The sequence below is a fragment of the Dipteris shenzhenensis genome, chromosome 6 (genome assembly GCF_047967505.1).
Source record: "Dipteris shenzhenensis isolate YYH24624 ecotype China chromosome 6, Dip_SZ_1.0, whole genome shotgun sequence".
NCBI lineage: Eukaryota > Viridiplantae > Streptophyta > Polypodiopsida > Gleicheniales > Dipteridaceae > Dipteris > Dipteris shenzhenensis.
Window position 1 is genome coordinate 28,230,119 of NC_141601.1, and position 72,089 is coordinate 28,302,207.

The 72,089-nt window shown below is 42.4% G+C and overlaps 3 protein-coding genes across 3 annotated transcripts; all 3 read left to right on the forward strand.

Moving 5' to 3' along the window:
- The first annotated feature begins 1,026 nt into the window (after positions 1-1,026).
- Positions 1,027-2,012, forward strand: LOC147901008 (uncharacterized). Its single transcript, XM_087376418.1, has 2 exons — positions 1,027-1,412; positions 1,661-2,012. Exons 1-2 carry the CDS (start codon positions 1,027-1,029, stop codon positions 2,010-2,012), a joined length of 738 nt encoding a protein of 245 aa, XP_087232544.1.
- A 291-nt stretch (positions 2,013-2,303) lies between these two features.
- Positions 2,304-3,044, forward strand: LOC147901009 (uncharacterized). Its single transcript, XM_087376419.1, has one exon. It carries the CDS (start codon positions 2,304-2,306, stop codon positions 3,042-3,044), a length of 741 nt encoding a protein of 246 aa, XP_087232545.1.
- A 9,112-nt stretch (positions 3,045-12,156) lies between these two features.
- LOC147901010 (ferrochelatase-2, chloroplastic-like) lies at positions 12,157-51,293 on the forward strand. The gene is made up of 10 exons (XM_087375914.1): positions 12,157-12,530; positions 12,634-12,712; positions 12,894-13,149; positions 13,489-13,632; positions 29,144-29,245; positions 34,774-34,877; positions 35,012-35,138; positions 49,900-50,052; positions 50,158-50,258; positions 50,385-51,293. Exons 1-10 carry the CDS (start codon positions 12,503-12,505, stop codon positions 50,668-50,670), a joined length of 1,380 nt encoding a protein of 459 aa, XP_087232040.1. The 5' UTR covers positions 12,157-12,502; the 3' UTR covers positions 50,671-51,293.
- The last annotated feature ends 20,796 nt before the right edge of the window (positions 51,294-72,089 follow it).

The following is a 72,089-nucleotide window of genomic DNA, read 5'->3' on the forward strand; positions in this document are numbered from 1 at the left end:
TCAAAATCTTCGTCTTGAGGTCGCCCATCTACTCCTAAGAGGGCTCAGGCAATGGCGAAGTATGCAGGGAGTATTGAGCAACAGAAGAAATTCGCTGTTTGGAGAATGGCAGCCACCACAGACGTTTTTTCTTCAATTGCTTGCAGGTGGAAGTTCGCCCATACTAGAGGAGTTTCCAGCTCAGAGGGTTTGGGCAATGGTCGTTTGTAGGTGGAGAACCAAGCTCTCAAAGATTTTGGGAAGAAAGAGGAAAATGGAGAAGAAGAAGATGAAGAAGAAGATGATGATGTGGCAGAAATGGGCTCAAGGGGGATCAAAGGGCTCTGATACCATGTTGGAATACTGAAAAGAAAGAGTAGAGTGGACACAAACTCAGAATACTTGCTTATAGAATGAAGAAGAAAGAGGTCCTTAAGTAGGCACCTCATACAAGGTCACTGACATCACTGATGACCTCAAAGCTCCTCAATCTGCTCCTAGATTCACTCAATCATCCTATGTGGCTTTTCCACCACCTAACTGTGCTTGTGGGCACCTAACTGTGCCTCTAGCACTCACACATAGAAACATAAGGTGTGCCTGAGGCATACACCTTGAGATATCCCAACACATTACCCACGTGTGTTCTCTCAATCAACTGTGGTAGGCAATGATGGTTATCCTATTTACATGCATCGAGATGATGGTAGAAAGATTCAGTTGAAAGGGGCTACAATAGATATTCGTTGGATTGTGCCTTTAATCCTTTCCGCTCCATGAAATGCAAGGCACATATTAATGTTGAAATTTGCTCAACAATTACTACAGTCAAGTATTTGTATAAATACATATACAAGGGCCATGATAGAGCAACCATTAGGATGTAGATAAATCGTGTGGAAGGACAAGGACAAACCCAATCAATGAGATTAGTAGCTACTTAGATGCATGGTATGTGTCAGCATCAAAAGCATGCTAGCGGATTTATGAGTATGCTATGCACGATGACAAACCAGATGTCCAAAGGTTCAGGTTCATCTTCCAATGATGAATAACGTTATATTTCGGGATGATAATGATGTGCAAAACATAGTGGTGGATAGAGACCAAAACATAAAGACTACTCTCACAGGATGGTTCACTTATAATCAATTACACAATGACTCAAATAATTTACTCTATGGTGACTTTCCAAGCGAGTTAGTCTGGAACAAAGGTGGTAAAAAGTGGACTAGAAGAAAGCAGGGCAATACCATTGGCCGAATGTATAATATTTCCCCGTCTACTGGAGAGCTCTACTTCATGCGTATGTTGCTTAACGTTTGCAAGGGTTGCAAGTCTTTTGATGAGCTACGCACTTTTGATGGGCAAGTTTTTTGGACTTTCAAGGCAGCATGCGTGGCCAGAGGTTTGTTGGAAAGTGATGATGAGTGGTTTGTGTGTATGCAAGAGGCTGTGTTTTATCAAAATAGTGTACAATTGAGACACCTCTTTGTCACACTTTGGTTTTTTGTGAGCCAATGTCTCCTGGCCTTTTGTGGGAAAGATTCTCCTCCAATCTTTCAAATGATTTCTTCCACGCATTGGAAGCAAGTTTGGGGAATATAATTGACCGATGTGCAGTGGCAATAAATAAGGCACTCGTTTACATGGATCACATTCTTCATTAGCATGGATGAAGGTTGGCAGAGTTTGATGGATTGCCTATACCCGACAGATTATATTTGTCAGCTACAAATGGTTTATTGGAAGAAGAAAGAATGTTCAATGTTGAGAAAGAGGAACAGATTGGCCAACAGATGGAAAGTTCCCTGAATCATTATCAGCGGGTTGCATTTGATCAGATTTTGGCAAGGATATATGTAGATGTTGGTGAGGTTTTCTTTCTTGATGGTCCAGGAGGATCAGGAAAGGCCTTTATGTATAATTGTTTGCTGTCTCAATTACGTGGTGAGGGACATATCGCTTTGGCATGTGCATCTTCAGGGATTGTAGCATTGCTCTTGACCAATGGACGCACAGCACACTCATGATTCAAGATACCTTTGGATTTGCATGCCACTAGCACTTGCAATGTAAAGGTCAACAGTCAACTTATAGATGTTTTGAAGTTGGCTAAGTTGATAATATGAGATCAGGCACCAATGACGCATCGGTTTGCATTTGAAGCATTGGATCAAACATTGCAAGATATCATGTCAAATGATAAGCTCTTTTGGTGGAAAGGTGGTATTGTTAAGAGGAGACTTTAGACAGCTATTGCTAGTGGTTCCAAAGGCGAGACGAAAGGAGATTGTTAATAAATGCTTTTAAATACAAACTCCATGGAAGGCCTTATTCAATGGGTGTATCAAGGACTTGCAAGGGTTGTGGATTATGCACCATATTTTCGAGACCGCGCTATTCTAGCACCTCAAAACCTTGAGGTTGATGCAATCAATAATGCTGCATTGAGGGCAATGTCGGGGGATGAAAAAGAGTATCGAAATGCAGATTCAATGATCAACTCTGGTGAAGATCCTTTCTATTATGCAATAGAGTATCTGAACAGCCTTGATCTTGGAGGTAGATACCCACCTTATCGATTGGTTCTGAAGATGAATGCTCCAATCATTTTGTTACAGAATCTGAATCCTCGACAAGGACTCTGCAATGGGACCCACTTGATATGCAAAGAATTCCACACGAAGGTGTTAGAAGCTGAAATTATGAGTGGTGCCAATGCTAGAGATAGAGTGTTCATTCCAAGGATTACTTTCCTTCCCAGTAGCTTAAAACTTCCATTTGAAATGAGAAGGAAGCAATTTCCCATTCGACTAGCATTTGCCATGACAATAAACAAATCGCAAGGCCAAACGATGTCTATTCTTGGCCTATATCTAGCAATGCCAGTGTTTAGTCATGGGCAGTTGTATGTGGCTTTCTCACGTGTCCGATCATCAAATTCTATTAAGGTATTCCTTCAAGGTGATGCGTGTGAGGCCAATGCTGATGGTGGAGAAATGGTTTCTACCACCAACGTTGTCTACAAGGAAGTTTTGCAATTGGCAACAACAACAAGCTAAAGTATGCTCTTTGTCTTTCAATCCCTCTTCAGACTTTCTTTGGTGACCAAATTCCATTCATATTGTCTTTAGAAATATTCCAATGGTTTTCTCCTCTGTATATACTCTGACACTGTGTATCTTTATTGCAATATGGTAGGATGGACGAATCATTCACATTCACCAACCACTGACTCAGCGGCTAATATCAGAGGTACATGTTTGTTTAATAGCTAAATGCTAACCTAGCCTATTTAATAATATATATTTGTTGACATTTAGAAATATACAGGTCCTAGATATTGGTCAGCTTCGGTGATACCACAAGTGCTAATTGACTTGCTAGAGTTTGCATCTTATCTTGGGTGAATAAACTATCCATTTTGTGGCTTTATTTTTTTCGCAATAAGTGAGACTGATTTCGGCTATAGATAAGTGTTTAAGATTGATATTACTTTTTCTTATAGATTCATTCCTAATTCGAGTTTTTTGTTGGAGCTCCAAGTCGAAGATCATTTCTTTGGGGGGTGCATGCACCTCAAATACTATCGTATCCTTACTCGACAAGTTGCGGGGGCCTATGGACCTCAGAGGATCTCTGTGTGCTTTTTGGGTTATGAAGAGTGTGTAGGATGGAATGCTTTCTTTCATGGGGAAAATGGAGAATATAATATCATTTCTTACACCTTATCCATTCTCCTACATGTAAGTATTCTAACTAATGAGTTGCAAAAGTCTTTTGGTAATTGTAATCCTTTAACTTGATTTATTTGCCTTGCATAGGTGTGATCCAGCACTTCTCTCTAGAGTACAACCGTGAACGACTCCCATGTGGGACTGCAGTAAATAGATGCCGGCTTTTAATTAGGGCAGTTCATTTTGTTTCCCCTTTACGGGTGGACCTCATATATGGCTTTGTTTCTATGTTTATCTATCCATATCTGCGACCTACTTTTTGGGGGACAGATACACTTTGGATTTTGTGGTGTGATTCCCTAAGGAGTTGCTAGGATCATTAGACCACATAGCACCTCTATGTTCTTTTCAGGATACAAGGACTATGTGGGCTTTGGGGTTGTCTCTGGAAAACTTATGCACATATTATATTCTCACATATTCATACATTGTTCTTGAATGTATCATTTGAAGTACACTAAGTATACTTATTCATAGAACACATTTTTTGTTAAATTATGTCACGTGCATTTAGATATTAGTATGTTTGTTGTGTTTATAAAAGTTTTGTTGTTATGTTGTTGGTATAAGAGGTCATCATATAATGGGTGATTTCCACACACACACACACTATTGGTTTAAAATATTTTTTTTCCAAATAAAGGCATTGTTAGGGCTTCATTGGGATTTGGTTTGAAATTTTGCAAGCTTACAAACATTGAGATTTGTAAACTTTCAGATTGAGAGAGAGAGAGAGAGATGCAATCTTACTGAAAACATTTTCCCCCACTAAAGGCAATGCTAAAGATCTAATTTGATAATTTTGTAAAACGCATTAGATTTGTAAATTAAAACCTTAAATTTTACTCCTTGAACTTCAAGGAACCTAAGGATCCCATCCTTGACACCCAGCGAGCGGGTCGCTAGCCCATCATAGACGGGTCAGGTTACTCGTCTTCCTTACTTTAGAGATTGAGGTGTCGATCAAGGGGCTTGCCACATGGCATTCATATAGTTCCTTATTTTAGAGATTGAGGTGTCAATCAAGGGGCTTGCCACATGGCATTCATATAGCTCTCCTTGCTTTCTCTTTCATGTTGCAGTTACAACGTTTTCGATTTTGCGTGCCTATTGATTGTTGCCAGCCTTCTTCGCTTTGCCCAAGACTATGTTCGCGCCTTCCCTCTTTCGACCCCTCCGCCATCTCAGCTGTGGTGTTTCGTTCTATGCCTGCTTAGGCATTCTTCCAATCTATTTATGTTTCTCTCATTGCGCAACTGTTTTCATTGGCAGTACCATGGCTGCCAAGATCCCCCCTCCCAGCACCTCTGTCAGCACCTCGACAGACCATCCTTGCACCCCTCAACGAATCTATCGAATTAGTGGCACTTTTGTCGAGTTCCCTTACAAGGCCTCGCTTACATGGGCAAGGTGGTCGATACCCTTGAGAAGGTGCACAAATAGCACAATAGGCACTGCCACGCCATCCTTGAATCACGCCATCCTTGAATCCCCCATAGGCACTGGCAAGTCTTAGCCATTGCTCTGCTCTACCTTGGCCTAGCAGGAGCATGTCAAAGCCTCTGTGTTGCTCAGTTTGCTGGCCTACCCCTAACCTGCACCACCAATTCATGATGTTTTGCCTCAACATTCGAATCCCGCTCTTCCTCCTGCTCAAGGTAATCAGGATGGTGGATCAAGGCTGCTGCCTCTTAATGTGTTATCTGCAGAGAGCCTTTCTTCCGTGACTGCCAGGGCTGATGTTGTGTTTTTGTCCGCAATAAGTCCCTTGCCAACATGCATTTGGATGCTATCCATGAGGAAGAGGATTATTTTCGGAAGCTTTTGCTCGACAAGATCAATGTCCCTTCTTCAGAGCATTCTTCGAGCAATTCTTCTCACGATTCTTCATGATCTATATGTCAAGACAATTTCAGGCTTTTCATGTGGACTCTTCACCGTAGTGCAGTGACTGGGGGAGCCGATGCGCTAGGTTTGAACCACCCCTTGCACCTTTTCCAGAGACTTAGCCATTCTCAGAGCCTCAGGGAAGAACTATTGTGATGGAAGATTGAACCTGCGGATGCTAAAATGCTGGAGGAAACATTCCTGGAATACAGGGAAAAACAGTTCCAACTTGGTTTCCATTTTCACCCAATGGTTCGTTTTAAGAACCTGGAAGTTCTTGCGGAGAGAATCAGGGTTGAAAGGCCAGTTTGAAAAGAATGGGTAAACCTGTTCAAGTCGACGCAGAAAATTGTCATGATACCGAGGTCCCTGAAGCTGGCCGTAAGAAACTAAGGGGAAGTCCAACAAAAAAGATTGTTTTGGTTTAATTTGGGAAGTCCTGGGCAACTTAGGCCAGCCCCGCATGGAAGAGTGATTATAAGATAAACTCGATCCTCTAGCGAGACACCAAGAAAAAGGGGGCGTAGCGCCATGTCATGCTTGCAACATTTGCCTGATTTTGTTCCCGTGATGATGTCCCGCTAGAGCATGAAGGAGACGAGAACAAAAATGTACGAGGAGTAAACCAAACACCTCCCGAATGTTTGCAATACAAAATCTTGAACTGTACCATGGAGTGCTATAAAGTGAGACAAGCCAGTACCAGGAAGCCACAGAAAGCTGCCTGAATGCAGACAGCGACCGATTCCTCTCGCTTCATGGTGTCGAAAGAGGCGAGACACTCAACGCACTGCATGACAATAAAATCTCTACTTGAAGAGGCACAATACCAGAGCTCCACGAATGAGGTTAGAGAACAGAAGCAAGGCATGGGTGGATGGATGTGTGATGAAAGATTGAAGGACCAATTTGCTGAGGAGACCGGAGAAACGATGTGCAATAGGCGTGCTTGCCAAACAAAAGTTTTGATTTTATCAAAGGTTTGGATTTCAAGCTTGAAACATTATAAAATCGGGAACAAACCCGTCGTAGACTGGTCTAAGTACTCGTTCGATTAACATAAACGAGGGCAATTCTAAAATGCGCAAGGGCGGTGAATGAATCTAGAATGTTCACTCAGCGAGTATATACAGCCAGTAGAGTGAGAGGCTGGGAGACACGAGGGCGAGCTGGTACAAGCAGTTGGTGTGCAGATTGGAGAGCTCAAGATTCATGTTTGGCCTCAGAATGGAAACCGGGGTAGACAAGGGAGGGGGAATGCGATCAAGGGGTAGGGAAGGTGCATCGGGAGGCATTCAGGCGATCGGCGATAGCCGGGAGCCTGCTATGCCAACCGATGGACCTTCCTTTCCGTCAAGGTTGGCTGTGAGCAAGTGGACATTTTGCAGGTCAGAAAAGCATTGGGTGGACATTTTGCCGATAAAAACTACATCGAATGGATATTCTGCCGGTAAAAACTGCGAGCAGCGACCTTGACGGTGAGGTGGAAGGCGATGGTGGATCCAACGCTATCACTAGTGAGGAAGCATTTGGAGAAGTCAGCAAAGGGGGGAGTAGCCAAGTATCAGAGGAGGAGGAGGAGAAGGAGGAAGCTTGGGAGTGAAGCAGAGCAGAGGGAGGTTGAGTGAGTGTAGGCATGGAGAGGCAAGGTGGAGAGCAGAGCAAAGGGAGGCGAAGGGGAGAGGTGAGAGAGGCGTAGGCGGAGGGCTTAGGTTAATTGAGTAGTTGAGTTGCAAGCTTAGATTAATTGAGTGTATTAAGGTTAAAAGGGGGAGGCGTGAGTAATTAATTAATTGAAAAGTTGGGAACTTGCCAATTATAGGCCTCCATAAGATGAAGCTTAAACGAGTTGAGGGGGTGGTAGACCAAGCTCTGCCAATGCGAACATCCCATTTGTGTAGTTGATCAAATGAAGCATACTGCTTCCAATGCAGCTGAGTAGCATGGTGTATGTCAACTTGGGCCGTACATATCATGTATTTTGAACTACCTTTACCTTTCTCAATGATTCATCCTTGCATATCCATAAAGCAGTTGATTAGAGAACTGGAAGGCCAGTCTCGATGTAATCTAGCAAAGGTAGCAGCTATAAAATTTGACTCCCTATGCGACAAACTAAAGTAGATTTCATGTATGCTCTAGAAGCGACTGTTTTGAAAACTCCAAATATCTGACGACGGTGAAATCCCCCGATTGTTAAGTCTCTTGGAAATGATATCCACGTATATATGCACTCATGCTGGAGCTTCCGGCATTAAAGTCCCAAGGAGCCCTATTGACACCACCCATTTTTGACCTTCCGTCATTAAAGTCCCAAGGAGCCCTATTGACACCACCCATTTTTGACCATGATGGTGGGAACATTTGCTCTAGAAAATCATCCATTCTCGGTTGATTTGAAGCCAGTTGTGGCTCGAATAATGCCTGTTGATCGAGTTGTAAGAATTTTTGTGGATCAAACCCTCTAGCCTATGAGTTGGTTAGTAGGAGAGCCGCAGAAAGGATGCCGGGCAGGGGACCTAAACCCAGCACTGAGACACGCTACATTGCAATAGCGATTGTTACCCAGGCAACAACTATGTCCTCTCGCCCGCTATATACACTAGAAAAATTACGATGTTGTAGATTTGGCTATGCTCTCCGCTCCTCATGAGCGTCAACAATAGCGACAATCCGCATATGTGGGAAGTGCTATTGTAGAAGTGAAGTTATAGAAATAAGATCGTTGCATTTGCAGAGGCCCGAGTTAGATAGAACATGCTGGATACACCATACATCAATATTGTTAAGAGAGTCATAACACACCCCATGAATGTAGAATCAATTTCCCATAAGCCGTGTTGCCAGACATGCAAGGTCGCATAAAGTATTAGAATAGTCTTTCGAGTCACCTTGATAACTTACCTGTTTCGCGGTGGGGAAAAGCGAGGCTATTGAACAGCTTATTCACAAGTATCCACATTTTTCAATCAAACCAAGTTAGCCAATTCAACGTCTAGTTTTCTCGGGCACTTTCCCTTAACAAGTTATGCAGACTGTTGCAAACAAGCCTCGGGGAACTACAAAATACAGAGACGGTGAAGAATACTTACCCAATATGTTTGTAAAGATCGAGGACGAAAGAAATGGCCGACATAACATTTTTTTGCTTTTGAAACCGAAAAAGCTCAAGAGATTGCAATGGGGAGACTTTATACCGATTCACTTCCTAGCTACTTATGTGCATATGTGTTCTTGTCGAAAGGTGACTCTAGAGAGCAAGGAAGCTTGAGAAATCATGAATTCAGCCCATCTCGTTGTAGACGGGTCAAGTTACTCGTATATATTAAGGAGAAGTTTACCAAACCTGCCACATGGCATTAATTTGAAGACTCGGGAAGAGAGGAGCGAGGTCTTGTAGGAAGGGGGAGCAGATTGAGCCATGTGGCATGCACAGATTGTTCCGCGGTCCATTTGACACATTATGCTAGGGGTAGATTGCCACATGGCCCAAGTGGCACGCGGGGGGCAAATTGCCACATGGCACATCAGACTACGTGCGAGGGGGCAGACTGCCACGTGATGCACAAACTACTAGGTGGTACTCTGACCCTGCATGCAAGAAAGAGAGAGAGAGAGAGAGAGAGAGAGAGAGAGAGAGAGAGAAGTGCCATGTCGCGAGCAATGGCACCACCCTTCCTTGCATGCTAAGGTAGCAAGCTTTGACAATGGTGATGTCGAGGTTAGGGGGGTGTATCTTTCTCCATTGAATGCTTGTGCAGAGCAAGGATTCAGAACTAGTTCTACTTAAGGAAAGAATTCTTAGAGACCTAAGCATTAACGCCCCTATTCTATAAGCTCTTGTACAAAGTCACCGTGTCCTAATTGTGAACAAGAGATAATCGTGGGCCCTTGTGATACCCCCCCTTCATTTTCATTATGTTTATGAGATATTGTAGTATAACCAAAACCTCCGTTATCCTTAAGAGAAGACACAAAGTAATGGACAATAGTAGGCAAAATGCCCAGATTGCCGGCATTGATAACATGCAATCTGGAAAAGTATCAAATCAAAATTGGACGATTAGCTCCCACCCATTCGGAGTAGTAAGCTCCTATTGAGAAGGGGGACTCTCCCTTTATCCCAAAGCATGCAAGCTTTGGGAGAGGCTTTCTTTTGGTTGGACAGGAGCATATTAGAGAACTCCACCCAAAGTTCCTATGATAACCTCAACCTCCTCAAGTAATAGGTCATAATTCCTTGGGAAATGAATCCATATAGGACATTCATGTTGAAGCACCTCCTCGACAGAAAATGATGCACTCCATGGGATCGAATAAACCAAATTGCCTTTATATTCAACCGAGCATGACAGAAGCCAGCTGTCTCTCTTAGCATTAGACGCCACTAAAGGTTGGAAATAACCATGCCCCATAAGTCAACAATCGTGCAAGGAGCAATGACCTTGAAAAGTACCAGAGAACCAATGGGAAAACTCATCCTCTAAAGGAACCTTGCCCATAAAAATAAAAAACCATAAAAAACTCATCCTCTAAGGGAACCTTGCCCATGAAAAAAGAATCATAATCGAGAAGACTTATATTCTTGAAATAGACGTTTGGGGTGAATATAAAACTCTCTCTTGAATACTTTAATAGACTCAACATCAATGCCTTTCGCCTTGTGTCGACCATTGATGTGTTGAAGATCTCAGTGTAGGCATTCCAACGTGATAACATCCATGTCATCGCTCCAACCACCGTTACATGTCTTACTTGTGTAAGTATCCTGTACTTGTGACACTTCCATGAGATCCAAGGCTGAGGGAGTTGCTGACGAATGTGAAACCTTGACCAAGGGGCCGTCGTACTGTAGGTTAGATGAGGAAAGTCTTTGCTCAAGGGCCATTCATGAGAGAACTCATCTTCTCACCTACTCAAAACCATCTTCTCAAAGATGTGAATGCTTGTTGGCTTGCCCCATGGGGGGAGGACTAATTGATGGTTCTTCCTTAAGAAATGAAAAATATTTTCGTGGAATTATTGGTGTGCGTGGGAGTTTGAGAAATTTGTGATTTGTCCACGTGTTCATTGAGTTGAATGTGTGCCGTCGAACACTGTGTTATGATTGAATAGTGTGTGCATGCCTCTTGCATGGAGTGTGTTACAATTAAATAGTGCATGAATAGTGCATGTATGCCTCTCGCATGGAGTCCCGGGGGTCATTTATGAGATCATGTGCAAGCCTTTGCAGGTTCTCACATTTACTTTCTCGACCTCGCTTCTCCTCCTCTAGATGATGATCATATTCTCCTCCCTCCTCGATCTCATCCTCCCTCCTCACCATCAAATGTCACCATTTTGCTCAAGCTTTAGCGCTCTTGTAAGGTTGCGTTTAGGAATGACTTCCTTCTTGTCCTAAGGATTCAGTTGACCAAGAAGTTTCCATGAAGAGGAGCTGTGACTCACAAAGCTTGCCCTCCGCATCAATTTGCTTTAAACTGCTCTCCTTCAGTTCTAAAGGGTCTCCACTTGCTGGTCGAATTTCGTTCTTCATCGAAGTGTATTAGTGAGTGTCGAGTGTTTTATTTTATTTGAGTGCTCGTGTGTTTGTGGCTTCAAGTGCTCAATGTATTATATGCATGTCCATCCATTGGTTTCATTGGTTTTGTGGTGCTTCCTTCTTGTTAATTAGTCAAAAGTAACTTCATAGTTTTGGGTGCACAATGCATTTATACACCTTTTTGCAAGATTGTATCTGGCTTGCAGGTGTTTAAATCTAAGAACCCTTTGCCTAGGGGGGGTAGGCTATAGTGACCACGTGCCTGTTTTCTGAAAGGGAAAATTCAGGCTCTTATTTTTTACAAAAAGGTATTTTTATGATTAAGCTAAGAGGATTTTCCATTGATACAGTAGGACATCTTTGCAAGAAAACCATGAGAGATTTCTAGTATTGGAAAATCCTTAAGAAAGATGAGAGTTTTCCAATCCTTAAAGACTTCCCAAGAAAACCATGAACAAGACAGGCAAGCCTATTGATTCCTTTCCTTGAATACATTGCTATTGGTGTCATGACTGTGGGCCTATTTCCCCGCAATAGTAGGGTGCGATGGCAAAAGGGGGCACCTGTGGAAAGGTACGTATAGTAACATTTCAGGCCACACCGAAAGGGAGGGGCTGAAGTGAAAGCCGGTTGCACACTGCAAGGTAGCAGAGAAAACTCCAACGATTGGGTGGGCAAAGATGGAGGACACCTGTTGTTCAAGAGTCCAACGATTTTTGTTGACGATCTTCATTGGACTCTTGTGCGCATTTGGATGCACTCAACGCAACCCCACGAACAAGGAATGGACAAAATGCCCCGCACGTGCACTGAATTTGTGCACTTAGAGGGCATTCCCACGTGAGCGAGAATGCCCAAAAGTGGCAGAAAAGTCCTTTGCCAGACTTGTTCTCACGAAACGCCAGTCCAAAAGCTACGCCACTAAGTAGCATTCCACCGGCCTGTTGGAGACGGGATTTTCTTGAGCATTTGGGGGCTACCTTTGTTGCTGCCAATGGTAAGGTCCAGGCTTGTCAGTTGTGTGAGCCTTCAGCTGGACTTTGGGTTCGTTCCCACGTCTGTCCACCAGAGAGACTCTGTCCACTGGACTGGCGATAGGCAGGCTGTGGGGAATGCCCTCTTAGGCTGTGGGAATGCCCTCTTAACCAGGCAACGTGGATATGTTAGAAGTTGGCCACGTGCCCCACCAATTAAGGCAATTAAGACTGCGTAAAAGCCCCGCATACGACATAAACTGAATCTACTTGGCAAACCAGTCACGGAATAAGTTGCAAGTTTCTCTGAAAACTTAGATCCGATCAAGCAATCTGCAAGCAAGCTCTGTCCAGCAAACAATCTGCTTCCTCTTACCTTCATGATGCTGGCTTGCGCTCCTTCTCTAGGTGAGTGCCGTGTTGCGCATACATTTTACGCAAAGTATATATTAAGTACGATGCCTACGTTCCATAATCTATTTGTTGGCTTGTTGATTGATTTTGTGAGCAGATGGGAATCTTTGCTCCAGATCGCAAGTAGAATCAGGGGCCGTAGTTTCTTCCGGTCAGAGATGTTTCTTAGTGCAACGGTATGCTTTTAATTTTGCAGTCGAGGTTGCGCCTATCTAATAGTCATTCTACGCTACATTGTGTTATGCCGTCTTACTTTTTAAAAAAAGCGGTTCGCTCGAATATTTGTGTTTGCTAACTACGTGGTTAAATGCTGTAGATAAAGCAGCTTCGATTAATTCACGAATGTTTGAATTGCAGTAAAAACAGTGTTGTAATTAGCATCAGCACACCATTTCTTCCTCGAGGTTTACCAAATCTTAGTACAAGACGTGGTACAATACTTCAATCAAAGGACAGCTTTCAGTTGGTTACTCGTGCACTTTCAGCAGGGAAGGAGACATTAAAACCGCCTACATACGAGGAGGAGAAGGTGGGAGTTTTGTTGCTCAATCTTGGGGGGCCAGAGACACTTGATGATGTGCAGCCATTCCTGTACAACCTTTTTGCAGATCCAGTAAGAAATTTTCTTTGATGGCTTTACTCGTCGTAGGCATGCTAGGATATTGGTCTGGCTTGACTTTGAAACTGCAACGTCCTGAGTTAGTTCAAGAACAACGTTGGTGGGAAGTGTGTTTATTGTAATTGACGAAGTGGCTGATGGTTGCTTGAACAACGCAAAAGTATACTAAAGTTGACGTCTTTGCTTTGTATATGGGGAGATACAGTTAGTTCCGGTTATTCTCAATAAAGCTCAATTCCAAGAGCTTGAAACTACAAAATGGCGTTTCGTGTCCTCGAGGAATTATTCACATGGGGATAATCTCTGACCTTCGTTTTTGTCACTTCTATGTAGGATATTATCCGGCTACCAAAGCTTTTGAGATTTCTTCAGCGACCTTTGGCCCAATGCGTTTCAACGGTAAGAGCTCCAAGAAGCAAAGCCGGCTATGCTGCCATCGGTGGAGGATCCCCTCTACGCAAGATAACAGAGCAGCAGGTGAGTTCATGCGTTGTCATGAAAGTGGCATTTCAAAGGATCAGTCGATGGACTTCTTGTAAACCTGTATTCTGAGAATGACTCATTTTTGTTCATTTTTTATGTAGAATAACATTTGATTGACATTTAAATTGACGTTCTTAAGTTAAGACACCACTACATATTTAATGAAGGAACCAATGCGGACATCAGATTGCTTTTTTATACCAGTATTCAAGCCTGGTGCACGATCTTGTGTCCCAACTTTTTGGGAGTTACGTTGATTTTGACTGTGAGTCTTATATTACTTGCGTCCTTAAAGTACCCATCACCCACATGGAATAAATTTTGTTTGGTTGTTGAAGGACTCCATATCAGTGGGCTTTGGCTGAGAAATGATGTAAATCATGAGATAGAAATTGTAGCACAAAGTCAAGAGGGGGTAGGAGTTGGACTCAGAGGATGAAAATGGGATCAGGGCCAGAAATGCCTTCAAAAGAGTTGATCTTTGGTTGTGTTTTACATGGAGTTTCATTTAGAGGGATTTCAATTGCAAAACATCTCCACATGGGTCTTAGTAGGCCGTGCAAGTCTCCTGGGGGGGCGCATGTAATATTGGATAAGAAGAAAGAGTGTATTGTCCAAAGTATGCTACTTTAGATGCCCAAGCAAGCTTACCATAGAGAATTACTTGCCAAGGATGGACTTCTCTGACACGTGCCTTCCTGTAGGCTTCAGCAGCTACAGGTGTGAGTCCCCCTCACCTTCTGAGCCCTCTATGGCTCTTCTACCTGTGTAGAGATTTGACCCTGTTCAGTGTGCTCCTGGAAGGCCTTAAAAAACCTCTGCAGACTGAACTGTTCTTGATGCAGAAATGAACTGCTTGTACTGCCCACAAATGGGCCTATTTATTGGGGATGAAACCCCTCAGTCTGGCCGACCTGGCCCTACAGACCAGCCAATCTGCTGACAGACCAGCTTACCTGGTCTGTCCCACTGCCGACCTGGTTTGGGGCCTGTCTTCTGCTCCTTGGGCCAGGCCTGTAAATGGTCCACCCCCCCACTCTTTGATGCTGCTTGTGCTGGCCTTTGCCCAGCCCTTTCACACTATATATATGGCCCCATGGATGGATTGTTTCCAGCCCCATGGCCAGCCTAAAACAGGGCATACTGTCAGCTCAAATATTGACAAGGGTGGCCCATGTTGCTGCCCTAAAATGAACACCAGAAGGACATGTAACTTTGACACGCGAAAATCTGTCTGCTCCTAGAATGTTACGTGGAATCACGGGTGCAGGCACATTCAATAACCTCCCAGCCAACCTCGCTGGTAGCAAGCTCTCAACAACAAAATCAGATTATGTAAAAGCTTTTTTCTTGCTTATTCCCAACAAGCCCCAAAACTCCCTAGATGGATCTAGTATGCCACATGTCTTCAAATTAGGATCCTTCCTTAATGCATCATTAACCCCTCTTTTGGAATATCTTTGAAACCATTTGCCCCTAGGCACATTTCATGCATTTAGGTCCCTTAGCCTTAGATCCACCTAGTCTAGTGCCATCTCACCCTCACCAAGGACCTTGACCTTTATTCCTTTTTGATCATTTACATGAAGCCCAAACAAATATAATACAAACATTGATCCTTTAAAGAAAAATGTCGATTGACCCTTCCGAGGTCATGTTACCTCAACTTGAGCGTAACATTCCTTCCCTCTTCAAGCATCAGCATCCTCGATGATAAAGTCTGGGAACACTCTCCGTAATTGGTATACGGATTCCCAGGTAGCTTTTGATAGAGGTAGACCATGCCATGCAACCAACACCGTGGGTATCTTCCGATTGCGTACTTGCATTGTTCCTCGGTCCAGGATTCCTGTTGGTTTGTGTCTTGCATTATCCTCTATCTCCTGAAACAAAACAACACCCTCGATTAGTGAGTCACCTGTATGCAAAAATTTCTTTAAACGAGAAACATGAAACATTGGGTGCACCTTACAACCTTGTGGCAATTCTAATTTATAGGCTACCTTGCCTATTCTTTTTAGAATTAACCATGGCTCACAATATCGAGGTGATAACTTAGCACGCTCTCCTGCAGTCAAAGACTTAGAGTGCGAAGGAACTTTAAGAAAAACTTTTTCTCCTTCCTTAAATTCTCTAGCGGATCGGTTTTCATCCGCATACGCCTTAGCTCTATCCATAGCTTGGCGGATGTTAGCTCTCGCAAGTGCTAGCATCTCCCGCATCTGAACCACAAAGTTCGTGGCACTAGGCTTTTTGTGAGGTATTCCAACTATAGTTGGATTCGTTGGCCTATAACCATAGTTCAGCTCAAACGGACTGAACCCTGTAGAGGAATGTTTTCTATCATTGTAGGCAAACTGTAACAATGGCAATCACTTGTCCCATGTATGTTGCCTCAATGACACATATGCTTTAAGCATATCCTCTAAAATTTGGTTGATTCTTTCCGTCTGACCATCTGTTTTTGGATGATCCCCACTACTCATTCCCAACACTGTCCTTAGTGTCTCAAACACCGCTGTCCAAAAATGACCGGTAAATTTGACATGTCTGTCTGACACTATGGATTTGGGTAATCCATGCAAACGAAATATATGTCTAATAAACAAATCCGCCACTTGCGGGGCACTAATAGACTCTCTAGTTGGAATGAAGTAAGCCATCTTGGTAAGACGATCAACCACTACAAGGACAGAATCATATCCACCTTGTGTCGTAGGCAGACCTACAATAAAGTCCATGGAAATGCTCTCCCACCTACCTAGTGGTATCTCCAAGGGCTGTAAAAGTCCGGGTGGCTTCACCCGCTCTGCCTTACTTACCTGACACGAAAAACAATGTGTCACATATTCATGAATATGCTTTTTCATCTTTGGCCAAAAGAAACCTCGCTTCACGAGATCATATGTCTTCTCGACTCCTGGATGTCCCGCACATGGGCTATCATGGCATTGTTGAATGACTCTCTGCCTAAGATCATTCTGATTAGGTACTACTACCTTGCTATTTCTTTTCAGCATACCATCCCTTATGGCATATCTTGCATAAGTTTGTCCTTTTTAGGATGCCAGGTCATCCTTTTCCCCGGGTTTGAACACATGAGCCTTAGGCCAAAGGCTCTGGACGAACTCGTCCATCTTTTTAGTTTCTCTAATCTCGGTCATTAGAGCACTCTCTAATACCGTGAAACTCATATTATGCATAATGCATAACAACGCATCAGCAACTTTATTATCCTTCCCTCTTCGGTACCGAATCGTCAAGTTAAACTCCTGCATGAGTTCTGCCCACCTAGCTTGGCGGCCTCTCAAGTCAGGTTGTTTACAAAAATGTTTCAGAGTATCATGATCAACATTAACATAAAACTTTGATCCATACAAATAATGTCTCCATGTTTTCAGAGCATGGATAACAACATACAACTCTAATTCATGAGTTGGCCAATTTCGTTGAGAGAGAGAAAGCTTCTTGCTTTCAAAGGCTACCGGCCTTCCCTCTTGGAGGAGAACTGCTCCTACTTGCATCAGTTTCAAGGAATAACGGTTTCTGGGGATCAACTATTTTTAACACCGGTCCTGAGACCATAGCTTGTTTTATGGTGTTAAAACTTTCCTGTTGTTAAAACTTTCATGTTGATTTTGTCCCCATATAAAAGGTACTTTATATGAGGTCAAATCATTCAATGGCGATACTATTTCGGAATATCCTTTGATATGCCTTCGATAAAATTGGACAAATCCCAAGAATGATCGCAAAGCGGTCAAACTCTGAGGGATTGGCCAAGTCAGTATCGTAGCCACTTTCTTTGGATCCATTTCTTCCCCTCAGGAGTAATTATGAATCCTAAATATTCAAGTCTTACCATACACAGTATAGTTTTCTTTTGATTTACATAAAGACTGGCTTTCCTCAAAGTACTGAACACTATTTTTAAGTATTCATGATGCTCAGTAATACTTTTTTTGAATACGAGAATATCGTCAATAAAATGTACTACAAACTTTCCGATATACGGACGTAGTAAATCGTTCATAAGCATGACGAATGTAGCCGGAGCATTGGTAAGTCCAAAGGGCATTACCAAAAACTCATAATGTCTAAACCTGCTTCTAAAAGCAGTTTTATGCACATCCTTGGCTCTAATACGGATCTGATGGTAGCCACACTTAAGATCTATCTTACTGAAAATTACGGCCCCATGTAATGCATCTAGCAAATCTTCGATCCGAGCCATCGGATACCTGTGCTTAATAGTGATATTATTCAATGCTCTGTAATCTATACAGAGATGAAAAGTATCATCTTTCTTCTTCTTTAATATCACTGGCGAAGCAAAAGGTGAGAAACTTGTTTGAATCTGCCCCAACTTGAGGTATTCTTCCAGTTGTCTTCGTACCTCCGCCTCTTCAGTAAAACTCAACCTATAGGGAGGTCTACTTACAGGTTCTGCCCCGGGATTAGTTCAATCTTATGCTGAACATTCTGCTCTGGAGGTAACCCATAAGGTAGCTCATTCCTAAAACAATCAGAGAACTCCTCTGCTATTTGATCAGCCAGCGTGGCCATCTCTCCATTTTGAGTAACATCAGTGCTAGCCGAAGAATCATCAATCGGCTCTACCGATGCTGTACAAAGAAACAAAAACTCTTCTTTAGCTTTTCGAATTTCCATCACGGAAACCAACGGTCCTTGAGGTATATCTTTTTCACCTCGTAAGACATACAGCACATCATTCATCTTGAATTGATAAATGTGCTTTTTCCAATCTATGGCTGGATTCTTCCTAGAATGCCAAGCCTTACCTAGGGCTATGTCTGCATGAGCAAGCTTAGTCATCTCAAAATCATGCTTCTCAGTATAGTCCTGAATTTGAAGCTCCAACTGGGTAACCTTTGGTCCCATACTTAAGTTGAACTTCCATCTACCATCCTAACTGTATATGCATAGTCAGATGGGCTAGTCTTTAGTTTCAGCTTCTTTACAAGCTTGGAGTTAATTACATTGTGCGTTGACGCTGAGTCAAACAACACAATGACATCATGATTAGCTACTTGCCCTTTCATCTTAATTAACTCTGTATCATTAAAGGCTGTATATCCCGTTGCTGCGGGCTTAGACAGGATATTATCAGGTGCACTAGTTACTAACTTAGCAACAGACACACATAACAAAAAAGGTACTAACCTTTGAGAAGATCCCGCTAGGTGAATCTGCATCTGTTGTGCTCTGGGACTTCCCTCCATTTCCACGTCGCATTCTGAGACCACCATCTCAGCCATCCGACGATCTTTGTTTCGTGGACAATCTTTCCACTGATGAGGCTGAAGGCATCCAAAAACAAGCCTTCTCTCCTCGCTTTTTCCCTTTGCTCTGGGTTCAAAGAAGACTTCGACCAAGCCTGGGCTGCCATTGGTGTTACTTTTCTTTTTGTTCCAATGGTGGTACTTGATTTAGGAGTCTCAACTGGTTTCGCCTGCTTGGCTTGACAGCAACTCCAAGGGATTCATACTTCACTCTCACTTTTGACTAGCATTGTTCAGGCGCTCACACATGTGGGTGCTTTGGCTTCAGTGTTAGGTTCGAATATCACCTCAGATCCTTTTCCCGGAGATCAAAAGTCTCGTACCAAGGAGTTGTTTGGTTGCACAAGTGGCAAGCACACTTCTAGTTTCACCCTTACCCAGAGGACAAGAAAATGCAGCTTGTAGTCGGGTATATGTCAGGGAAGGCTTTATTGTGGTGGAAGGAACTCTGACCCAAGCCTACAACATGGATAGAATTCGAAGAGGTTTTCAGGAGAGAGTTTTTGAAGGAGGAAGATTACGATATCGTAGACAAGCTCAAAGCCCTCGATATGTCCAAGCTGAATCTGACTTTTGAGGTTTATCTTCAGAGGTTTCGGGATTTGAAGACCAGACTCCAGAGCTACAAAGATGGATCCAGTGACCTTGTTAGGTTTCTTTGTGGATGGTTTGCTTGACTCATACAAGCTACAGATCAAGAACAACAAGTGTACCACTCTGCAAGAGGCCATGAATTATGCGTGCATCTATGATGATTTCATGGCCAGTGCAAAGGGAACCACCATTGCTGACACGAGTGGAAGAACAAGAGGAAGTTCTTCCAGTCTACCACTAGTACTGGGAAGTCGAAGTCTATAGACAACGCCTCCAAGAAGAACTCGACTCAGACGAAGAATGGTTGTGCCCGTTTTCTCTACACATTGAAGTTAAAGAAAGAACGACGTTGTTTCATATGCAAGGAGCGGGGCCACACTAGGAATGATTGTCCTAAGCGCAAGAACCAGATGCAAGCGCCGAGATCGAAGCTCCATGTGGGTCCAGGTACCAAAGCTAAGGGAGCTAATCAAGTTTTGATGACAGGTATTTCTGTAAATGTCATTACCTGCCCACTTTCTTGTAATTGCACTTTTAATAATTCGTTATTTGGTTCCCATGATCTTTTCTGAGTTTATGGAGAAGTAAGGGACCAAAGAGTTCACATTCTCTTTAACCCGGGCAGCTCTCACAATTTTGTTAATTACAAACTTATGCAGAGGATGGGGCTGTCCACTATACCTAGCGATCACTCCTACGAGGTGCAGCTTCCAGCTGCAAAGCAGTTTTGGGATTGAAGATTGAGGCACTTTCTATCCGGATTCAAGACTACACAGTTGCTCTTACTAGCTATGTCATGCACTTGGAACATGTGGACTTGTTAATCGGAATAGAGTGGTTTAAAACCCACGATATTCAGATTTGGATGGAAAGAGCATACCTTTTCTTTTTTGGATAAGGACACCTAATTTTGTATTCAGTGTGATAATATTCCCTCTTCTCAGGGACCTATTGTATCTGCGATATAGCTTCGGAATATAATAAACACTTCTCATTATGATGTGTATCAGTGTGTTTTGATTCTGCTTTCTTTATTTGTTGTCTCAGTTAATAACAAAAATGATTTAAGCGTGTTTGAACACTTTGAATCGAGAACATTGTTGGATGATTTCATGGATGTATTCCCTGCTCAACTGTCGGAAGGTTTACCTCCAGAACGGACAGTAGACCATCGCATAGATTTAGTACCTAGGGCTCAACCTATTAGTGTTCCACCTTATAGGATGGGTTCCATCTTATAGGATGAGCCAACTTGAGGAGGATGAGTTAGCTTCACAGCTACAAGATTATCTGAATATGGGCTATATTCGCATAAGTAAATCACTTTGGGGAGCACTTGTCCTCCTAAGAAAGAAGAAAGATAAGTCGTGGAAAATATGTATAGATTATAAACGATTGAATATAGTGACAATTAAGAATCGATACCCTCTTCCTCGTTCTGATGATTTGATAGACCGTTTGGTCGGAGCGAAGTATTTCACTAAGATTGATTTGCGTACGGTTTATCACCAAATCTGTATCTATGCTAAACACATAGATAGAACCGCATTCCGCACTAGGTATGGTCACTACGAGTTTCTCGTATTACCTTTTGGTTTGACCAATGCTCCCGCTACCTTCCAATAAATGATGAACGATTTGTTTCGAGATTTTCTGGGCAAATTCGTTGTCGTGTTTTAGATGATATCTTGGTATATAGCCGAACGCTAGAGGATCACATTGGACACCTTCAGATTGTCTTAGTTATTCTAAGACAGCATAAGCTCTATGCCAAGATGAGTAAATGCGACTTCTTCATGAAGGAGATCATTTATTTAGACACAAGATTTCTTCAGAAGGTATTAGCATTGATCTGGATCGTATCCAAAAGGTCTTAGAATGGCCTTTTCCTTAGACTGTGAAAGAACTTCATTCTTTCTTAGGATTCACGGTTTTTCTACGGAAGTCTGTGCGTGATTATTCACACATCACGGCACCTGTGACCAACATATTGAAAGGTTGTGGACACAGGTCTACCCAGACGATCTCTTGGAATGATGCATTGAACAAGGCTTTTGAAACCTTGAAGTTAACTATCAAGGAAGCACCCATTCTTGCATTACTCAATCCTACCCAACCTTATGTTTTAGAGGCCGATGCGAGTGATTTTGTGATTGGGGCAGCTTTATTCCAACAGGGCAGACTTGTAGCTTTTGAGAGTAAGAAGCTAGATGACACCCAATATCGTTGGCCCACACTAGAAAAAGAACTCTATGCAGTTGTGTATGCTCTGAAGGTTTGGAGACACTACTTGTATGGTTCGAAGTTTCTTGTATTGACCGATTACCAGTCAATCAAGTATGTGTGTGATGGGTCTGAATTGAGGGGAAGAAAGGCGAGATGGGCAGAATTAATGCAAGATTTTGATTTTGAAATGCGTTATCGAAAGGGTTCGATGAATAGTGTGGCAGATGCCTTAAGTCGAGTCAAGTTTATAAATGCTATGTCATTCACGGAAATATCCTCAGACCTATTTCAATCTTGAGAGGGCTTTGCACAATGGAAGTTCTTATTGGTAGAAAGTCCAGGATGGGAGCTCCATGGTTGACTAGGACTCAGGGATTGTGCCACCTACGGTACAGGTGGCAGGAGGTCAGTGGATGATTAGGAACGGCCTGCCATTCCGGAATGGAAAGATATGTGTGCCTGATGTTTCGGATCTTCGATCCAAGATTCTCTAGGAGTGTCATGATGCTCCTAGTGCTGGACATCCAGGTATACATCGGACTTTGTCTCTTGTGAAGCATACCTTTTATTGACCTAATATGTGTGTATTTATTGAAAACTATGTGGTAGGTTGCCGGGTTTGTCAGGTTACTAAGGCAGAACGCCTTAGAAGCGCGGGTTTATTACAGCCATTGCAAATCCTGGGTAATAAATGGCAAAGTATTTCCATGGATTTTATTTACCCGTTTGCCTAAGGGCGCAAGGGTCATGACTCCATTTGGGTCATATTGGACCGTCTGACAAAAATGGCTAGATTTTTACCTACTAGAACAACTATTTCAGCTATTCAGCTGGCTCACGAGTTTGTGGACCACTTGTATAAGCTGTATGGTTTGCCGTCTGACATAGTTAGCGACAGGGACTCGAAGTTTACAAGTAACTTCTAGACACTTGTTTTTGAGAAGTTGGAAACTACTCTAAGGATGAGTTTCTCAGATTATGCACAATCTGATGGCAGTACAGAGAAGGTCAACCAATTGGTTGAAGATATGCTTCGGGCATATGTTTCTAAGAGATAGTCTTCATGGGAAGATTATCTCCCCATGATAGAATTTGCTTATAACAGTGCAAAGCATTCGAGTACTGGTTACAGTCCTTTTATGCTTATGTATGGGTTTCAACCTAAGCATGTCCTCTAAAGTTTGGTTGACTATTTCCGTCCGACCATCTGTTTATGGATGATCCCCACTACTCATTTCCAACTCAGTCCTTAGTGCCTCAAACACTGCAGTCCAAAAATGATTGGTAAATTTAACATCATGTCTGATGCTATGGATCTGGGTAATCCATGCAAACTGCCCACCTACTTAGCGGTCTCTCAAGTCAATTGTTTACAGAAATGTTTCAGAGTATCATGATCAACATCAACATAAAACTTTGAACCATACAATAATGTCTCCATGTCTTCAAAGCATGGACAACGGCATACAACTCTAATTTATGAGTTGGCCAATTTCGTTGAGAAGGAGAAAGCTTCTTGCTTTCAAAGGCTATTGGCCTTCTCTCTTGGAGGAGAATTGCTCCTACCGCAATGCCAATTGCATCGATTTCTATGAAAAACGGTTTCTGGGGTTTAACTATTTTTAACACTGGTCCTAAGACCACAACCTGTTTTATGGTGTTAAAACTTTCTTGTTGATTCTGTCCCCATATAAAAGGTACTTTATCTAAGGTCAAATCAGTCAATGGTGATACTATTTTGGAATATCTTTGATATGCCTTCGATAAAATTGGACAAATCCCAAGAATGATCACAAAGCGGTCAAACTTTGAGGGATAGGCCAAGTCAGTATTGCAGCCATTTTCTTTGGATCCATTTCTACCCCCTCAGGAGTAATTATGAATCCTAAATATTCAAGTCTTACCATGCATAGCACAGATTTCTTTGTTTTTACATACAGGCTGGCTTTCCTCAAAGTACTAAACACTATTCTTAAGTGTTCGCGATGCTCAGCAATACTTTTGTTGAAAACAAGAATGCCACACTTAAGATCTATCTTGTTGAACATTATGGCTCCATGCAATGCATCTAGCAAGTCATTGATCTGAGCCATCGGATATCTGTGCTTATTAGTGATATTATTCAACACTCTGTAATGTATATAGAGGCAAAAAGTATCATCTTTCTTTTTGTCAATATCACTGGTGAAGCAAAAGGTGAGAAACTGGGTTGAATCTACCCCAGCTTGAGGTATTTCTCCAGATGCCTTCGCACATCAGCTTCTTCAGCAAAACTTAATCTATAGGGAGGCCTATTTACAGGTTCTGCCTTCGGGATAAGTTCAATTTTATGCTGAACGTTCCGCTGTAGAGGTAACCCATAAGGCAACTCATCTCCTAAACAATAGAACTCCTCTGCTATCTGATCAGCCAACTTGGCCATCTCCCCATCTTGGGTAACATCAGTGCTGGCCTATGGATCATGAATCGGCTCTACCAATGCTATACAAAGAAACACAAACTCTTCTTGAGTTTTTCGAATTTCCATAACTGAAACTAATGGTCCCTGAGGTAAATCCTTTTCACCTCGCAAAACATATAGCACATCATTCATCTTGAACTGATAAATTATTTCACCTTGTGAAGTTTTCGTCCAAGTTGCGGTTTGCTGGTATTGCGATAATTCTTTCTACCTTAAATATTGTGTTGCCCTATTAGCTAGATTTAGATGCTCATTTGGGAGAGACTAAAATGAAATCGTTGATACTTCAAAAGCACTTGTAGCTTGAATGAAGAGATTCGGACTACTTTTTAATTAGCCTTCTCCTTTAGTACTCTTCGTCATGGCTGAGTTTGCCCTTCACCTCCAGAGTGCCGACAGAAATTCAGTATGAAGACTTCGTATAAATGAATGCTCAAGTATGTGTGGGTGTATGGAGTTATATGTGTGAGAGCATATGTTTGTGCTATGGTCTACACCCATTGTTGGGTGCTGATGACGTCAGTGGGGATGTCATAGTAGCTAGTCTTTGCTATGCATGATGGAGTTTATGGTTTTCAATCTTATGTTTATGGTTTTCAATCTTATGAGTGACTATCGTAAGATTGAAACTGCACTATTTTGTGTTTTTAGAGGATGAGTTTGGGAATGTTCATGGATTCATTTAGGTATATGGCTGGATTCTTCTTAGAATGCCAAGCCCTTACCCAGGGATATATTTGCGTGAGCAAGCGTGGTCATTTTGAAATCCAGCTTCTCCGCATAGTCCGGAATTCAAAGTTCTATCTGGGTAACCCTTTGGTCCCATACTTCTATTGAACATCCATTGGCCATCCTGACCATATATGCATCGTCACATGGGCTAGTCTTTAATTTCAGTCTCTTTACAAGCTTGGAGTTAATTACATTGTGCATTGATGCTCAGTCAAACAACACAATGACGTCATGATTGGCTACTTGTCCCTTCATCTTAATTAATTAAGTATCACTAAAGGCTGTATGCGCCGTTGCTACGGGCTTTGATAGGATATTATTAAGTGCACTGTTTACCAGCTTAGCAATAGATACACATAACAAAACAGGTACTAACCTCTGAGAAAATCCCGCTAGCTGCATTTGCATATGTTCTTCTCTTGGGACTTCCCTCCATCTCTACGTTGTATTCTGAGATCACCATCTCAGTCATCAGACGATCCTTGTTTCATGGACAATCTTTCCACTGATGAGGTTGAAGGCATCTAAAACACAAGCCTTCTCTCCTCACTTTCTCTTTTTGCTCTGGGGTCAAAGAAGATTTCTACCAAGCCCAGGCTACCATTGGACTTACTTTTCTTTTCACCCGAGTGGTGGTACTTGGTTTAGGAGGAGTCTCAACTGGCTTTGCCTGCTTGGCTTGGCCACTAGGTTGTGAGACACTCCCTTCACTAACCCACTTCTTCTTAAACCCACTTTTCTTCGGATACTCATACTGAGTCCCAACTTGCATAAACCCATTGGTCTGTTTCCTTTGGCATCCTCAATATTTAAGGCTATGGCAATTGCTTCATCTAGCGTGTTCGCATACTTAGCCTGAACTTTCATCTTAATTCTATCATTCAATTCGAAAATAAAATCCTTTACCTGTACCGAGTGAGGAAGAGCTTCATAAACCTTCATTACACATTCTTTGAATTTATTAGTGTATTCAGCCATTGATAAATTTCTTTGATGAAGGTTTCTATACTGATCCCAAGCTCAGGATGCTTCGTTAGGAGGCAAGAAATGTTTTCTAAATTCTTTCTTAAACCCCTTCCAAGTAGTGGATGCCACTCCAGTCTCCATCCCTCTGCTGTTTTATCCTCTTCCCATTTGTGCAACCAAGTTTCTATGACATCAGAACTATGGTCAAACATCCGACCAGAATACTTTTCTTGCCTATAATTGGCAATGGTAGGCACCTTATCTCTCCTAGGCTTGACTGTATGAACACTGGTTTTAGGCTCCACTGGAACTGTGCATTTTTCCTCTCGGGATGGTCTAATAGACAAACTGTGAACCATTTTTCTAAGCTCGGATTTCCCTATGTTTGTTGGTAGTTGCTGAGCCAAAATCTGTTGTAAGGCATCCTCTAATAAAGCAATTCTACTAGACAATGTATGGGCCGTTGGATGCCACACCTGCGGGGTCGGCCGGACTCCCAATTCTACCGGATCCACCCTAGAAGCTTCTTCTTCAACCTCCATTGCTATTGCTTTGCCTTTATCCATAAAGTGGGGTTTTTAAAATAAAAAATACACCACCTAAAACTGTATTTACAATTGGAAATCCGAACCACTGTAAACTCTAAATGTTCAAAAACAACAGCTATACAGGCGTAATCCAAAGGATTCACAACCAAAGCTAATACTCTTTTCCCTATACTAGGGACATTCTTGCAATCTTAAGCAATGGGAAATAACCAAACCCTAAATGCACAATAAAATTTTGGAACTCAAACAACTCAAATGCATAAGGAAATAGAGAGCTCCTTGGTTCAAACTTCTATATTCAGTTCCCTAATTGCCTCAATTCGACACCAAGCCACTTCGAGATAACCAAATCCACTCGAAAGTGCCTCCGATCTGGTTTTCTGTCTAGTTCTATCAATATATGGACTGGAAAAAAAGGGATTCCGTCGATGATCGACGGATCATCCACGGAATTTCCCAAATCAAAACTTCTTGCTGATTTCCTTGAAGCTTGTTAGCAAAATGGTCCTTGGACAACACGTAGCCAGCATATACCATCCAGCACATTCCAACAACCACCAGTGAAATTCTTTGCGTAAGTTATCGTGCGCCTATGCATACTATCTCCCTTGGCAAAAAATCCATCGTGAAGCTGCCCCTTGAATCGTGTATAGTAACAATTACAAAGGCTTGCTACAACACCCTATTCTTCTATCGCCCGTGGTATATACCACAAATCCGCGTGGTATATACCACAAATCAATCGTGACCACAAAGCTCCACCTCCAAGATCCCTTTGTCACCCAACAAGTGGACACTCCTGCTACGTAGATTCCTAGGTTTCCCGAGGCCAATTTCGTCACCTTGTGACAGCCAAGCTCTCCAAAGCAAACGATTCACAAACACCCAGCAACACAAGGCTGCCTTCCACTCCCAATTCTGCAGCTGGATTGTGACACGTAAAGAACCGCATAAATTTTTGAGGATATATACCCGGACGATAGACCAAGGCAAGCCCAACACAATTCCCTCAACTTCTTGCTCTGATACCAACTGATACGAACAACGTAACCATCTACCAAAATGATACGCATAACACGATTTCTCCTTACAATCATGGGTGATGTTACTTAGTTAATCTTCCCATCCAATCTCTGTGTCAACAAGCTCGATTCTAAATCATACGTTAATTCTCTTGCGTGCTGTACACAAAGCCCACAACTCCCTAGATGGTTCTACATGCCAAATGTCATATTCTGGGGCCATCCTTAGGTGTACCATTTAACCCCCCATCCAATCTCTGTGTCAACAAGCTCGATTCTAAATCATACGTTAATTCTCCTGCGTGCTGTACACAAAGCCCACAACTCCCTAGATGGTTCTACATGCCGAATGTCATATTTCAGGGGCCATCCTTAGGTGTACCATTTACCCCTCTTTTGGAGTATCACTTAATTCCGCTTAGGTGTACCATTTACCCCCCATCCAATCTCTGTGTCAACAAGCTCGATTCTAAATCATACGTTAATTCTCCTGCGTGCTGTACACAAAGCCCACAACTCCCTAGATGGTTCTACATGCAGAATGTCATATTTCAGGGGCCATCCTTAGGTGTACCATTTACCCCTCTTTTGGAGTATCACTTAATTCCGCTTGGCCTAGTAAGTGCCAATTCGCTCTCACCGAGGACCTTGACATTAATTCCTTTAACCATATACTTGAAGTGCTTTAAATTAAATACGACAATTGGTCCTCTAAAGGAAAATGTTCGCCGACCCTTCCGAGGTCAGGTTATCTCAGCTTGAGCATAACACCCTGATGTTTTGAATCCTTGGCATCCTCCTTTTTTGGGGGCTTACCTTTGCGAGGATTCCCCTCGACCATACGGGCCTTCTCATCGGCATTGCTCCATTGCAATTCATTTGTGCCTCCTTCTGGAGAATGGACCTGCTTCTCAGAAGTAATGGCCTTTGACCGTTCTCCCGCTGTGAGAGTTGTCACCAATTCTCGGAAGCTTACTGCCTAGAAACATTGCCAACTTGTTGCTGTCCACCTTGTGAGCAATTGCTGCTAACTGATTCTTGAGAATAATCACCTTTTCAAGGAAGTCATGAGCTGACTCTTTCCCTCCCATTATCATGGTGCTCAATTAGATGATTCTCCCTTTGTTTTTCGTTTCATAGAGATCCTTCAAGATCTTCCATGCCTTCTTTGCTCTCTTTGCCAATTGGATATGGGGTGTCACCGCATCCACAGTCTCGTAGGTCATGTTGATATGTAATGTAGTGGAAATTGATATGATAATAAACTAGAAATGCTATGAGTAGTCAAAAGGCACTTAGTACACAAAGCTTCTTGTTTCTTCCCTAGAGGGCAATGTTTGGGAGATGGCGTTCAGCATCACTGCTTGGAACATTTGCATTAATACGAAGTTCTTTTCTCTAGGGAACAAAAAACATCTTTAAGTGACTGATTGCTAGCAGCAGTCCATCTTATTATCTATTAGGATTACTTTAAAGCTAAATTTGAAGTATTTATGTAAGATGCCTTAAATATTTATTTTTCCTGAAATCTTGTTATCTATTGAATTGTATATGCTATGTGGTGCATTGCCATGAGAAGAATTTGTGCATGAAATAAATTTTGGTTGTGCTTTCGTCTTCATAGATTATGTGTCTTATGTGTATATTATGTAGGCCAATGCTCTAAGAGAGGCTCTAGAAGTAAGAAGTGTACAAGCAAAAGTCTATGTTGGCATGCGGTACTGGCACCCATTCACAGAAGAGGCAATACAACAGGTATGGAAATTGGAAAGTATGGTTGCATTCGGGTCAAAAAGTTTTTGGAAGAAAGAAGCATGTTAGATGTGCCCATGTGGGAGTCATACATACCCATGTTGGGGTTTTTCTGGTCAGCAACAGATGTAATTTTGGCTACTTCATATAATACAAAATACACCTGCAATTTTCTCCTTAAAAAAAGATCATGCTGGATGGTGCAATCTTTTTAGGATGCATCAAGAATCTTGGTATTTTCTTTATTGCTTTGACCTCTTTCATATAAATCAAGAGTCTTGAAACATTTATCTTAAAGTTTGGCTTATTTTGTGCACCCTTCCACCCATGACACTCCCCCGCTCCGGCGTTCCCCTTCTCTCTCTCTCTCTCTCTCCATTCTTTTGCAACGTGTGCCACCTTCCTCCCCTGCTATATTCCCAGATTTCCCTGCTCTCCCTGCCCGCCCTGCTCTCCTCCATTGTACCTCCCTCCGTCGTGCCTGCTCAGCCACTCCACTGTGCCTCTGCTTCTCCCCCATTCTGCCTCATCCATCTGCACCTCAGCCCCTCCATCTGTGCCTCTGCTCCCTCCATCGCGAGCCAGCCTCGGCGCTTCAGCCTGCTGCTTTAGCCCATCCATTTCTGCCTCTTCGGCCCCTCCATTTGTGCCTCTGCATTCCCCACCTCCCCCTTTGCATTTCCCTTTTCCTTACTGAGCCCCTCGTAGCTCACTCCCCCTCTAGCTCCCGGATCCCAGCAGCCCCTCCCCCTCCCTCCACTTCCCCCCACTCTCTACAGCCTATCCCCCGCTACGCCACAGCATTACTGCCCTTTCGTTCCTTGTTTGCTGGTGTGAAGGATATGGAGGTCATTGTGCCCTTGGCCCCATTGTGAAACTCGGGAAGAACCTGCAAAAAGAATGGAAAACGTAGAGAGGTTGAGAATGGGACAGCATGACAAAAGGGAAGAGAGAAACAAAAAGAGAAACCAGCAGCCTAAACAACATGAAAAAAGACAACAGGAGAATCGAAGATACTCGACAGCCGAAAAACATCTAGCAGAGTTTAGATGGATAGTACCACCATGCAAAAGCACAAAGTCACGGCAGCAGCATCAGCAACATCACTCATGCTCCTCTGCCCCTATCTCCTATCTCCCTCACTCACCAGCTTCCTTACTGTATTCGTATTAGCCACAATAGATTTCACCCCCCATACACTCCTAGGAGCAGATTCTCGTAGAGGTTCACCACCTTTGTGCACGAGAGGGTGAGCAGGATAGATATATCTACAGCCTCAGCTCACAGACTGTAAGGAGCTTGTTGACGTATTCCATCAGGTGGCGACAGCCCCGAGCAATGGGCCAGTAGTGGAGGCACAGATAGCTACCATGTAGTCGGCCATTGAGGAGAGTTCCAAGTGGTGGGATGTTGCGAAACAGGAGTGTGTGAAGGCATTGTTTTGGCCACCATTCTTGAGCAGCATTAGAGAGTGTCACATGCACCAGTGCTAGGCATAGGTGGCAGTGATAGCTGGGTGCACAATCACCATCTCGCAACACCCCAGACACCTTACTTGAGCAACACCTGATAGCTAGTAAGGCTCTCAACATCAGAATTTGTGACATTCCCTGCACTTTCTCCATTGTCACAGATGCCACCAGTGTTGTGACCTCCATTCTAGGGGTACATGAGCATGGCATTGAGGAGGTCTAGCGCATAGGATGCAACAGAGACCGGCCACTTTAGAGATACCTAGGCTTGGCTGGTGGCATTATGCAAGCACAACTCTCCAGGATCGTCCATAAATCCATTAGGATGAGGATCTCAATCCCATATAGATATGAGAAACGGACCCTTTTACAGCAATAGGCTGTCGCTTGTAAGGAGAGAAATTAAGCAGTGATACAGGAGGACTGATTCTTGACTGGTCTCAAGAGGATGATAGTTAGCACACCTCCCTAGGAGGCGGAGTCTATGAGTCTCAGAGGATCGAGACTCTAACTTGCACCGTTTAGAACTGTAATGCATCTTGTGTTCAAAGCTAGGGAACTTGGATTATACATAGGACAAGAGGTTCTCTTGTCCACTACCATTTATCTGTGATATAGGTGGGATTCGGCCTATTGTGAAGAGGATAGAGAGACAAGTGGGATACGAGGATCGGGTAGAGTTGTAGTTCTATAGCGATTGTCTCTCACTAGGATGGTCTCTGTGGAGCTACGTGATTTACACAATAGATTCGTATGGATCTATATTCCGGGCATATCTTAGCTAGACTTTCATCGCAGTTTGCTTCTTTCCCCCAGAGACAGCTCCAAGAGGAGGAAGAGATGTCGCCATCCACAGCTTTGTATGGATATCATGGACTTCTCAAGCTTAGGAAAGTTCTCCTTCTTGGGGACTTCAACTCCAGGATTGTAGACCATGTCGATACTTGACATTGATCTAGATGAGGTAGGTATTTTCGGAGGTTCTGCAAACAAGAGAGCCCCCAGTTGCTTCATATGGACACTCTTTCATGGATATGGGCAGGGTACATGACCTCATTATCTACAATATGACCTTCTTTTGGTGGGCTCACTTGTTTTCCACATGGACGAGACATGAATGTAGTTCACTACCTCATGGGATCCCTAGGGGCCTTGGCCTCTCCATCACAAAATTCTCCATCCCAGCGCCAACACAAGAGTTAATCATACCTACTTGTTCTTTAGCTTGTTCACCTTGATTGAGGACTAGGTTTAGATGATGGTCTTAATCTTTATCTTGGGGGTGGTCCATGTCATGACAAGAGAAATGATTATTTAGTTAATCAATAGTCATTAGAACCTTATTATTGTTAGGCGCCAATTTGATGGTGCGGTTATATGTTTGTATTTATGATCGATCAAGCGGTGTAAATAGTACCGCCAAAACTATGTAACATTGGCCAATGAGTATAATAAAGATGTGCACACACGTGTCTAGGTCCTAAGGGCACTAGGAAAGGGAGAGTGCATTAGAGTGCGTTGAATGGTAGGTGCATGGGTCATAGGATAAGGGTAGGTGTAAATGGGAAGATGGAACTTGAGTGATCTTAAAGGACATTAATGCAAGGGTATCACTCTTTCATTGTCAATCTCACACAGCATTCTCTCTACCACATTGCATTCATCCGCCATCTCTCTCCCACCTTGCATGTAGGTCGAAATAGAAACAAGTGCTCTCACGAGGGCACTCTTTCCCATTGTAGGGCCAATTGGCATTCAAATTCTGCATGCATTGCACACATTTGCATTCTTGAAAAGTCTGGTTTTTCACATTTGGTATTAGAGCAGCGACGGTCCACGATCGGGACGAGAAGAGGGTGAGAGAGCAACGCTTAGAATTGTGGCGGACGCGACGGAAGCTCTAGTGGGAGGAAGGCACGGTCCGTGACAACCGTGGACGACGGGAGAGAAGGACGACGGGAGTAGGCACGGAAGCCGTAGGAGGAGGCGTGGGCAGGGATCATGAGACAATGAAATTTGACGAGGGAACCTTGACGACATGTATGTTCAGTGGACAACACCGTGCACTTTTCGGGTTGCGCTCGACCGTGAATTGTTGAGGTTCTGAAACAAGGGATTTTTTTGAAAATTTCTGGTCTTGAACGGTAAACGGGGTGTGCTAACGGGGTGACCCCTCCGCCCCCGGCCCCCCCCCCCCCGTGTGAATGTACCCTTAAAATCCTTTAACCGTGAGGAAAAGAGACCCCCCGTTCTCTCCAACAGAAAGTCGGATCGAAACAAGATTTTAAGGGGGTGATCCACCCATCAAGCACCCCCTATAACGGTATCTAGAGCTCCAATTTGCTCAAAACAAGTAGCCCAAACGAGCGTACCAGTTTACAGCAGAAATACAAGAAGAAAAGCTTAAAAGAGAAGGAAGAAGAGGTCATTTTAAGTGTCTTCTCAACACAAACGAAGCGGGAGTCGGATAATTACCATCAACTCTATAACACTTGACTTTTGCTGTAAAATAAACCCCTATTTTGAAATTACAGCAAGTCATTTTCTCTCTTGTAATCCTCTTGTAACAATGAACTTATTCCTTTTCCTCCATTACCCCAAGGAGAGAGAGAAAGAACACCTTCACCCCTTCCTGAAGAGGATGGATTAGGTGAAAGTTACACACATCTTGAGTATGATAACCCACAAATAGATTTACAGCAGTCTCTCCTTCAAAAACCTCTTGATATGGAGTTCTCCTTTCGTAATGAAAGAAGAAATGAGACTAGCCAAGAACAAGGTGATGAGTTTACGCCTTCAACTCAAAACCCAGCACACATGGATTATAATCCAAGTGCAAGAGGAAGAGAGGAGACTCCTGTTGATAAGCTGATTTTCTAGCTTAGCAATATGATTAAGCAGTCCATTATGACAAGATTAGGGACTAAGAGGACTTTAAACTTTGGGGATGAAGAGTTGAGTACCCCTTCTAAGAGGTCCAAATTCCAACTGCGAGAGAGAATTGAGTTCCCCAAATATTTTGGGGGTAAAGTAGGCTGACAAAATCCTCAATTGGATTCGCCATTTTGAGCTATACTTTGCCCATCAAGACAAGACCGAGCAAGAGAAGCTTGGTCTTGCCACATTGCATATGCAAAAGGATGCTCTAATGTGGTGGTCTTTGTCACAAACAGGAAAAGAGCCTATTCATGAATGGGCTAAGTTCGTGGAGCAACTGAAAGCCACTTTCATGCCACCGAGGCATGAAGAGAACCTAACCTTTCATTGGGAGAGATTTAGGCAGTTCGATAATGAGAGTAATGCATATTTTACAGCCAGATTTTGGAAACTCTCTCTAGAGTTATCCGAAAAGAGTGAGGAAGATAGGAGAAAGAAGTATTTAGCAGCCTTAAGCCCAAAAGTAAGGTACGAGGTTGAAATGTTTAACCTGACCATGCTTAAGGACCTCACTAAGCTGGCTGAAATAACTGAGAGGAAATTGAATCCTCGTAAACCCTTCAATAAGGAGGGTGGGTCATCATCTAAGACCAACAATATACCCACTTTTAGGAAACCAAACCGGTTTAAGAATAATAAAGGGAAGGATAAAACTCTTGTAAGGAATGTGAACAACCAATCACGTCTTCGATGGGTGCCATTTCCTTCTATGATGGACGAAGGGAAGAGGAAGTTGATTAAGGAAGAAAAATGTTTCGGGTTTAAGAAACATAAGCTAGGGCACGTACGGCATAAGTGTCCCATTCTCTTGGCTAAGATTGCCAAGGCGAATTTAGTAAAAGTCAATGAGAGGAAGTTCAAAACATGTCAAGTTAGCACCGAAGTTTTATGGTCCATTTCAGATTTCAGCAGCTTTATATCCGGAAGAAGGATCCAGAGCGTAGAGCTGAAATTACCAGCCCACTGGCGTATACTTCTGCTCATTCAAGCAGGAGGGAGTGTCATGACAAGAGAAATGATTATTTCGTTAATTAATAGTCATTAGAACCTTATTATTGTTAGACGCCAATTTGATGGTGCAGTTATATGTTTCTACATGCGAAGCCTTTTTTTATTTTCCAGATAAAAGAAGATCATATCACAAGGCTTGTGGTCCTACCTCTTTATCCCCAGTTTTCAATCTCAACAAGTGGCTCGAGTCTGCGACTTTTAGAAGAAATTTTCAGGTAATTTCTAGGTGATTTATGCACTACTATTATGTTATAGACAGTTAAAAAGATCTTTCCAATGTAAAAGTTCCTGAAGATGTTTATAAAAGCACATCATTCATTGATGGCGCAAGTTTTACCTGATCTCCCAGGGACGATGAATACCTTGCGAATATGCCGCATGCTGTCATTCCTTCTTGGTATCAAAGGGAGGGCTATGTGAAAGCCATGTCAAGCTTAATTTATAAGGAGCTCAAGGTTTTCGAGGAGCCAAATGATGTATGTTGCTTTCTATCTTTCATGTTTGACTTATTCCATAAAGCATGGAATTGCTGCAAATGATCCTTCACACTTGTGTAAATACCTTGACGGGTGAATGTACTGTAAGCGGCAGGCAGATGCGTTTTCAAAGGGTTTATTCTCTCAAAAACCTTGCCTGCAGGCAAGCCTTCATGTTTTGAGAAGCTTATTTGTCAAAGTTAGAGTTGGACCATTTATTTTGACTAAATGGTAATTTTTGTAACATGGGCAGAGGAGAACGGTCCAATTTTCCAATTGTTCTTTTTGATCTTTGTGCTCTCAAACTTGAAGGAGCTGATTGGCATGTTGACAGCAGTTTCTTTGAGAGGTTATGTTCTAGATGTCAACCAATTTTGCATCATAAACCGATGAGAATTGTTAAATAAAGAGATTGTGCAAGAAGTAGCATGCCAAATGACTGCCCTACAAGAAAATGTAGTCAGGGGCTGGGCTTCTACATTGTCTAGATTTACTTCTATGCGATAAATATGCTTGTCCTAGTAGCCTCTCCTTCCTATAGATCAGGCCTACTACCCTAGAACCTTTTAACATCTATTTTCTTGTCCAAGGTGCCTTCTCGACAAGCAAAGGCAAGAACCTGATCCCATGGAGTGGGACTGCAAAGAGAACATGTTACATGCCTAGTTGTTAGATATGATAGAGGGAGTCCATATCCTTATATAAACTATTGCTTGTGGTCTTGTTCTAAACTCTTTTATCTCACCATTCACCATACTGATTGGTACAAATATTCTGGCCAAAGGGCTAGTAGCTCTGCAAGTGAAACATGCATCCTTGACATTATCCATTGTGCATAGGCAGGTTTTGTCTAGGTTCATAGCATCTTGGACAACATTTGTACTTTTTGTCAATTTTCTCAGGTGACACGCTGACAGCTGTCACTCCTCAATTTCGGTAGGGCCTATGATGGAGTGTAGTGGACGCCTCCTTGGAGGGCACTTTGCTTCACCTTGATTTCAGTATAAGTGGGTAGGTTTCCAGCCTCTATTCTAGCTCTACTATAGGGTCTTGGTTGGTGAAAACATGGGCGACCTTTTCAAGATTTCTAGGTTAGTGAAACATGGTTGTATTTTGTATAAGACAATCTTAGCAAGAGTGTATAAACATGGGCGACCTTTTCAAGATTTCTAGGTCAGTGAAACGTGGTTGTATTTTGTATAAGACACTCCTAGCAGGAGTGTATACATCTGGAAGCAGGTCTAGAAGGAAATGGAGACCATGTGCTATATTTAGTAGTTTGAGGCTGTGGGCTGTGTTGGGACACAATCATCATATATGGGCAATGGATCCTGGTAATGGCATGGCAGTGGCTAGCAAGCTAGTTTGATGGTATGCGATGCAAAGGTCTACTGAGGTAAGGTTAGGACTTGGATCTTTTCTATGAGGTCCAATGCTTGGGGGTGAAGTCTTTATGGTTGGGTGGTGAGTTCCACACGTTCCGGTTCGGTTTCTATGGTTTGCTGAACAGTATCTTGGTTTGTTGACTTGGAGAGGGAGTAGTCTTAATGATGTTAGAGAAGATACTTGTCATGAGAGCTACAATGGAACTGAATCAATTCTTGGTGTGAGCAGTTGTATTTTTCTTTTGTCATTGATGATATTCTTCTTTTTTGAAAAGGGAAGAAAGCTTTGAACCCTTTAACTTCCAGTTAGTTGGTGGTGAATTTTGAATAAACTCCAAAAGCAGATTGTGGGTAGGTGAGTTTTCTTTGTATGTTGAGGTGAAGCTTGATTTTGCAGGTACAGGTGGTAGTGCACAGACAATGAAAGCTAGCAGGAAGCTTTTCATAAAACATGAAGATAAAAAATCCCAAGTAAAACTATCTTATTCAAGGAGTGGAGAAAGAGATACCACTTGAAGCTCTTTCACTCGCACATTTCTACTTGGCTCTATACAAGATTTATCTTGATTGCGGGACTTTATGCCCTGAATCACTGGAACAACTTTGTCACTAATCGCAAGTCAAACAGCATTACCCAAACCAATAGTGACCGTTCGCTTCTACCAAAATTTGCCATTCGACTTTGTAATTCACCCTAGATATCTATTGAGTCAAGTTTTACAAGCTTGGATTTATGTTACTGTCAATTGAGATTGTTTATATAAGCAAAACCTTAACTGATTTCTCAGTCAGCAAGAGAGTAATAGTCATCATGCGTTCTAGAGCTCTTGCTCTAGATCAAGTGGTACATGCGCTGGGATCCTGGTAGTTTGGCGTTGGGTGTAGTCATAACCACAGCAAACAAAAGTTTGTGATAAGTTGAAACACTGTGGGAACAGTGTGACAAAAGCAAGATGAACAGATTTCTTGGTTTGCTGACTCAGAGAGGTAGTCATCTCAACAGATGTCTCTCTCTTGCAAGACTTTACCCCAGTTCAGTCTTTGTAGTATAGATTTTGCAATTAAAGCTTAGGTTCTTAATCAGGTTCTATGTGGTATGTGACCTCTCCTTCAATTTTTGACTTGTCCAGCATCAGATAGATCCGTGGGATTTCTTCTTACAATGGCAAAAATGGCTCTAGAATATCAATGTTAGGGCAGCATGTAAAACTGTCTTTGTATGGAGAATTGTGATTCTTTCAAGACTTTGATGATAAAGGTCTACAGAACAAGGCCTTATCAGCCAAATCCATAGATTGGGTTTGACTTTGGTTACCGAGCCTTTCTCCTCTGCATCCAAGACTCGTGCATGTTAGCCATTGTATTTACACGCCAACAGAAAGTGGCCACCAAGGATCCTAACATTCCAATCCAACCAAAGCGACTTCTTAAAAAGAAAGCACAAGTGCCTTCACCTCCGCCAAGCAATGAGCAGCCAAGCTCGTCTACATCAACTCCCGAGCCTCAAATAAAAGAAGCTCCATACCCAAATGCAGAGGTGGAGAAGGCTCGTTTTCAGACACTTCAACAATGGGTACAAAAGGAACAAGCTCAATTTGAGACTGAGAAACAAGCTCAATTTGAGACTCAGAAACAAGCTCAAGACCCAATCCATGACTTCGTCCCACAAAGTATTGATATTGTACTCGAGCCTTTGTTCCAATAACAGACTCTATAACATAATGTACCGCCACGTCAACTTGAAGAAGCGGAGAGTTTCAAAGGATGGATTGAACTCGCAAATCCCTCTCCACGTATGAACGAAATCGAAGATATCCTTGTGCGGATGGGTGAGAGAGATGACATACGCAACATTATTGTGCCTTTGATCCACAAGGCATATAATGAAGTCCAAGCCATAGTGGATGGTGGAGCAGGTGTAAATGTCCTATTAAAGGAGCTCTACGAAGAATGGGGTCTCCCACCAATGCAAAAGGCTAATTTCAACATACGCCTTGCCGATGATTCACGAGCTAAACTTTTGGGAATAGTAAATGGCGTATCCACAAAGGTCGCAAGAGTCCGCTTTTTCCTTCAATTCACAATCTTGGATCTTCCAAAAAAATTTTATTAAATCTTATTGGGACGTCTTTGGTTACGGGAAGCATCAGTCCTCTGACTGGGGAAGTGATAGACTGACAATCGAGAATCACGATACCGCAGTCAAGGTGAATGTGGAAACAGGAGCTATAAAACCAATTGTGCCTAGAGCATTGGATGACACATCTTCAACGACAATCTCAAGCAAATCAGCTCCCTTACAAGAGCATGCCATAGCGGGCGATTCACAAAGCAATGTCAATAACTGGATACAAACATTAGTAACCATCGACAACTACCATTCATTAGATCCCATCTTCTCAGAGATAGATGCTAAGGTGCTACAGGTAGATCCTCCACTCACACATGAAGAACGAATCGATCTAGAGATGCCATTCTTTATGGCTGACCTCGAGTGGGATAATGAACCTGAAGAAGATACCAATACCAATGATGACTCAGATTTTCCTTGGGACCTTGAAACAGAGGCTGAGAATGCTGAAATTGCAGATTAAATCTTTGATAATGACTTAGCTATTCTGCATGCCCTAATGGCAATCGAGCTTCCAAAAATTGAACCTCCAAAGTTGAATAACAGCAGAAGATCCCGCAAGAAAGCTGAAGGAGAAAATGGCAGAAAAGCCAAGGCCGAAGACTTCAATGAATTCGAACGAGTCCAAACAAGCATCATCAAATTGTATCTTGCAAAGCCAGCTCCCTCAAAATCTGAACCACCACCTCTTGAATGGTCCCCTGAGGGACTAGAAGGAGTATGCGTAGCAAATGAACCCTTATGGGGAAACACCTTACCAGTGGAAAAGTTACCCCATAGTTCCCAACGTAAGAAGTTTCGAAAATATAAGCCACATGTGCAGATGAAGCTCAATCAAGAGACTTCAGAAAAAGAAAGTAAAAAAGAGCCTAACAAATTGGTAAATGAAACTATGCCACCACACAGAGTGGACTCGAGTGAGAGGTTATAGATTCATTCAGGTTGAGTTCGGGCCATTTCCACCGTAGTTAGATGCGGCATTCCAAACTATCACTTATCTCTACCACGTGCAGGCGTATGGCTCGTGTACCACAGGGCGACCCAGGCTACCTTGGTTGGCACTAACATCTTCTATGGCATTAACATCTCAGGGTGATCAGAGATGTTGGTACACACGCACATGCGGGTGGTTTGAGAGATTGGGTTTTCATATAGACAGGCTGCCATTCTTCCAGTACATCATTGATGCCCATTTGTCATGTTCCAAGGCAACGAATTCAACCCAATCATCCAGGAGGATCTCCTATAGCTACACACATTCAGGTGCTGGCTAGCACAGGCAAAGCTCCCTGTGAAGCTCAATTACTATCGGGACCACTGCTAGCACATTTTAGCGGAGGGTTTCATCATCCCACCTGGGTACACCTAGATCCTCCTACCACATTCACTTAGGATTGCCCTAGGACAACTACGTGTGTCATCGCACCGACTCCCTATCGAGCAGAGGGGATACCCAAGGAGAGTTGTATCTGCACATTGTGAGTGCCATGAGGTGGAGTCAAAGGAGCACTTTTTCTTCCATTGCCCTGTCTACTATGAGATTCGTGGACGATACCATTGCCTTTTTAGAGATGGATTTGAGGGCCTCTCTAGACGACTCCTATACCGTGATCAGAGATGCCTGGCAGCTTTTATTCACGAGGCTGTCCGGCATAGAGATTGTCTCATCAGATCAAGGAGACAGGAGCAGGGGATCGTCCCTGGTCCATCCCAAAGTTCTTCTAGGCAGAGCAAGTTGCTACACTAGCCACGGTTAGCAGGAGAGGCATAGACTCTGAGACCGAGGTGCGGCACATCCTACAGAGGATAGACGCACAGATCACACTAACTGACATCTTGTTTATTTTCAGACCAAGGGTGCAGCCGATATAGGTTACACGACGCTCATTAGACGTTGGGTAGCAACCAGGAGGGCACGATGGATTACTCATCCAGATAGCAGACAGCGATCCCTTATGGGCTTCTTGCTTACACTGCCTAGTCCGTCATTGGGTCTATCTTGACATTCTGTATGCCTATTGTATTGTATTGCATTAGACTGTGTCTCCACATGAGGACGATGATGCCAGGATGCTGTATATGATGATGGTGGACATGTACGATGATATCACTGACTATGTCTACACAGTTTTCTAGCATGGGTGAGGATGCTCGCTTAGTAGCTCCACCCTTCTGCTCATTGTATCAAGTTTTTCTTCAGTCTCATAGACCCATTGGTCTTTAGCAGACTTTAATAAACTCTCTCTCTCTCTCTCTCTCTCTTTTGCCATGCAAGAGGTTGTGGTCTTTGGGGCACACCGAGTAGGAAGAAAGAGGGATGAAAATTCAAGCCATCGGGCAATTGTTTGCACAATGCTTGACACACGCAAGAGGGAAATCATCTTGGACAGCAGCAGGATTTATCTAAAGGGAACACCTTTCTACGTGACAGAAGACCGCACCCCCAAGCAGCAAGAAGAAAGGAGACGTATGTATGAGACTCGAGTCAAAAAAAAAGAGCAAGGAGCTGAACAGGCTTTATAGGAACACGAGGCCTATGAGACCCACCAGAAGAAGCTGAAGATCATGTTTTGGAATTGTAGAGGCTTTCCTTGGTATAAAGGGGCTAGATTGAACGAAGTGCTACATGATGCAGACATTATTTTTCTTGCAAAGACTTGGGAAAGGGATATACGCAGGATTTCTAAAATCAATGGTTATTTGGTGCACTCCATCTGGCAAAAGCAAGTAGGTATACGAGGGCAAGGAGAGGCAGCATGCATATACAAAGACCATTTACATGACAGGATCTCCATAGTCAAAGATGACATCCACAAACGCTTCATATGGATCATGGTAAAAGCAAGCCATCCGCCATTGTATATTGCAGGATGCTACATCCCTCATAGAGAATCCCCCTTCTACCAGAGACATGAGGTTGATCCATCCCAACCATTTGGAGACCTATGCTTAGATATTGCCATGTTCAGCAAACAAGGAAATGTTATGCTTATTGGTGACTTAAATGCATGCATAGGAGACTCACAATTTCAATATCCTACACAGCAAGAATATATAAAGGACCAGGAGATAGACATTGACCCTGGTTGGTGTAGATGCTCGGAGGATAAAGTGGTGAACACACATGGCACAGCATTGGAGCACTTGATGAATGGGATGCACATGTTGGTGGTAAATGGGACAGCCCTTTTCCCAAAATCCAATTCCGCTACTTGTTTCCCTGCCAGCGGGGGGGCTAGTGTAATTGACTATGCATTGATTCATGTGGAAGCTTGTAATCTTGTCCACAATTTCTCACTTGGCCCGAAGTCTCCTGACTCAGATCACAAACCACTCTATTTAGAGCTTAATATATTGTTGGCCACAGCAATTTCTGAGCAGCATACAGCAGCTGAGTGTGGATATAGAATAAATGAGGTGAAAAAGATGAGTATGCTGAAAGTTTAGAGGCATGCCTGCTGGGAAAACCGAATTTTGGGTGGGCAGAACTGAAGAATGCTATTCTCACCACAGCCAAGTCAGTTTTGGGGTACAAAAAGAACAGTAAAGAGCGTAAGAAAGGGCTACCCTGTAATGACTGGTTTGATGCTGAGTACAAGGCAGCTAGGAATGCACTGAAGGGGATTCCAATGGGAGATGAGAGAAGAGCAGCTGAGAAACAGTTACATGCTCTCATACGCAAAAAGAGGCGTTTGTATATTGAGAAAAAGTACAAGGGGTGACCGCGATCAATTATCAAACTATAGAACCATTATGGTATGTTCCACTCTAGCCAAGCTATATAGTACAATAGTAGAGGCAAAGTTGAGTATTTGGGCAGAAAAGGAAAAGAAGAGGGCAGTGGGACAAGCGGGTTTCAGGCCCAAACACTCTACGGTGGATCACCTAGTCACCCTCCGAGTTTTGATGGAGGAAAGCCACCTCAAGGGGAAGCCACTCTTTTGTTGTTTTATTGACTTTAAAAAGGCATTTGAAACAGTGCCCAGAGACACGCTATGGGAGAGAATGCAATGCATAGAAGTGCCCGAGGAGATAAGGTTCGTTGTCTTTAGACTTTATGAGAAAGTAAAATGCCAGCTGAAATGTAAGGATTGCATTGATAGACTTGAGGAATTGGTGCACAAAGAAGTATGTAAAAGAGAATTGTCCAGTCTTAACCTAGCAGGTTTTGGGATTTGGTTGCTTCTTTATGCAGATGATGTGGTTGTTTTCACTGATAGTGAGAGCAAGATGCAACAAATGATGGATATACTCGGCATATTCTGTTCGGAAAGTGGGCTGGCTGTTAATGTTACCAAAACTAAACTCATGACAGTCAAAACTATACAGCCAAGCAACCCCCCCTCAATCTCATACATGGGTCAACCAGTTGATACAGTGCACTCATTCAAATACCTAGGCATTGAAATTCCAGCCAATAATAAATGGAGCAGCTGTGTGCAACGGAGACTTGATGCAGGATGGGGAAAGTATTACCAATTTGAAAATGACTACAGTAATAGCAATACAAGAAGATGGCATGTATGAAACATGATTTTCATATGTGATACAGACAGTGCTCTATGGAGCAGAGGTGTGGGGTGGGAGTATATCATCCTCGAAATGGAATGATTTGGAAAAAATGCAGAAATCTTTTATTAGGAGACATCTTGGCATCAAGGCTACTACACCCTACTCTCTGCTACTTCTAGAGACAGGATGCTTACCCATAGAGTTACATGCTTTAAAGAAGGTACTCAGATACATTACAAAGGTCAAAGGCATGGATGCTGAAAGGTTGCCAAAGAGGGCATGGGGAGAAAGTCAAAAGCCGCAAAAGACAAACAAGAGCAAGATTTTGGCATGTGGATGGGCACTAGATCTGAGAAATTGGTTTAGGAAGTGGAAGGTAGAGAAGTATTTGAACTACTCACCAGAGGAGGTAGATGAAGATGCTTTTCATCGTGACCTGCTGAATGCACTACACAGGAAATGGCAAATAGCTAAAAATAGAGATAAGTTCGAGTACTACTGCACATTTAACAACCCCCAATATTGGCCCACTTATACGGCAGAGGAGTCAGCCACGCAGAAGTACATTTGCACACCTATGGCAATGCATAAGTGGAGGGCTTTGGCTTCACTTCGCACCCGATCACACTAGCTGCAAATTGAAATAGGAGGATGGAAAGACATGCCAAGAGAGAGCAGAATATGCCAATTATGTGACCAGGGTATGCCAGAAACAGAAGAACACATGGTAATGATATGCCCTTACTATGCACACATTAGGAAAAAGTTCAGCTCTCTTCTTGAGGGACATAACAGACTGGCTGATTTGCTACATAAGGCATCACCCTCAGCTTTAGGAACATTTGTATCTAAGCTTTTCAAGCATAGAAACTCACCTAGACATAAAGGTAGTTTCTCTTATTACCCTCCCCCTTGAGGGAGGAGTCTTTATGTATGTAAGGTTTTGTATTGTTTCAGGTCCCATAGGCCGATTTTTGGTCTTCAGAGGATGATAATATATTCTTCTTCTTCTTCTCCTTCTCTCTCTCTCTATCTGATTACGGACACAAAAAGTACAAATACGAGCATTGGGTAGCTGTCCCCCCAAGATCCAACCTTCACTCTTAAGTCAATGTGACATGTACGGACCAAGGTTATGGTGCATCAAGCTTGAGGTGAGATTGGTGTCTATAAGTGCAGCTGCGCTCTCCCCTCTATTTAAGTTTGCCAATACCGTGGGTTGATGTGTGCACAATAACACTCAAACTTTGACCGTTTGGGAGCGTATTTCCATTGCCTATGTAAAGTATCCCATAGATGGTGACCAATGACGTCCAACATCCATTCAAACTCCCATCTTTAGAACCATGCGCGTATGTCTAGGACCCACCCCGTCATAAGGAACTTGCTTTTGGCCATCTTCTGTAATCTAGATCCAGTCTCCCACGCTATCTTAGGTAGTGTGTCACTAAACATATCCTTCACCTTCGTGACATATTGGTGTACTCTTTCCAAGGCAGCAAATTCCAGCAGCCTATTCATGGTCTCCAACACAAGGATGGGGTAAAGAGTTGTGGACTTAATACCCATATGTCTCAGCGAAAAGGCTTTCTCAAATTTCTCAATGTCATTTAAGTGCTCTTGGAGATGCTTTCTCCCCATACTTCCACTCCATAGAGCAGAATCTGTGTGACCATGTGGAAGAGATAGGACATAAGGTGCCATCTGCATATGCCCCCTTGGCTGCATCTTTTCTTAAAAGCATAGCAGTTGGTCGAGCCAGCATGTTCAGAGCATTTGTCCATTGATAATTTGATGGACTTCAATACCAAAGTATTTGAAGTGTTTAACTACCTCAATGCTTTGTCCTAGGTATGTGATGTGTGACATCTCCTATATTCTGTCTTCCCCACATTACTAGATAGACCACTGTTATCACAAAATTGTTCTAGAATATGCATGAACTTCTGGAGGTCCAACTGGTTATACGCAAAGAGCACTACGTCATCCGTGCACATAAGCAACAGGAGAGTGTATTATCCAAGGTGAGGGCCAATAATGCCTTCTTCCCATGCAAAATTCACAAGCATTGTTTCCAGCTCATGTAATTGCATAGCCCAAATAATGTGGGTGAGAGTGGGCAGGCCTGTCTTACCCCCATCTCACCAAGGAAAGGTTGCATTAAACCTTCATGCATCATGAGTTGAAATCTGACCTTCTCCTCATAGAGGGAGCTACTATTGTTTATACCTTTTGGACACCTTGATATCCTCCATACATGCGCATAAACTTGTGTGTGGTACTGTATCAAAACCCTTTTTGAAATCCACAAAGCAAGAAAATAGACCCTTGCCATTGAGATGACTTTCCTCATTAAGCACTCAAACAAGATGATCAGTAGTGCCATGCCATGTCCTCGTTGCTAAGTTCCTGTTCTACAATGGTGCTAAAGAGCTTCACCGTGGCAGCGCCAACCATTATGGTCCTAAAGTTTGTAAGCTGGTTTCTGTTCCCCCCTTTAAAGATGTGCTGAACACTGTTTTCCTATCATTCCCGAGAGAAACTATCTAGTAGATAGAGAGAGGGGGCAGGGGAGCAACGGGGGGTGGGGCAGCAGGCGGGTGGGTGGGGGAAGCAAGCGGGTGGGAGGGGCCCCAGCTAGGAGAAGAGAGGGAAGGAGGGGTGCAGAGAGAGAGAGAGAGAGAGAGAGAGAGAGAGAGAGAGTTACGTCTTCAGTGTTGAGATTTGTACATCAGGGTGATTGGGGGGTGTTAATCTACATCAACATGATTGGAGGATGTAGATATTCGATAGGATTTGGATTGGGTGATGAGGACTTTGTAGCCTATAAGTTAGCTGGTACCTTTGTGGTCATTTAGCCTTCCTTTGAAAAGGTTGATAGCTAATCCTATTTTGATTGGCTCTTATCTTGTGTGGTCTTCCATCTTCTCTCTATCTCCTTCCCACCTTGTTGAGCTTTCTTCCTCCCACCCTCTTGCATTTCAACATGGTATCAGAGCCACGGAGCTCTTCTCCCCTTGTCCCTACCTTGCCATTCAATCGTTCTATCCTTTGTAGCTTTCTTGCTTCACTAGTTTCTTTGTAGGCTACACGGGTGCTTGTTTGGGTGGGAGCTACCTAGAAGTCTTCAATGCTCCTTCACACAAGCAGTGGGCCGCGCAGAGTTTATTTAAGTACTCGAAAGCTTTCTTACTTTAGCTTGTGATATTACCTTTGGACTTTCGAACTGATTTGACTCCATTTTTCAAGTGTCTTTTTCATTTCATGAAAGACACCTACAATTTTTCAGTTGCATTTTCTCAAAAGCGCTGAAGCATATGCTCTATCTCTGGAGTTCTTTATACTGAAGAAGAACATTGTGAGAGGCCTAACTGGCTGTCATGTGGCCATGTTTCCTATTGCTGGTTTTGTTGAATGCCAGGAGTGCTTTATTCCTTGGCTGGTTTGCAGCAGCCATTCTTTACGGATTTTTGGGAGGTTGTACTGTTTCTTTTCTATGGTTGACCGTTCCAGCAAGATACTCTCTAGATCTCATCGGCTGCTCAAGCTATTTCTCAACATATCATTTCACGATGCTTTGTTTGTAGCATGTAGCCAGGAGACATTATTTTCAAAGCTTTTTCAAGTTGTGTATTCCTTCTCCTACTACGAAGGGCTGCACCACAAAACCGGGCAACGACGACGGTGAGGGATTTCAATTCCTACTTTTTTGCCAAAGTATGGCTAAGGATACATGCTTCTTAGTTGATTGACACGTGGCTGTTTGATTTTAAGGCCTCTATCTCTAAATTACAAGGTTGCTTTTTGAACTACTCAACCACTAGTTTGACTGGGATCTTATTGTTTTATATGAGGACCTTCTTTCAACCACATATTTCCAACATGTTGAATCTGGTAAGCCAAGTGTCTTCTATGCCTTATTCGTCACTTTGTTGACTTTGATAAGCCTCCTCTTCAAGTTTTTTCGGTGTCTATACACATCCATTTATTGAGAACTCATCATATTTTTGGGCGTCAATGGCCCAAGATACTTTAATTAGCAAGCACTTTGTTATATGCCAAACTTCATTAAAAATCTCTTGTTCATCAAGAGGTTTTATCGTATTTTTTTAGAACTGTCGATTATGAGACTGTAATTGATTTAGAGGAAGATGAGTGAGCTCACACTCATATTCTGCTACACCTTGATGATAGACTTGCTCATTGTTTTGGCGAGGTCTCCATGACAAAGCAGTTATGGATGTTTGGAGAGGTCACTATCATAGTGACATATGTTTTTTTCTGACTACATTTTATGCTTATGTCTTCATGTTTATGGGCATTTTGATGTGGCATGCCTATGTATTATTTCTCTACCTTGACCTTCATGAAAGTCAAGCGGTAAGAACCTCTTTCCATCATCATTTGAGAGAAATGCCCTCGTTGTCATTTAGAGGTGTTACTATCCTCTTGGATTGCAGGAGGTTTGGTATGTAGAGAAAACCGATGCATGTTCATGGATGCCGATTATATCCATGTGCACATCGCATGGTCATTGTGAGGATGATCAAGGTATAACAAAAAAGGAGTTCGAGGAGGTTAAGTAACTTTACAGAGTCTTTTGAATCAATACACTACTCTCCTTATGTAGTGTGTTGTCAATTAACACCATGTCTCCTATTAAGTCCAAAGCCTTGTAAAGAGCGAGTTGATAAAGACTTCTCCCTTAGTTTATAACACCTGATGATGGTGTTGATAAAGGCTTCTCCCTTAGTTTATATCACCTAATGATAGTGCAATACTCCACCCATTTCTTATTGAGGGGGAGTATTTGACATTTGTACGATGATTGGAGTGTGTTAATCTACATCAACGTGATTGGTGGATGTAGATATTGGATAGGATTTGGATTGGGTGATTTGATGAGGACTTGGTATCCTATGATTAGGTGTACCTTTGTGGTTTGTGTGGATCACATTGTAGCCTTTCTTTGATAAGCTTGATAGCTAATTCTATTTTGATTGGCTCTTATCTAGTGTGGTCTTCCATCTTGTCTCTCTCTCCTTCCCACCTTGTTGGGCTCTCTTCCTCCCACTTGAGCACTCTCCTCTTGCATTTCAACATTTAGGAGGTCTTGTGGGCCTATGAGGGTACAGCCAAAAAGAGTGTGACTACTATATCTTGAGTACCGAGAGTTGAGGGAGTGCACAAGGCATCTCGGAAGTTAATATAGACTAGCTATAGTCTAATTCTTGAGAATATTGCCCCTTGCCATCTTGTCATTGAAGGTAAGTCGTGCTTGTGCCCCTTTTCGGAGGACACAAATTATGTCTTCTGAGCCCCATTCAATTTGGGGATCTTTGCCTTGATGAGGTCAACGTTTTCTGCGGTGCACCCATCTCCGGCATACCAGCCCACATCTATTGATTTATTGTCTACTACTGCTGAGACTTGATTTGGATGGTGACCGTACCTTGAACCTTGGATACCAAGTGCACCGCGTCACATTTCTGCATTACCTGATTTCCATTATTTCCCATGTCAAGGACTTTCCTCTCCAAGGAGGCAAGTTGAAGCTTGACTTCTCTAAGCTCCTGCTGTAGGAAATAAATCTGTTCTTGTGGGACTAGTCCTACTGCAAGTGTGCTCTGCTGCCTCTGATATGTCATAGCTTGGGGGGGGGGGGGGGGGGGGGGGGGGGGGGGTGGGTGGGTTGAGGCATAGGTGACAGGAGTCAAGATGGAAGGGGTGACGGCTGGGACCTCTTTCTGTTCCATATTGGCCTGAACTGCAGAGCCCCCTGGCTGTTTTTAACTCTTGAGCTGAGGTGCAGCTCAAACACAGGGTGGGGAGAGTGAGGAAAGGCGAGCTGCTATTGAGTGCCGGAGAGAAAGTCTGCTGAATGACGAAGGGCTGCTTCTGCTGAGTGACAAAGGAATGCTCCTAAGCGACAGAGTACTGCTACTGCTAAGTGACGAGAGGCTGCTGCTGCTTCCTGCTAATGGGCATCTGCTAATGGATGGCTACTGCCGCTGGAGCAGCAATCGATGGTATAGGGAGGTAACAGACACAGAGAGAGAGAGAGAGAGAGAGAGAGAGAGAGATTGGGGGGGGAGAGGGCACATTGCTACACAAAATATGGTACATGATATTATGACAGAGCCTTACAGCATGATGGTAAAAGTTGGCACCGGTTAGGCCAAGCGCTTGGAATTTTGATATGTTTCAAACCCTGTAGAGTGAAACTGAAAATATCATGCTAAAGAAATGTTGTCTTGATACATGTGGCCATGAAGGGATCTCTTTAGTACCAGGGTTTTCCAAGATTCTCCTTAAAAATGACTTTCCTAGTCATATATGTAATGAGTTCTCATTTCTTGTCCTTGGTGGGGATTTTGTCCATACACACAAACATATACACATCTATAAAATGTTCCTTGGAATAGTACTGCCAATATTGCATTCATTTGGTTTCTCTTTTATATTTTAGATTAACACTTTTAAGGTAATTTTGCAAGAATTGTGAGCAAGTAAATTCAAAAGGATAAAGATTCTTTCAATGCATTTAACTTAAAAAGATTTCTATGTAAGGTACAAGGAGAAGCTCATTGGTTTCCTCATTTCTAATTTTCTCCCGTTTCTTTTGAATTGAGGTTGCTGATTAAACATACTATCAGGAATCAAATTATGTTTTGGAATTCTTGATGTCCAAAACATATTGCGAGTTTCTCACTCACGATGCCCAACTTGTTAGGTAGTTATATTTTTCAGTGCACATGGAGTACCACGCAGTTACGTTGACGAAGCTGGTGATCCTTATAAAGATGAGATGGAATGCTGTGTAAGACTCATAATGGCTGAATTGAGGCAGAGAGGGATACAGAACAGGTACAACCTTGCCTACCAGGTAAGCCTCTATTCCTCCTGGCTTGAGCTGACTTAAAGAGTCTCCTTCCCATGACATGACCAAAACCTTGCATGTATCTTAGTTAAGATTCTTTGAATGTGACAGAGTCGAGTTGGACCTGCAGAGTGGCTAAAGCCTTACACCAATGACACAATCAAAGAATTGGGTCGAAAAGGGGTAAAGAGCCTTCTAGCTGTTCCTGTAAGGTTAGTGCTTTGCTCTGTTCACAGTCGGTTCTCATTATGGTACCAATAGGTGGCAAGAGATGTAGTAATAAATTGATGGTTGATCGATTGATCTTGCCAGTTTTGTCTTCTCCCAATGTCTTGCAGTTTTGTAAGTGAACACATTGAGACACTAGAAGAGATCGATGTTGAGTACCGGGATCTCGCATTTGAGTCAGGAATCATAAACTGGGGACGTGTACCTGCATTAGGATGTGAGACAACTTTCATATCTGACCTTGCAGAGGCAATTATTGAAGTTTTGCCTCACGTAGGACCCATGGCTGTGTCCAGTCCTGATAAATGCCACATGTGGACTATATCCAGGACATTACAGGATTATTTTCTGCCTTATGGAGGCAGAGCTTGGATGGAATGGCTATCCGGAGGGTAAAAAGATATTGAATGCCCATTGAAGTGTACATAATAGAGTTGTTGTCAATTATCATTTCTTGAACATGGAAAATATATGGCTCGAATGACGTAAGAAAAGAGTCCCGATCGAGTGTTGTTTGCACGTTCACATGGAAATGTACAATCACACAGGTGGGAATATACACATTGGAGATTGTTTGTCGAAGTAAATGTGGTGAAGAAAGGAGGCCTTCAAAACGGCCTTATTCCCCCACTAGGCCCAAAAGATGAGTTCACAATGTCGGATGAGTATATTTTATTGCAAGAATACAAAAGTAATAGATCACTAAACTAATCTATTAGTAGTTTGAGACAAAAGAATTTTCAAGCTTTACATGGATGGAAGTCATTTTCTTCTTTTACAAGCCTATTTCGTCGTATACATTTTTGAAAATCAAGGAGAGCTGAACATTTGGTTGTATACATTTTCCAAAAATTTTAAATTAGAGTTAGTGGCTAAGATACAAGAAAATCAAGGAGAGCTGAACATTTGGCTATTCAAAGCCATGGAGGCTGCAAGGATAATGGTGATGGTTATATGAATTCCTCACTTCTTGAAAGTTTTCTTTTATGAGCAATCCAAACCCCCTTGAGCTTGCTATGTAATTTCTAAACTTGGTAAAACAATGTGATGTAACCCATTCACACCTTTTCACCCTAGAGGACATATTGCAAAGGGTGTGTTGTGGTGCACATGTACTTGATTGGTTTAGAAGATGTTCTTTTGATTGTAGCAATTTCTCTTCTAGGATTGCACTATGCGCAGTAGCTACAGTTAACTTTATCATCCCGAAGCATGTTTGAAGCCTTCATTGTTCACCAGTAGTAAATTAGGGGATGATTTGGAAAACAAAGAGGGGACAGAAGGCAAGAAGCAAGAAAAATACAAGACAACTCTTAAAAAAAGAGAGTTCTATTCGTGAAAGTTGCATTCAACAATTGAAGACCAAAGTCAAACTTTTGGCCTTCTATACATGTCACATTTTGAAGGGAGGGCCACCCGCTTTCGCCTAGCTATCTCCGAGATATTCTCCGCCGCTGCCACTCTAGGCACACATACCTAATTTTGACAATGGCCTTATTCACCAGGCGGCGATCTCTTACTTTTAGAGGACATTGACATTAGATACCTTCCTCTTCACCCAGTTATCCTTAATTTTAAAAGTTGGTATTGATGTATCCAAGAGTTCTTAGTTTTTTTTCGCTGAAATAGAAATACTAGAGTTGATAAACCCAGCGGGCTTGCAGTTCACATTTTGTGGTCGAAGACCTTGGGTGGTTGCGAGAATGAGGCCGAGAGGAACCTCAAAGGACTCATAACTATCTTCTACAAAACAATGTCACTCAGTATCACCCCTTGGGTATCCTGATATTATACAACAAAGTGTTGGAGGCAATGCAATGCATGCTCGATGAAGGCTTCAGCCATTTTGAGACCAAGCATGTTGCCTACCCCACATAATTAACCGAGGAATTTGATATAGCTATAGTCATTTTTACCTGCACTGCACATTTTGACACGTCTCACTTGCCCCACCCCTCCACTAATATTAACTGCCCACCTCCTTTTAAAACTTATCTTAAATTTTTCACTCCATCCACTCATCCCACTTCACAAACTTCTTCCACATCGCACAACATTCCACCTCAAAGTCCCCCACAAGTACTCACCTAGGGTCGACGGAGAGTCCTATAGGACCAAATAATGATTAGCCCGTTGAGTTCAACATCGAGTAAGTCCAAAAGATACTCTGGCCAGCCTTGTTCTCAGTCGAACCTCTTCCACAGCCACTTCCTACGAAGCCAGACCACTTTCCAACAGAAGAGGAGGACAAGGTTTAAGGTATCCCGATTGAAGACCCCAAGTGGTACCATGTGCTTCATAAATGCAGACCTTTTGAAGATATCACAAATCTCACTTGTGGAAGGGCAAGATGTAGAGTTTTGATTTAAAGACTATGGATATAATGCAAATACGGGCCCTGCTTCATTAAGAAAACTTTTGGACCGTGGCAAGCTATCAATAAAAAAGAGGCCCGAGACGGATATGTGATGAACCCCAGCCCATCAATGAAACAGATGTAAGAGCTCAGCCAGCTTGGAAGATTCCCTTTTTAAAGTAGCCAAAGTACTAGTAGATGTATTGCAATGCCAGTAGGGAGTGCTGCATTCATTCCACATATATGCATCTGCGCCAAAGATGGAAATGGAGCCTCTTCCGAAGGATGCAAGCAAGCGACCCAAATGTTCTCTACTATATTTTCTCATTTCAACTTTCTGAAGGTGGCTATTGCATATGGCCTTACTCATCACGTGCAGAATATCATCAACAGATATGCCCAAGTTTCGGATCCTGCAATCATAGCCTCTATATACTTTTTTCGATTGCTAATAATTTTGCTTCGAGATATTCCCAAAAGAGCTCCAACAATCGAAGAGTGGCATTTAAATATATGGCATGAGCTAGTCTTTGATCCGGACAAGGGCCCTTCTTATCAACAGATCATCTGCATGTACCTCGGAGTCCGAAATCTCCATGCGTATCACATTTAGATGTTTGAGGACATGCATGACACACATTTTTGGGAGCCACATTTCGCATTTTATCAGATCTCGCAATGACTACTTGATTGCCATTTTGTCATCCAAGCCGCCCAATCTCCAGCATTCCTCACACACTCTTGATCCAAGGGTGGATCAACGGTAGGAAGGGGGACATGTCAACCGCCTTGGCTAACATTTTCACACTTTATGACTTCCTATATACTCTTGTAAATATGCACAATGTGCTCATGGATTTTGTTAGGAGTTGCGTTGGAGCCGTGCCCCAAGAGGAGTGTAAACTACTAGGCACAAGAGAGTAGAAAAGGTAGGAAGAGAATGAGAGCATAGGGTTATAGTAAGGTCTACATGATACTGGGTGGAGGCTATTTTCAAAATGTTAAAGTGAAAGTGGAAGGTGTCTTCCACTGTGCGGGATTCTAGGTCATGTGTGCGAAGGTCGACGGAGGCCTGCAGGATGTGATCATACTCTTCCCACTGGCTTTCGATCTCTGGTTCTTGCTGCAGCAAGTACCTGGCCGTTTCTAGATTAAGATGAAGTTGGTTGTATTTCTATGTTTATAGTAGAGGATGTGTATGCTTGGTGATGTATGGACACTTTACTATGACAATGACATCTAGTTTAATTTATTCCCATTGTAGATATACTTTTCCTGTCATGTCCCCAAGTGAGAACCTCATTCTTATGGAGGTTTGGTTTTAGCATCTACGAGCCCTAAACTCCACATCATTTTGTTGGCACCACTGCCCAAGAGAGAACAACAATAGTTAAATGAGATTTAAGATAAAGAGTTAGGTTATGAAATCTAGTCCACTACATTTATAATAGAGATTTACAGACTAGTAGTGGTATTAGTTGTTGTGAACCTAGTCCCAATCATTGTTGAGTAATGGTAATGTTTATGATTAAGATCTTCAATTTAAGAGTTTTTAAGTGATAAATGCAAGTCAATCATTGTTGAGTACTGGTAATGTTTATGATTAAGATCTTCAATTTAAGAGCTTTTAAGTGATAAATGCAAGTCAATCATTGTTGAGTAATGGTAATGTTTATGATTAAGATCTTCAATTTAAGAGTTTTTAAGTGATAAATGCAAGCCATTTAAAGTCCTCCTCAACATTACTTAGTCCATATGTTTAAGTGATTTCTTGAATAGGCATCTATTTTGGTTGGTCTTCAAATGAAGTTGAAATTGATATTGTATCCTCATTGGACTTAATTGCAATTATATGACCTTGTGTCCCTCATGGTCTTTTGGGTCCCCCTTCCATGATTGTTTCACTCTTAATGGTCCCTTGTTCTTAGAGAGTGGAAGCCACACAAAGACATACTATCTACCTACCAATATAAATGAAAACCAAAAGGACCTAGGTGAGCATGAGTCCTTGGACCTAAAAGTTGCTTCCCCTAATGAAGACTAGAAACCATGAATTCTAAGGAAGAGTTAGAGTTGACAAAGATTAAGGAGGTGTATTGTGTAGTCCAGCAATGACTCACGTGTCATGGGGATCTTGGAAGAATGCCGTCAAAGACTCTACTCTCGAGCAACACCTTGTGGGAGCTTTGTATCCACAAACCTTACGCTTGTGTCACCCAAGTGTCTACCGAATCATGCACAAGTGATTCCACGAGGGGAAGAATAGGGAAGGGGAAAGAGGAAGGGAGAGGGAAGAAGGAGATGAGAATGTGAGGAAGGAGAGAAGGGGGGGGGGGGGAGTGGCAATCACAAGACAACTCAGCAAGAGGAAGCAAGAAGACTCAATGCGAGAGAGTGTGGAGAAAGAGAGAGCTTCTATTCCCAAAACTTGCAAGTACACAATGAAGACCAAAGTCAAACTTTTGGCCTTATATACATTCCACCTTTTGAAGGGAGGGCTAACCCTTGTACTCTCATGTACCTCATGTTACAACCACTTGGGCCCACACGGCTCCAAGGCACATGTCATATACTAATCCTCATGCTCTCTCCTATATCTCAGCTTGCTTTTATAGTACATGAATAGTTAGCAGTTACGGTAGTTAACATGCCCCCCTTCTTGTTCACAATCCATCCCTAGATTATGTTCGGTGCATGATGTTAGACCTGAGGGTATTGTTCTTAATGCAGTACTAGTCGAATGTTCAGTGGGAGATGCAACAAAATGGGTGGAGCGGCTTCCAAAAGTGTGTCTCGAACATATCTTCGAAGGTCTGAATGTGGTGACCATGAAGATGTTGGACATGTACGTAGAGGCGCATTACTTGAGGGAATAAGGGTCCCTCGTTCAAGTTGAAGATTATCTCCGTTTGTAGCTGTTGATGATGTTCTTTTGTTGGTAGGTCGAGCTTTGGTAGGTCGCAGATTAAAATGACCAACAGTTAGAGAAAATACATAGGGGCGACGACTACATCATCTGGGATGAAGGCGAAAGTATTATTGAATTGCTCCATTTGAGCTGCCAAGGCCAAGGACCAGCCAACTTTTGGAAAATCGAACCTTGGAAAGTTGTAGGCTATGTTTGGATCTGCTGCTCTAATGTGTTCAAAATCTGGTCAGCTCCATTTGTGGCATAGGAGCATATAAGTGGGGTCAATCCGCTTCTCTAGGCTTGCACAACATTATGTCCGCCAAAAAGCTGTGTGCTTCAAAAAAGGGATCCTCCATTGTGGTTGGAGGCCTACATCGATGTCTGTGCGGGGGACCTGATTTTAATATGGCCTATTGTATCCGTCCCTTCTGTGTTGATTCTCATGCCGCCACTTTCGGAAGCTAGATAAATTCGGTGAGCGATCATACTTCCATTATATCTATTTTAGTGAGGTGGAAGCTTTGTAGCTTGCCTTTCTACCTATTCACATTGGCAACATCCTCAACCATACAGAAGTTATGGCATCATACCACATGTCATGGTCAAGAGTTGCATCCTACAGCTACTGGTCTTCTTCGTGGAGTGGTTCATCAACCTCTTCTTGACCTTCTTCTTCTTCGGACCCCTCGACATTAGAGAAGAGCATGGACTTTAATATTTTGTACTAGTGAGAGTGATACCCACGTCTTCGGTTCCCTCCTGGTCGAGAGGCTACTACTGTATATCCATGCTATGCTATGAAAAGGTGGGCGATGTAGTGGGGTCTTGTGTGTGCACTCATGATAGTGGATCTATGGTTGGGGCCAGGTGCGGTGTCAGGCTGTGAGGGAGGGGGTGGCTGTGGAGCAGTGTTGAATAGGATCCAAGTCATATCCATATCTTCAAGCTATATGTTTATTGGGTACGCCACATGATAATCATCATACTGGCTTACGTCAGTTTGAATCATATTCCAAAGAGCTTGGAGGATATTATTGGAAAAAAATATTATGCCCATAGGGGGATACCATTCACTACCAGCTTGAAATCGGCAATGAAAAATATATTCAGCATCACCCCGACCAAACTCTTGCATCCACTTGAGACTTCGTCATAGGATATCTGGATTGTAAGGATGGTCATCTAGTGCAGATGGCTTAATGAGTTCCAATAGTGGAGTGTCCACCATGAAGATTAAGGAATCCTGTAACACTCTAGTCCACCCCATAAAATTGTATACAATGGGGCCGTAAAAGAGTGTTAGGATATCCATATTGTCATCTAGGCCAATATCTTCATGGAAATAATCCATGGCTATTAATGGATGGGCTTGGTGTGGCGGGAAACCTGTTCAAGGTTGTGCAAGGTGAGTGTATTATCAACAAAAATGTCGTGTGGAGGACGGCGACAGAGATTGTGTGCAAGAAGTAGTGAAAAGTGTCATGGACATTGCGTGAGGTGAAGCAAAGGGTGGAGGCATGAGATGATGCCTTAAGTAGCCGTTCATGGAGGGAACCTGTTTCTTATTGTGGAGGGTTTGATGCACAAGCTGCATGCAGATCTGTTTGTAGTGAGAAAATTTGTTGCTGACGTTGCTAGATTGTAGCATGTAGCTGTTCAATGAGTGTGGCCTGCTGCTGCTGCACCCGGATTTCCTTAGTTTGCTTCTCTTCTTGGACACGGGCATGTTGCTCTTAGTCTTGATCCAGAGTTGCTTGCCGATGTAAGGGCCTCTTGGGTTTGTTGTAGCTCTTGTTCTACCTTCTTGCCAATTTCAATGGCCTGGAGTCCGCTGGCCTACACTACTGCTTTCTCTTTTTAGAGAGCCGCTTTTGTTTGTTGGAGCCTGTTATTTGTCTGGAGCAGCACCATGATCTGTCTCATGAAAATTTTTAGTCACCTTTGAAGAATGTTCCTTGCGACAACTGTTAAGGCAGTGATGGACTCCATGAGGGCCAGCTACTCTTGCCCGTCCTGGGTGTCTTTTGTCAATAGATCTTGGTACCCCGCCACGGAAGTGTAGACGCTAGAGGTGCAAAACTCCATACTTGTTTGATATAGATTTGGGTGGAACGAGGGTTGGAGAGGCTGCTATCCCGTGCAAGATACCAGTTGTGGAGGATGTGGCGATGACTTGGGCTCCTGTGGCTCTTGAGTGATATCGATTATTTCCTCCCCTTGCCAATGGGCCTTTTGAGCCAGTGCTCATGGCGGAGCCGTTCCGTGCATTATCCTCTACTTTCTTTTGATTTTCTTCGACGCGTAGCCTTTCCACTTCCTTGTTGCCAGAGGAGGTCTTGGCGCTACTTCTGGGCCGCCTCATGTTCCCTAAGCCGTTGGGCCTCTGCCTCTTTCTGTAGTTTTCTTGTGGCTTCTTCGTCTTGCTGCCTCTTCGTAGCTGCTTCCTCTTGGGTGTGTTGGCTCTACTCCTCCCTTCTGCGTTTTGGTGAGGGCTTAGTTGGCATAGATCTTGCGGAGGGGGTTGTGAGCAAATCAACTTCTTGTGCCAGATCACCATACCCCTACAGAATATTGTCGTCGAATACGTGATGGATGATGGGCATGAGAAACATGGGGTTGTTGATTTTGTCACCGTGTGCAGGTGCCAATGATTTCCTCATAGAAGAAGTCTGACCAGTCCGTCTCTTTGAGCTTGTGAGGGCACACCAAGAAGTTGGGCAGCACCGCACTGTGATGCATAAGCTAGATTTGGGCGAGCAGAGTGACAACCCGAGCTGCTTTGACCAGTGCCGCATTCTGGATGAGGTTGATAGGGATGCCGCCCCTATGCACCTTGGTGTCGTAGCCAATCTTTTCTCCATGGTCCGCAGCTTAGCAAATGGTTGGGAAATGGTAGGGAGACCGAATGCCCATCAAACAAAAACTATATCTAGACCGTGAATTGGTAGTAATGGTACTCCCCATCTTCATGCATTCAGTTGGTTGTGCCTGTGGCCTGATTGTATCTGTCAACGAATTCCATTTCCTGGCGAAGATTGAGGTGGCATGAAAATCTGCTGGCGATCGTGTGCAGCCCAATCACTTGGAGAAATGGGACTACTTCAGGGTCCTCGAGAGCCTGATAGGACATGGTGTTGTGGTAGTATAGTTTGTAGTCTGTGGCGTTACACCTGAACTAGGAATGGATGACGATCCCCTAGAGCTGCCCGAGCCAATCCTTTCCAAGGGGTGAGAACCTTGTAACTTGCACCGCATGTTCAGAAAATATTTGCACGTCCATATGCATCATGAATGCTCAAAGTGGACAATCCATGCATGCATGCCAACTCCACAAACTCTATACATAGGTTGAAACGAACTTGCGCCACCTTTGTGTGGACACTCCAATCTGGTGGTTTTCTCCACATCCAAAACACTCGATGGGTGCTTGATATATGGTTGATCTTACTTGATTTGCATACCTTGGGATGAGTCCTTCTACACCATCCATGTAGTACGTGGGATATTCTGGTATGTATGTAACTTGGTCAATCAGACTCCAAATATGGTCATGTTTGGAGTCAAAACGATCGAAATGATATGAATGAATCCATTTATCACATTAGAGTGTCAAAATTATAGATCTTTAGAAAGTTGGTACTTATCTTTGTTTTATTAGAGCTAAACTTTATCAAACTCTATATTTTCTTAAATTTTTCTCATATAGAGTTCGGGTCCTTGGTTCCCTCCATCCATCCCACAGGTATATACATGGTCATGCATATATGAAGGTGATCCATATTTTGTTAGCATCATAGTCATACGGTGATCAATAATTTATTAGTTTCATAGTTTAAACATTTTATTCATGTAATCATTTTGTGTACAAAATGAATCAAATCATATGGGTAGCATAAAAATTGATGAGCTATAAATAGTTTTTTGTGAAGGATTTGTCTAGGAGGAGCTTCTATACCATGGGCGGGACTATTGTTGTTTGTATGTAAGTCTACCAAATAAAGAAACCCGTTCAACTCACATGCTACCTTACATAATTTTGAGTGACTACCTCAAGGTGTAGACATTTCAACATTTCCCGTTTTGTATCTCTATTAAATCATTTATAACTTGTATGGATTTACTATTTATTGAATAATAGGTTTTCTCTTTATATTTTGCCAGATATTCATTGAATCATTGCTGACTTGCATGGACTTATGAGTCATCCCCAATAGTAAGTTTTTTGTATGTTGCCAAGAATCATATAATAGGGCACTCATTTGCCAAGTGGTTGGCCATACAGTGTGGACACCATACATTCTCTCTTCTTGGGTAATGTCGTGGCTGAGAGACTCGCAGGTTTTCCTTTATGGCGTGTATCATTTCTTCCTTCACTTTTAAGACCATGGCTTCCTATCGATCCTTAATGGTGCAATCCTTGGTGGAAGTGCTTCCATTCTTGGAAGATTTATTATCAAGATGACTTGATTTATGGTCATCACTATCATTGTCAGAGTTGGTCGTGCCATCCTTGATGTCAATTGTAGCTTCATGAGCATCACTAAAATGTGCATAGTTGTAGACTTTTTTCATTTCTTTACAAAAGGACTTCTTCAGTTCAAAAATGAATGATGCAATTAAGTACTTATCATCAAGACATGGAACACACTTGGCTATCAGTCTCTTCATTCTCTTAAATATGTTCATACTTTCTTTTTTTTGCACATATGCATATTCCCAACTTGGAGGGAAGCCTCTCGATTTGGAACCTTCTTGTGAATTACTTGGATAGAAGTGCCCATATGGCGCTTTCCTCTACAAGAGGTCTAGATAGCATTCCAAGGCCTCATCGGTCAATGACATGGGAAAGCAGGCTGCTTCTGTTTCATCCAGTTGGTTGCCACAAACACAACATGTTGAATCTTCCAGGATCTCCTCATCCATTGTACTTTGGCATTTCCAATTTACCAAAGTGTCTTCTCCTTTTGTTGTTGTTTTGGTTGTCACACCGTTGATTGAAGAAATTTTTGGCATCTGCATCATCATCTAATACTTCTACATTGTGTCATTGGTCCTCCATGTTGCTTGTCAACAGGGAGAGGTTGAATTCTTAGAAAAAGTCAAGACTAGAAGAAAGTTCTCAGTAGTAGGTAGGTGCTAGCCTTCTTTCTAATCTATGGTGCATACACAATGCTTATTTGTGGTCTTCAAGTGGCTACATATGACTATGAAGTTTGCAATTGATTTTGAGCTTTGTAGACCCAAAAATATAACTTTGCAAATGTGCAATCTGGGTTTGATCCGAGTGCAATTTGGCCTCCAAATGACCAAGATATGGGCCCTTAAAGTAGGGGCAAACATGGGGAAGATATGGGCCCATATAATAGAGGCAAACATGTGGCAAATATTAATAAAAGCCCTTCTTTTTTTTCTTGTGTTTGTGTTTTTTTTGTGTGGGCTAACCTAACCTAATGCACTGACTATAGCTAGTTTTGACTAGCTTAAGGATTAGTTTGAAATGGCTACCTCACTATGGTTACTAACGTAACTCTAACCTATGGTTAGTTGTATCTCTCTCTCTCTCTCTCTCTCTCTCTCTCTCTCTCTCTCTCTCTCTCTCTGTGACTGCCAGTGTGTGTGTGGCTTTGTGAAGGGTACGAGCCCCAAGATGGTTAGAGGAGGAACGATGGGGTGTTTGGCGGTGAGGTGACATGGGTGCCCAGAGGGTAGTGCAAACTATAGGGCCTATGCGCAGAGGTGTGCCGATGGCCATGATGTAGGTCTTTAGAGGCAAGGACAAGGTGAAGAGGGATGGGGTTCTCGAGTTGAAATGGAGCAGGTTTATCAACCGACAGATGCATGGTAGGTGATGGGGCTTAGACGACGAGACAATTAAGATGTCGTGGAGGATTACAGAGTAGCAAAACAAAGACCAAAAGGGCGCGGCACATGAGATGCACATGACTTGGCATACGAGGTATGGCCCAGTGCCTTAGGGTGTGTGGTGGGGCTATGTAAGCAAGGGAGTGAGGGGATCGAAGAGCATTAACGATGGCACTGAGACGTGAGTTGGTGGCAATGGTGCTAATTGTGGGGGGCGGTAGATGGTCGCGTCGAATGGCCATGATGGTGGAGTGGTCAAGGGATGAGGTGGCAATGATGGTGGCTGCCTAGTGGTGCAGGCATGGGAACATGGCTCAACACCACTTGTTTTGGGGTTCATCTCGAACCCACAAAAGTATTCAAACTAATAGAAACTCAAATCGCAATGCACAACTCATATACAGAATGCAAAAAATACATATTTTTTGCCTTGAAAATTTCACAAGAAAAACACATACTCTGACCCCTTTCTTCTACCCCTCCTTCTTCCTTGACTCTTGCAAAAACATTGCCAAACATTTTAAGCTTGTATGTAAGACAATTGATTCCTCACAATATCATGGGTAGGACAACAACTGTAAAAGTAAGCAATGCATGCTACTTTTTGAAAATAAATCATCACACTAGAATGTCAATTTTATGAAAGTCCTCGCTTGAATTGTCACCTTGCTCGAATGTAGTCGCTTGAATTCTGGTAATCCTCCACAAGTGCCAAGTCTCAATCCCATCCCTGTGAGGACAGAGGCACCCTAATTATTGAGAAATCCCAATCCTTCACGGTATCCTCGAGCTCCCAATGTTGCTCCAGCAGTCCCAATTCAACAACTCCAATTTAAAGAACTAGAGCCACAACACGATAAATCACTCAAACTATGCAAGCTCCAATAGAGAGATTTAGAGAAGCTCGCAAGGCAGACAAGTAGCTTGAAAAGGAAAGCTAAAAAAGAAAGTCTACATAAACAATTTTTAGCAAGGACATAATAGGCTACAGTAAAGAAGCCACGAACAATCAACAATCGGATGGCACATAAGCAAGGAAAAGAAAGCAACTAAAGATCGAACAAACTAGTTGCAAGAGAGTTGGAGAAAGGCACAAGCTTCAAGAAAGAAAGCCCACAAATTGCCATCCATGAGAAGCTCAATGGAATCTTGGAAGAGACTTGAAGACTTGAGCGATAGCTGACAAGCTAAAAATGATCTATAGAGAAGTTGAGTAGAGGGAACTAAGAACAATTCAAACTAAAGGAGTAAAGTGAATAGCCACAAATAGCCAAGAAGGATTGTGCCAACAAATAGAAAGTGCAAGTAGAGATGGTGACCCAATAGTAGTAGAAGAAGCTGTGTAGTAGAACCATGTGGCAAACAACCAGCAATAGAGAAGGCTCAAGAGGGTGACCCAATAGTAGTAGTAGAAGTTGTGTAGTAGAACCATGTGGCAAACGGCCAAAAACAGAGGAGGCTCGAGAAGGAGAGAGCTGTGAGAGGTTGTGCAACTACAAGTGAAGGACTTGTAGAGAATGGCAATGACACTATTTGGAGGAGCTTGAAGAAAGTAGCTTGGGTGGCCAAATTGCTCGCAGAGCAGTGAAGATGAAGGAGACGTTGGAAGTGGAAGAGAAGGGGTTGGAGAGGAAGAGAAGGAGAAGCTAGGGAGGTGGACAAGAAATGTTAATGTGAGTAAGCAAGGGAGGCAACAGAATGGACATGAAAGGGAAGGAGAGGAGAGGAGAAATGGGGGTGGCACTTAAAACACATTTCATGAGAAAAATTTTCCCAAGTCCAAACCTAGAGTACTCTTCAAAAATTCTCTGTTAAGTCCAAGCCAAAAGTTTCTTTATAATTAACCTTTTCCCTCTGAACCCCATGTGAGGAAGTCTACCCTTCGTGGTCAGTATTTGATGTTATGAGGAGGTTATGGATTCAAGTCCAAGTCCTCACATTATGGGTGCAAGTGCACTTTAGGTGAAAATTTTGAATAGTGGCTCTTTTGAACTCACAAGGTGCAAATTCCTCAAGTGGAGGCTTCAAATTCCCAAGGCTCCATCACCAAAAGGTCATCTTTGCCTCACCAAGATCTAAAAGTGGTATAGAGGAGGACTTCTCCAAAGTCTTCAAGATCTTCATTCTCTCTTCTAAGGCAAAACTTTTTTGGTAATAAAAGACCCAATTTTGCCTAATCTTTGCCATAACAAGGAATAAAACTTTAGAGGAGATTTTGTTTTTTCAAAATTGCAAATTTAGAGCATTTTAAACCAAAATAGAGAGCACATCTAGCTCTTCATGGTGCATTGCACAATTGTCAATTTTGGGTAGCTAGGTGGGCGGTGGGATCAAGCATCGGTGTGCACAAGTGCTTGAGTCATCACCAAAATGACATCAATGGGTGGCAAAATTTTGTGTGCCGGACACTAGTGTGTTTGATGGGAATAACTTTCACATTTGGAAATTTTGGATAAAGAATCTATTTGTGGGAAGGAACTTATGGAAACTTGTTGATGGGAAAGTGCCATCTCCATCATATAATGCAACACAAGTAGTGAAGGATGCCAAAGTAATGAACTTTTTTATAGTATGTCTAAAGAATACTATATTTGCCCAAGTGATACATTAGATATGTGGACTACACAAAGTCCATGTATGAAGGCAAGACATTGGTCAATCATCTTAATTTGAAGACACAACTAGCAATCTCCATATGAGAGATGGAGGTGCATTGCTGCATCATCTAAACAAGATGAAAATCCTCAATGATACAGAGTTTGTTTAACCAATACTTCAAAGTCTACTGCCATGCTATGAGAGCCTAAGAGTGGCTGTGCCTCTAGATGCACAACTATCAAGTTTGATGAACTAAAAAGCATATTGATCCTAGAGGAGGATTCAAGAAAAGGAGTAAGAGAAGATCATGTTAGAAGGGCACTAGTGGCTGTTGACCCTGTGGTAACAAGGGCCAGAAGCACAATCTAGAGCAATGAAGATGAGATCATTATGTGCATAGAGTAGCAGCAAAGTTTCGCTTGTAATATTTTGATCTTGATAGATGGTATGATAAATCTAAAAGGATGAGGATAGCCAAAATCCTCTCTAGAAAAGATCTGATCATACTTGCAAAATCAGGATCTAGAGATATAAATACTAAGACTAGAGAGAGAAAGACTAAAAGGTTACACTTTTTGAGGTCCCCTACAAAATGTGTAGAATCCCCAAAGGTTCCCTACAAAAAGTATCGAGACTCTTACCCAAGAGTTCTCCTACAAAAGAGGTCCCACCATTGAGGTCCCCTACAAAAGATGTTCCAATGAGAAGTCTCATATGAATTTGTATATATTTGTATATATATACATGCACATACATATATATGTGTGTGTGTGTGTGTGTATTTTATATATATATATATATGTATGTATATATACATATGTATATTATACAAACATACTTACTTACATACATACATATACAATATATATGTATATACACACACATACACATACATACATACATACACATACATACATACATACATACATACATACATACATACATATATATATATATATAGGAGGGAGTGCAAGGGTAGGGGCATGCTAGAACATGATAGTGTATGGGAGCATGGACACAAAGGAGATCAATCATACAAATAGAAAAGTGAATTGAATAATGAATCCCAAACAGTCTAATCTTCTTTCCATTGAGACATATTTATAGATGTTGATCTCTCTCTCTCTCTCTCTCTCTCTCTCTATATATATATATATATAGAGTCTCTCTCTCTCTCTATATATATATATAGAGAGAGAGAGAAAGAGAGAGAGAGAGAGAGACTCTATATATATATATAGAGAGAGAGAGAGAAAGAGAGAGAGAGAGAGAGAGAGAGACTCTATATATATATATATAGAGAGAGAGAGAGAGAGAGAGAGAGAGAGAGAGATCAACATCTATAAATATCTCTCAATGGAAAGAAGATTAGACTGTTTGGGATTCATTGTTCAATTCACTTTTCTATTTGTATGATTATATATATATATATATAGAGAGAGAGAGAGAGAGAGATCAACATCTATAAATATCTCTCAATGGAAAGAAGATTAGACTGTTTGGGATTCATTGTTCAATTCACTTTTCTATTTGTATGATTGATCTCCTTTGTGTCCATGCTCCCATACACTATCATGTTCTAGCATGGGTAGATATATATATATATATATAGAGAGAGAGAGAGAGAGAGAGATCAACATCTATAAATATCTCTCAATGGAAAGAAGATTAGACTGTTTGGGATTCATTGTTCAATTCACTTTTCTATTTGTATGATTGATCTCCTTTGTGTCCATGCTCCCATACACTATCATGTTCTAGCATGCCCCTACCCTTGCACTCCCTCCTCCCATCTCCTCCTCCTCCTCCTCCTCCTCCCCCTCCCTCCTCCTCCCCCTCCTCCCTCCTCCTCCTCCTACTCCTTCCTCCTCCTGATCCTCCCCCTTCCTCCCTTGACCCTCCTTCTCAACCCTTTACCTTGTGAAATCATGAAGGAGACTAACTCTCCACTTCTCAACCTTGAACTCCTCTCTAAACCATGGAAGTCCTAGTTAGCTTTCTCAACCCTATCCCCCTTCTAAACCTTGCAACTCCCTTCGAAACCATTGAACTCCCATGGAGGTGAGAACCTCCATCAATCCTTCTAATCATGCAAGAGATCTGCTTTCCATGCTTTACCCTACACCTTTCACTAGAATGCGACCCGGGGACCTGTGCTACGCTTGTGAACACCTACGCTACAATGAGCAACAACACAACCGTAGGTGAATAACACCCTCGAAACTTGCAAGTGAGGCTCGAGACAGTGACAACCTTTTCAAAATGTTTTCACTCTCTCTATCACTTTTGGGTTCCGAGGGGTAGTGATCTATGATTTTGGCTACATTAATGTTCTTGAGATTTACACGTATTTTAAGCTTCTTGTTCTTCTTCAGCACAATCAAAATTGGTGACACCCAGGCGGTATGCTCTATCTATAAATGAAACTGGCATCTAGTAGTTTTTCAAGTTCTTCAAAGACATGGGTGCCATATTTTGGATTTGTCCTATAGGGTCCACATACTTATGTTTGGATTTTTTCCTAATTAGTATGGTATGTGCTGCAACTTCAGGAGAGATTCCTTTCATTTGTTTATAGGACCAAGCCATACAATGCTTGTATTCCATCAATAGTGCATTCAAATCCTCTTCTTCCTCTTTTGTGAATTTTTCATCGATGTACACATGTTTGTCTTTCTTTTTACACAAAGTAAGATCCAATTTTTTGGTCTTGGCTAGTCCCTCATATATTGGGGTTTCCCGTTAGTCTATCTATTTCCTTGAGCTATGATCCCTTGACTAATCTAGGCATTGCTATTGTTGCATCCCCCCTTGTATAATTTTTGAAATAGTCAAGAACTTTCCTAAGGCTTTCGTAGCACTATGAGGTGCTTGCCTGACTATTAGTGCTCCTCATGGATTCTAGTCACCTAGTTGGGATGTACTGAACCCTTGTGAAGTGGAGGAATTTTCAACAGATGGCGAGGACTCCCTTTCATTGAATGACGATGTGAACTTGACCATACCCTATTTTCATCTACGAGGTTAACTTTCTATTTTCACCTAGACCAATTACACAGGCGATGGACTGGAAACTTTAATACTCAGAGTATCTGGCATCCCTCTAGGCCGTGTACTTGCTCAGTGCATCTGTAAAGAGCGTTCTTGAAGCCTGTAGATGCAATGTTGCAAGTTCGTTAGTATCAAATTGCTTTAGTTGAGTGCCTTCTTCAACTAATTGTAGAACAGCTTGAAGCTCACCGTATACTTGAATCTAGAGGAAATCCAATAACTTTCTGCGGTTCTTGCAATGGGATTGGTGCTTTCCTAAGATGTTTGTGGTGTAGAAATAATGGCAGGTTCTTGTGGGTCTGTCACCTTTTTAGGGACAGGTTCTTGTGGAGCCACTATGGCAGCTCGTGTTGCTAATCCATGTAGCCTAATTACTTAAGCGTACAAGGGAGTTTCTTGGGTCACCTTTGAGCTGGATTTTTCTCAGTGTGTTGGAACTCAATTTTGAAGCAACCATTCACAGGTCTATTAGTTCCGGTGGACTCAAGAGGTCCTAAAACTTCTATCTTGCTCATAATTCACACTTCGGTGGTGTTTACAAATAGGTCTATTTGCAAAAACGTCTTTTGGCCCGTGTGTTGGACCTGGTGATTAGGACCACGGTTTCCAAAACCGTCTATTCCATTGCGTTTCAGAGGCCCAAAAACCCCTATCTGCCAGCTCTTGCACCATTTCGTGGAGATTTGGAGAAATTTCATCTCTCTAAGACGTCGAATCGTCTATTCCTCTGCCAAAAATCCATTCAAAGGTTCAATGGATGCTTTATAGGCCATTTGGATGCATTGCGATCCTTGTTGGATGTGCTGATAGGCCCAAGTTTCCTTGTGGTTATTCATGGACGTTTAGCACACAAATGCTCTTTTATGCTGAGGGACAGCTTTGACTCATTGTAGTTGATGCATTGATAGTGCTATGCTCTCTTGGATGAGACATCATTGATGCTTATGCCCATGGATGGTGTTTATGCTTGAGGCACTTAGCTCTTATTGGCATTGGGTTTACCATTGTTTTGTCATTGTAGGTTGACATTTTCTTTTGGGCTAGATTTGCTCATATGGATGCATAGTATATGTACATGAGTCATATGCATTTTCATGCTTTGAGCTCTTCATTTTTTGTGATATTTCCCTCCATTGTGGCAAACATATTTGGGTGCACCTGGTATTTGGTGTCATTTCTCTCTTCCAGGTAGTAGCATTTGGGATTTTGCTTTATTTGCATCATGGCATCCTCTTCTATGTTTGAGAAGGAGTTTTTCAACATTTAAAAGTTTGATGGGACAAACTTTTCCTTGTGGAAAGAATAGATAAGGAATGTGCTTATTCAAAAGAAGTAGATTAAACCCTTGGCAAGGATTGAAGCTAAGCCTGCAGGTATGTTCAAGGATGTTTGGAATGAGTTAGATGCATTAGCAAAGTGTACTATATTAGACCTCATCTTGCAGAGTCAGTTTATTTTAAATTGGTAAATGAGCATACTACGGAAGATTTGTGGAAGAAATTATGAGCCACTTATGACAAGGAAATTGCCTCTAATAAAGTTTACCTCATGAAGAGGTTGTTTGAGCTGCAAATGAAGGAAGGAGTCTCCATTGCTTCTCACTTGAATGAATTCAATATTATTTTCAGCCAACTTCAGGCTCAGAAGATGAATTTTGATGTGTAAACTAAGGCAATATTTCCATTATGTCCATTGCCATCCTCATGGGATACCTTCTATATAGCTGTCAAGGTTCATACATATGATAACCCTGTAGATATGCTGACGAAGAGTCTACCTAGTCAGCGGTTTGAGTATTGTCATGTATTGATGGGCATTGGATAGTATGCTCATTGGTTGTTCTCCCTTGAAGGCACATTGGCCTTAAGTGGGAGGTTGTGGGGGTTAAAGGCCACTATGTCTTAACTTTAATTATGTACAATACTCAAACACATATATATATGGATGATAGATTAGGGTGTTCTGCACCCACCAAAACTTATGTGGCTCTCTTTTGGCTTTCTCTCTCTCTCTCTCTCTCCCTCTTCTGTTTCACTTTCGTTGTTGAGATCTCTCACAAGGTTCCAGTTTGAGAACCTACAGAGGAAGTGCAACCATAGAAGGAGAAGCATCTGAAGTGGAAGGACCAAGAGGAGATTCGGATGACAATGTTGAAGCAACTCAAGAAAATGCAAGTGGATGATCAACTACAAGGGCGGCAACATTCAATCATGTCAGAATGGGAAGCAAGATTCTCTCTACCTAGAGCAAGTGCGAAGCTAGAGAAGGATCCAAAAGTGAATCCTATAGTGTAGAGTTAGGACAAGACCCCTAGACTGGATAAGTTCTCAAAGGATTGTTGACGGCCCTAAAGAAGGTAGAAGTAAAGATTCCAGTGGAGCGCCTATTACCGATGGTCCTAAAAGTGAGAAAGAGGCTGGTGGCGGATTTGATGTGCCCTCACCTAGAGTTCCAACCTCAAGAATTTTAACCACCAAGTCACTTAGGGAAGGAAGCACCAATCATATGTCGGGCGGAACCTGAGTACTTGGATTAGATGGTACCGGCGGATTTGATGTGCCCTCACCTAGAGTTCCAACCTCAGGATTTTAGTTCAATACCAAGGGCCAGAATCTGATAGGTATGTTGCTAGATAGGGGATTTGAAGTCAACATTCTGCCAGTATATGTTCAGGTAGTTGGGACTTTTCGAGCTAGAGCCTTGCCCCATTTCAGGTTCACATGGTGGATTGAAGGAGGATTCAACAATAGGAATAATATGGAATCATTTGATATGCATGCAGGGCATGGTGTTCCATTATTAATTTTGTTATCCTATAGATGGAGGAAGAAGATGTGCATTACACTATGTTGGTGGGAAGGCCTTGGTTTAAGGTAACTTGGGTGAAACAAGATTAGGGATCTTTGATGATCTACATATGAAATGGAAGAAACAAGCTGAAGATGCAGATGATTTTGAGTACAACTCTGTAGAAAAAACAATGATCTGTTATGGCCCAAGGGGTGAATGTGGGAACGAAACTCGACGGTGAGGAAGAGAAGAATTTCTAGGATGTGAATCCATCCATGATCACTCTGTTTGAGATAGACGTGGAAGCAATCTTTCAGCAGAAAAGTAGGGAGAAACAACTTGTTATGAAAGTGCACATAATGACGTCAAAAGATCTAGCAGCTGAGAAGAGATTTGAACCAGAGGATGACAAGCCTATCTTCACTGTATTAACTTGAAGAAAGATGTCAAGCCCATAATTTAGTAGCAGTATCGGATGACCTCAAGTTTTGCAAACAAGTGAAAAATAAGATGACAGATAAAGTAACATGTCTATCACCAATTGTAATTGTGCCAAAGAAAAATGAGAAGCTCTGGATATGCATGGATTACAGGAAGCTAAATGTAGCGATGATCACAGGTCCATTTCCTTTTCTTTTCTGTGACATGTTGCTAGATGCAGTGGTAGTGCATGAACTATATAGTTTTCTAGATGGCTTTAGAGGGTACAATCAGATATAGATGGTTGAGGAAGATAAATATAAAATAACGTTTGTCACAGACGAGGAGTGTACGCTTGCAATATCATGACATTTGGATTGGAGAATGCACGACCAATGTTCGAGTCATGGATCCAGAAGGTCTTTAAACCGTATCTGAGCACATTCATGTGGGTGTTCGTGGATGACTTCAATGTGTTCAAAAGGAAAGTTAAGCACCTAGATTAGTTGTGGCTGTGCTTTGAGAAGTGCAAAAGCACCAAGTTGAGCTTGAACCCAGCAAAGGGAGCATTTGCAGTGAAGAAAGGAGTGTTATTAGGTAACATTATTTCAGAAGAGGGAATGGCAATTGATCCCCAAAAAGTGGAAGCCATCCAGAATGCCAAGGTCCCTTGGAATGTTAAGGAGTTACAAAGATTTGTGGGTCAAGTGAAGTCACACAATCATTTTCTACAGGTATTTGTCGTATGCTTGCTAGCCTCTCACCAAGTTGACCAAGAAGGAAGCTCCATTTATTTGGGGGCCAGAATGGAGGAAGCATTTTGGTTGTTGAAAAAGATCATGGTAGTTGCCTTGGTACTATAGCCACAGGATTGGAGTTTGGATGCATTGGACATTGCCATCAGTGTAGTATTGATGCAAAAATGATGCAAAGGATGGTATCGGCCAGTTTACTATGCAAGGCAAACACTCACCAGTGCGGAAAGGAACTATTCAATCACAGAGAGAGAAGGCCTCAGAATGGTTTATTCCCTTGGGAAATTCCATCATTACTTATTGGGAAACAAGATCGTATTTCATGTAGATCATCAAGTATTGTTGTACCTAGTAAACAAGTGCAACCAACATGAAGATTGGCATGGTGGATCCTTCTCTTGCAAGAATTTGACTACACAGTGGTGCATACACTAGGAAGCCAGCATTTGGTGGCAAACTAACTGAGTAGGTTGGAATTGAGAGAAGTACATCTGGAAGGCATTCTAGATGATTTACTGAATGCAGATTTGTTTATAGTAGAACCCATTCGAGGCATGTACTGGTATGATAACATGATACAGTTTTTTGATGGATGGGGTTTTCACAAAAGACATGTCCCTGGATCAGAGGAAGAGGATGGCACTAAAGAGTCGACCATTTGTGGTAATTGTTGGTATGTTATATTGCTGACAGGCGAATCAATTGCTACAGTGATGTGTACCAAAACATGAATAGAATGCATTCCTAACGAAGGCACATTAGGGGGTATCAAAGGTGGCCACTTTGCAGGAGAAATTAAGGCAAAAAATGTCTTCCAAGCGAGATTGTGGTGGCCCACAGTTATCAAGGATGCACACGAATTCACAAAGCAATGTTGGTATTTCCAGAGGTCATCTAGTGAATGCAGATAGGATGCCTTTGAACTAAATTCTTCCATTATAACCTTTCCAAAAGTGGGGTCTAGATTTTATGGGACCATTTAGACCAACAGTGTAGTATATGGGAAACAAACATGTGGTGATGGCCACATACTACTCAACCAAATGGGTAGAGGCATAGGCACTCAAGGACA

What these genes read in the sequence shown, in the direction of transcription:
- LOC147901008 (XM_087376418.1), top strand. Translation starts at nt 1,027, where the DNA reads ATGAATAACGTTATATTTCGGGATGATAATGATGTGCAAAACATAGTG. An exon ending in TTGGAAAGTGATGATGAGTG is followed by an intron (nt 1,413 to 1,660) that starts GTTTGTGTGTAT and finishes GCATGGATGAAG; the next exon opens with GTTGGCAGAGTTTGATGGAT.
- LOC147901009 (XM_087376419.1), top strand. Translation starts at nt 2,304, where the DNA reads ATGGAAGGCCTTATTCAATGGGTGTATCAAGGACTTGCAAGGGTTGTG.
- LOC147901010 (XM_087375914.1), top strand. Translation starts at nt 12,503, where the DNA reads ATGATGCTGGCTTGCGCTCCTTCTCTAG. An exon ending in ACAACCTTTTTGCAGATCCA is followed by an intron (nt 13,150 to 13,488) that starts GTAAGAAATTTT and finishes ACTTCTATGTAG; the next exon opens with GATATTATCCGGCTACCAAA. An exon ending in CAGAAGAGGCAATACAACAG is followed by an intron (nt 29,246 to 34,773) that starts GTATGGAAATTG and finishes TTTATTTTCCAG; the next exon opens with ATAAAAGAAGATCATATCAC.